Raw genomic sequence first — 72,089 nt, 5'->3', positions numbered from 1 at the left:
AGCTTGGAAACTTGGAAGAACTGCTTGTAACTCTAGTGTGTACCATGTACAATTGTTTCATGCACAGTTGTACCATGTACAATGTATTACCATACATTCCTTGTCTTTTGTGATTATATGTATGACCAGGCTGGACGTAGTGTGGTCTGATGAGTTTAGAGAGGAACCAGCCTATGACTAGGAGGGAACACACATCCATGGAAGAATAGGCAACTGATTTGGGGGATCTGGGGAATTTAGCAGTGGCAGTTCTAAAGGAGGTCAACAATCATCCAGACAGGTCTGTGAAGCCTGCAAGCATTGTTCAGTAACATGTTGAAATTTTTTAGAATGTGAAGTCTAAGAGAACAAACTTCATTCAGACTTTATTTTTTGAAAGGTGGAAACCCTGAGACTGCTTGGAAATGAAACTGTTTATCTCTATAGTCAGAAGGCTACTGAAATTTGGGCACAAATTCTTTATATGCAATATTCTAAATTTAGTACTACTCTTAAGAGCAATGTGGGAATACTTATAAGTTTACAGTCTTTGATAGAAATAGGCTACAATGAGAACTATTTACTTAAATGGGAGACTAAAGAAATTAGAGTATTCTATCAGTGCATCTTTAATCTCTACCCTTGAGTCTATTTCTTAAACAATTATATCCCACCTGAAATGCTAATAGGCTCAATTTGCAGCCCTCTTGATTAAGCCAAGCTATAACTCAGTAAGGCACATGGATTGAATTCTTTTACACCATTTGAGCTGAATGGCTTCAATTGGTCTCCTAGAGACCTATCAGCTGAATGAAGGGCCTGAGAGTGTTTGCCAGGGGACAACAGAGCCTAAAGTTTAAATGTGAATTTCTGCATCAGATGTACATAAAATCCTAAAGAATTGGAATAATTTTGCTTTTAGATATTTGAGAATTTTGATTCGATTGTCTTCATTTGGTATATGATTTGTGATTAAATTCTCTGCAGAAAAATATTGCTTATTTTTTTTAAAAAATCTATGTTAGCATTCAACTGGAATACTCAATTAAGGAGGAAAAGAATAAATAATAGTTACCTCAGGTATAGATTTTCAACCAAGATGATGAATCACAGCTTTAAAGATTGTAAAGCTAATTTTCACTTGGTGATTAAGCACTTATATTCAGACAGCTGTATCATGTCAATGACTCTCCTGAAATAGGAATATCCTCCTTATCTTGATAAAACAGGATACATTTATAATGTCTGTAAATATGTCTTTTAAAGGATATATGAAAGTAATAAGGAATATTACCATTTTTATTAGATTGCAAAGGTGCAAAATTATTTTATTTGATACATGTGATAGTTTTCCTTGCTGCGAACACAAAAATGTTTTAAAAGATAAGTCAAAACAGTCACTATTTAAACTTTATGTTTAAGTAATCTGTATTTAGATTACCTTTGAATTTCAAGTATAAAGATTTTTTAAAGGAGAGATGTCATAAATTACGCAGTGCAAATTTTGTGTACATATAGCAACATTACTCCAATCTTGTCAGCAAGCCTGAGATTATCTTTCATAAAAGAGAAGAATTTAGTTGTATGTATATATCACATACACTGAAGAACTGTACAAAAAAGATCTTCATGACCCAGATAATCATGATGCTGTGATCACTCACCTAGAGTCAGATATCCTGGAATGTGAAGTCAAGTGGGCCTTAAAAAGTATCACTACGAACAAAGCTAGTGGAGGTGATGGAATTTCAGCTGAGCTATTTCCAACCCTAAAAGATGATGCTGTGAAAGTGTTAACACTCAATATGCCAGCAAATTTGGAAAACTCAGCAGTGGCCACAGGACTGGAAAAGGTCAGTTTTCATTCCAATCCTGAAGAAAGGCAATGTCAAAGAATGCTCAAACTACCGTACAATTGCACTCATCTCACACTCTAGCAAAGTAATGCTCAAAATTCTCCAAGCCAGGCTTTAGCAATACATGAACCGTGAACTTCCAGATGTTCAAACTGGTATCAGAAAAGGCAGAGGAACCAAAGATCAAATTGTCAACATCTGCTGGATCATGGAAAAAACAAGAGAGTTCCAGAAAAACATCTATTTCTGCTTTATTGACTATGCCACAGCCTTTGACTGTGTAGATAACAATAAACTGTGGAATATTCTGAAAGAGATGGGAATAAGAGACCCCCAGATCTGCTTCTTGAGAATACTGTATGCACGTCAGGAAGCAACAGTTAGAACTGGACATGGAACAAGAGACTGGTTCCAAAAAGGAAAAGGAGTATGTCAAGGCTGTATATTGTCACCCTGCTGCAGAGTACATCATGAGAAATGCTGGGCTGGAAGAAACACAAGCTGGAATCAAGATTGCTGGGAGATATATCAGTAACCTCAGATATGCAGATGACACTACCCTTAGGGAAGAAAGTGATGAAGAAAGTGAAAGAGGAGAGTGAAAAATTTGGCTTAAAGCTCAACATTCAGAAAACTAAGATCATGGCATCTGGTCCCATCAATTCATGGCCAATAGATGGGGAAACAGTGTCAGACTTTATCCTGGGGGGCTCCAAAATCACTGCAGATGGTGACGGCAGCCATGAAATTAAAAGTTGCTTACTCCTTGGAAGGAAAGTTATGACCAACCTAGATAGCATATTAAAAAGCAGAGACGTTACTTTATCAACAAAGATCTGTCTAGTCAAGGCTATGGTTTTTCCAGTAACCATGTATAGATATGAGAGTTGGACTATAAAGAAAGCTGAGCACTGAAGAATTGATGCTTTTGAACTGTGGTGTTGGAGAAAACTCTTGAGAGTCCCTTGGACTGCAAGGAGATGCAACCAGTCCATCCTAAAGGAGATCAGTCCTGGGTGTTCATTGGAAGGACTGATGTTGAAGTTGAGACTCCAACACTTTGGCCACCTGATGTGAAGAGCTGACTCATTTGAAAAGACCCTGATGCTGGGAAAGATTGAGGGCAGAAGGAGAAGGGGACAACAGAGGATGATTGGATGGCATCACCAACTCGATGGACATGAGTTTGGGTGAACTCTGGGATTTGGGTGATGGAGAGGGAAGCCTGGTGTGCTGCAGTTCATGGGGTCACAGAGAGTTGGACACAACTGAGTGCCTGGACTGAACTGATATATCACAACTCTTTTGAAATATGTAAAAGACTCTGAAGTGAAGTGAAAGTCACTCAGTTGTTTCTGACTCTTTGCGACCCCATGGACGGTACAGTCCATGGAATTCTCCAGGCCTGTATACTGGAGTGTGTAGCCGTCCCTTCTCCAGGGGATCTTCCCAACTCAGGGATCGAATGAAGGTCTCCTGCATTACAGGCAAATTCTTTACTGTCTGAACAGTCATTTCAATTAAAGGAGAAAAAAGAGACAAGCAAGCTTAGAAGGGGAAAAAGACCTTCAATATACCCATGTATTCTAAGTTAGGCTATCTGATTCTGTAGAAAAACAATTAAAAAAAGAAACCAGCCTAGGAGTAGTAAAGCTTCCTGAGCCTATAGTAGAGATTGTTGTGTGACCTAGAAACGCCACATGCCATATCAGGAAACAGAGGATGTTGTAGCTGTTAGCTGCTGCAGCCACCCCCAGCGGTGAGCCCTGAGGGAACTCAGGATGAAAATGGAATGCCTGCCGTCAATCATCAGACAATGCAGCCACCAACCAACAGGGCACCCTGAGGAAATGCTGGATGAGAAAACACAGGACACTGGCCCCAGACAGCTTCCCAGATAGCTGCGGTGCCCATCAAAGGAATGATTTCAGGGAGCCCTCTCCTTGTGGCTTCCCATACATAGAAAAGCACTACAGTCCTTAGCTTGACATATCTGGTGTTTTTGAAGTAATAAGTAATCTTTTGATGTCCTGTCCATGCAGTCTTCGTTGCAAAAACCCCTATATAACCTGGCTTCCTCCCTTATGTCTTCACAGCAGTTTCTCAGAGTTATCAGAGACGCTGAGTCCCAGGCTTAAGATCTCAGTTTTGTCCACCAAATAAAGCATAACTCTCAAAATTTCGGTTGTGCTTTTTCTTTTTTTCTTCAGTTGAGAGTTGTTGAGTGAAAAAGGTATTGCTGGAATAGTTGCAGGAGGGCCTGACACAAAGAGAAGGCTCTGGTTGTAATATGCCCTATGGCTTGCTAAAAAAGAAGGAATCACACTGGCATAAATGCACAAAGGACGAGAGATAAAGCACCTGGACAACAGTCTGTCACGTGAACTATCAATTATTAGTCAGCCTGGTTCAAAAGACCATGCATGGCCTCCCCTGAAATTACTACTCTAACCTTGGTGGTTTCTTCATTAGATTTCTTATGGCCACCTCTACATGGTGTTAAACCAGGGGTGAATAATGGTTGCCTCGTAGCATCGTAAAACAGAACCCTTTGCTAACAGTCTCTCTAACTCCAGAGTGAGAACACTGATTAGCAGTGGAGCATTTCTTTGAGGGAGCTGGACTGGCAAACAATTTCTCTTCCATTATCCCAGGTGACTGGAAGATGTAAAAAGGCAATGTAATTTTCCGAGTGATTTTGTTATTTAAAACACATGTGAAACTTCATGTGGCCTTAAGGTTTATGGAAATTTAAATACTCTTCTGGGAAGCAAACACAGATCATCTTTAAAAAGAAATCCAGATTTATTTTGACCTTTTCTAAAAGCTAATTTCCGAAAGCAATATTTTTGGAATGGCAAAGAAAATAATGATATACACTTGAGTCTTAGTTTTTACTTCTGTTCAGCTCTAATAGTTATCCACTGCTGTGTACAAAGTTACCCCCAAAACTTGTAGATTTCAAATAATAAATTCTTATCATCTCATATTTTTTTTGCATGTTAGTTGGGAATCTAGGTACAGCTTAGCTGGTTGCCTCTGGCTCAAGGTCTCTCATGTAATTTCCATCAACCTGTTGGGCAAGACTTCAGGTAACTGACTTCTGGCTATTCTGAGACAGAAATAATAGTCTTCCAAACCTGTGCATGTGGTTCAGGGAAGGCCTCAGCTTCTTATCACATAGGCATCTCCATGGGTTCTCTGAGTGACCTCACAGTGTGGAGGCTGGTGATGAGAGGGAGTGTGTGTGTGTCTTTGCGCCAGAAAGCCTCATGATAGAAGCCAAGTCTCTTTGGAACCTAATTACAGAAGAGGTATCCCATCATTTGTGCAGCATTTTCCTTGTTAGTAATCAATTAGGCCAGTCCACTCTGTTGACAAAATACTGTTGCCTGCCATTTCAATAAACAAAGAATGTTACCTGCCATGCCAGCACACCATGAATGTTGCCCGCCATCAAGCCATTAGCCACTGCAGCCACTCCTGACTGTCAGTACCCTGTAGGGAATTCAGCATGGAGGGGAAAAAAAAACAGGATGCTGTTCCTGGGTAGTTAAGATTTATATCAAAGGATTAATTTCAGTGAGCCCAGACTCTTGCTTCTTCCCATGCATAGAAAATCACTAAAATCATTAACTTGAAAAGTCAGGAGAAGGTTTCCCAACACACATACATTGTATACACACATTGTATACACATACAATGTATAGAGTGAAGGAGATAAATTGAAGGAGGGAAAAAACACAGGAACTAACATTAGATGGGAAAGTAGGAGCTAGCATTGTAGCTTAGGTCTTGTTCTAAGAACAGAAAGAAATCACTAAATGGTTTTCAGGAAGGAATGCACTATACACTATTCTGACTTATATTTCAAAGAAATAACTTTGGTTTCTCAAGAAATGATAGATTTTTAGAGGGACTAAGAATGAAGATGGAGAGATTATTTAAAAGGTTTTGCAGTAGTCTGTTGAAAAGATGATTTTGCTTGGAATGAGGTGGAAAGTGAAGAGTGGCAGGCAGTAAAGATAAGAAGGTAAGAATAAAATTAAGATGCATCTTGTACCTACGACCAGTAGGATCTGATAATAGAATAGATGTGGGTAATGAAAGAGAGGAATCAAAAGATATTTTTTTTAGACACAAGTTGGATAAATGAACCACAGCTCCCCACTCTGTCTTTCCAATTCAGTTTCATTATGCTCATTAATAAAATAAATAATTCAAACTACTATTGAATGTAATGTATAATAAATTATAAAGCGTATTTGCATTGCCTCTTGCTTTTTAGCAACAGCTCTATAAAATAGACTTTATTATCCTTATTTTACAGATAAGAAGAAGAGCCTCGGAGAAGCTCAGAGTGCCCATAAGCACACAATTAATAAGTTGCTTATCATGACTTCAACCAGGTTTACTGCCCCTGAATACTACAAGTGTTTCACTAATGACACTGCCTCACAGGTCAAGCTTAACAATGCTGGATTTAGAAACATAAGAGGCAGTAAAAACTGTACAAAACTCTACATGGTTCCGTTCCGTCGCTCAGTCGTGTCCGACTCTTTGCGACCCCGTGGACTGTAGCCTACCAGGCTTCTCCGTCCATGGGATTCTCCAGGCAAGAATACTGGAGTGGGTTACCATTTCCTTCTCCAGGGGATCTTCCCGACCCAGGGATAGAACCCAGGTCTCCCGCATTGGAGGCAGACGCTTTAACCTCTGAGCCACCAGGGAAGCCCCTACATGGTTAGCACTTAATAAATAATAACCTAGTCATGATTGTTTTCCTGTCTTTATAAAATAGTTTAGATTCCTATTTAAAAATAGAAATCATATGTCTCCCAAGTAATGTCATTACCTATATTTTCCTAAGTAGAGGCAAATTTGGCATACTACTAGGAAAAAATATTCAGGCACCATTTGCTTTAAGCAAGTTGTATATTTAAACTTACATGTAAAGAATGACTCAAAATATGAATTTAAATGTGTATACTTGCTCTATGTTGGGGCTTATTTATAAAGTCTATCATAAAATTACGGGGCCTCATGTAGAAGGGACCTTAAGTCACACTTCATATTAAAACATGTTGAGATTACATGAACGTGCGTGCATGCTAAGTCACTTCAGTTGTGTTCAACTCTGTGAGTCCACGGACTGGAGCTCACCAGGCTGCTATGTCCATGGAATTCTCCAGGGAGGAATACCGGAGTGGGTTGCCATGTCTTCCTCCATAGAATCTTCCTGGCCCAGGGATCAAACTTGAATCTCCTGTGGCTCTTGCATTCCAGGAGGATTCTTTACTGCTGAGCCACCGGGGAAGCCCAGTTACATGGACAAGTGTTTAGTATCTGATAAAGAAATGACACAAGAATTCAAGAAGAATATGACCAAGAGCAAAAGATGGAGAGACACACGAGTCCCTTTGTCTTGTTAACACTCAGTGATGCCACATTAAAAAGTTTTATAGGTTTTGGTTTATTATTAAAGTTCTCAACTGGTGATGAAAGAATAATAGAATTAGCATCATTTAATTTCAGAGATCTCAGAATTTATATCTAGAGCCGCCAAGTGGTTTAAGCTTGGCTTTCCATATGCTGCGTTCTATTTCATTTTGTTGAGGGCTTTAAGTAAAAACCCTTCATGAGATGTTTTTTCAGTATTTAGCTGTAATTCATATGCACACCTACCAACTTTGTCAGTTTTAAAGAAAGACCTGAAATGAATGGAGTGGTGAAAAGCAATTTTGTGCCATTTTTGAGGCAAGATATAAAATCCCCTTTATTAAAAATAGACAAAGAAGAGATAAAAGATATAGCAAGCTACAAACTTGGTCAATATCATGTCAGAAAGTTGCACAGCAGAATAGTGTTTTTCTTTAACAACTTTATGTTTATTGAAAAATGTGCTCCTATTTTTAAAAAATAGTAATCTGCAAATTGGTTAGTGAATCAGGGCATTACATTTGTAGTCAAACATTACCTCACCTACCTAACTGGACCACTGTATGGTGCACAAACGTCTCAATGTCCGCACTATATTATGTAAATATATGACACATTTACAAATTTATATATTATACAAATATATTTATATATTTACATATATTATGTAAATTGATATATGGTCCCCTTAGTACTCGAATTCTCGTGGACAAGATGTTAACCATTATTTCAAATGACTCACTACATATCATCTTGATAGAAAATTTATGTCTACTTTTCTCATTCTGAAAAATTGAGTCTCTGGTAGTTTTAATATTTAAATATAGTTTTATACTGCTTTGCATAAATTAGTTTTAAGGTAAATTTTGTAAGGCCACAATGAATAAGTAATGTAGGCCCTCTGTGCTTAAATAAATATCTGTGTTTGGAGATTTCCTGCTTTTTATGTACAGTGTCTGTACTGTGCTTAATTACTCAGTCGTGTCCGACTCTTTGCGACCCTATGGACTGTAGCCCACCAGGCTCCTCTGTCCATGGGGATTCTCCAGGCAAAAATACTGGAGTGGGTTGTCATGCCCTCCTCCAGGGGATCTTCCAACCCAGGGATTCAAACCCAGGTCTACCACATTGCAGACAGATTCTTTTTTTAACATCTGAGCCACCAGGGAAGCCCAAAAATACTGGATGGGGTAGCCTATCCCTTCTCCAGGGGATCTTCCTGGCCAAGGAATCAAACCAGGGTCTCCTTCATTGCAGGTGGATTCTTTACCAGCTGAGCTACCTGGGAAGCCCACATATACCTATATATACTGATTTTTATTTCCTTGGTAAGAGCTGGACTCTTGCAAGAGCTGAGTGCAGGACAAAAGGTTGTCTCATTTTTTCCCCTATTGTTAACCAAGCTAAAATTTTCATATTCCCATAAACTGTGAATCAAAAGCCAAAACAAGGTTTCCCATCAAAACCCAGTGTGTTTTTATACATGGCTGCCAGATACCTGTCAAATCTATGACTTCCTAAACCACTCTCCCTGCTTCACTGTCATTTATAAGGAAAAATGAGTATATGTGGTGCTTCCTTGAATATATCTGAAACTACAGTGTTGCTTGAGGGAGAGAATTTTTTAATATGTTGACATTTCTATCTGTTTTTGCCATTTTATATTTGTAACTTGTCACCTCTTATTTTTATTGTCTCACTAATCTTTCCCCTTAGCAAATTCTTCATTTTTTATTAGAAATATCCAACTTTTTTTAGAGAAGTACTTTTCATGTCCCTGTGGAACTAAATCGGCTTCAGTTGTCCTTTTAGCAAATTAGCTCTCTGGGGATGAATTGGAGGCCTTATAAGTGATTCTTAATGTAAAGACAGTGCTTTAAAGAAATCTCTTGAAGACATCTTATTTGGAAACAATCATGTTTAAACATCCATAGTTTGTGGAAGTATATCCAGCCATTTTATTTTGGTGCACATAAAAACTGGACTTTTATTTCTCTGTTGCCAATCTGTTCTTTTACAATATTCCAAAACAAATCCTTATAAAATAATGTGCAGCTCTTCTTCTATGCTCCTGAACATTTGAAAATAGTTGTGGTTTCTTCTGGAATAAGAAAGGCACTGACTTTTATTAGTAGTGCCTAGATCATACCATATAATGTTTTGTTGACATTTTAAGTATCTTAATATTGTGAAGGAAGTCCTTCCAATGTTTGGATAACCTGTCTTCCTTATAATCATGTCTTTGTAAGCTTTCGTAGTAAATTCACTTTTAGATTCCTATCAGGAAATGCTTTAACTCCCATAAACTCTTTCTAGAAAATCTTTTGTGCAAACATGTATAGCAAACACATATCTTGGATGGTGATAGTGAGTTTTATACTGAATTCCATTAAATAGTTAATCAATCATCTTTTTCTTTAATGTAACCATTCTAGTATGTTCCATATGCTACAAGGATGAGAGTGTGCCTGATGCTCTTTGGCTCCAAAACTCTTTTTGGACACAAAGTAAAAAGACCTGGGATGGTACTTTCTATGGATTAAACATCTCTTAGACAACTTTTCCTGGTTCTGTCACTGCTTAATATTCTCAACCTCACTGTCATGTAAATGAGAGTCCCCCTTCATCTAGAGAATAAATAATACTACAGCTCAGGTGCTGCAGACAATCTGCAACCTGTGTTTAAAGGTTTTAATCCTGAATTACTTTTGTTTCTCATCTTAAGTTTTCTCATAGATCACACAGAGTTGGCAAATAAATAATTTTATAAGTGAATAAATGTACCACTTCAAGAGTGAATAAATAAAACTTGTACTTCTTCAAGTCAGGTAACATCACTCCAGAAAAATGAGTCTACCTGATTGTTTTTAAAAACCTCATTTTTCCATCTCTGTCTCTCTGATCTTACCTTCTGCCCCAACTCCAGACTCCATCTCCACATGTTAAAATGCTACTTATTCTCCAGTCACATTTCAGATCCCACCTCATCAAGAGCCTTTCCTCATCCATTTTATCAAAAGCAGTCTCCCCATTTTCTGAATTCTGTAGAATCCAGTTTCTCTCCTAAGAGGTAATATTATGCTTATTTATAGCAAAGCTAGCTCATAATTATTGTTTATTAGTTTCCACACATGGTGCTTTGTTCATTTTTTTTTATCTCCAGTAACCTTTAAAAATTACTGTAAAAACAAGGATCTAAAGATAAAGACACTGAGACACAGAGCACTTGTATATAATAGAATTTGGGTTCTAAGCAAGGTAGGGAGCCTGATCCCAGAGCCTGTGCTATCAACATTATGCTGAATGCTTAAGAGTAAGCGTAAAGTGGCATGATCACTTCTAACTATGAAATAATTCCTCCATATTTATTTAATGTTTAAGAAGTCTTTTTAAATAATTTTGAACTACACGTATGGCTTGAATTTGAATGACTTATGTGCGCCTCACGTTATGACCATCAATAGCTATTTGAAAACAAATCACTATCGCTTGATTTTCCCAGCATTGATCATGTTCTCCAAACCTAAAATATATCTAATTATATGATGCCATTAGACTAATTTTGCTTCCTGTTTCTGAAAAATTATAATTTTCTTCATGACTTTTAATCTTTCTGACATGCAGAAATCTTCTATCTGCAACTAAATTTAGATAAGTACATTCACAAGAGGCTAATTTATGGAATGAATTAATTATAAACAAGTTGAAATGATGACAAATAATAAATCTAATTATATTACAACAGTATCCTAAAAGATTATATTGCACATTTGAACATTTTATCTTACTATTTATTCTCAAAAGTCATTTCAAGAAGTTAATACATATATGTAGACAAACACATAAATGGGTTTCATGCACTGGCAGAATTTATTTTTGTTTATTATTATTTAGTTTATATCCACAACTCACGTTTCAATCATAGCATTTCCCAAACTTTATTATTCTATTTTATTTTCATGCGTGTCTATCTCCAGACTGTAGATTTCTTAAGGAAAAAGGAAATATCTTTTAAATCTAGACCAGCTACCATTTTATGTCTAGATATATTGACGTAGGATGCAGTTTTCTGATTACCTAATCTAAAGAAAAACTTCTCCCCTATAGTAATTTTTACCCACATTTCCATGCTATATTTTCTGAGTAGCTTAAGAGTACCCTTTTCACGTGTTTATCTCCGGGAATTTCATGTCTCTGATATCTTCTGCTCACTCATCTGTTTTTCAAGGAGAGCAGAGAAGTTCCTTGTTTACCACTGAATTTCCTAGATAAGGAAGCATAACTGGCCTTCAGTAGGTATTCAATAAATACTTATTTAATAAACAACTACTAGTACTCTCGCCTAGAAAATCTCATGTACAGAGTAGCCTGGTGGGCCACAGTCCATGGGGTGGCTACTAGTCGGACACGACTGAGCAACTTCACTTTCACTTTTCACTTTCACACATTGGAGAAGGAAATGGCAACCCGCTCCAGTGTTCTTGCCTGGAGAATCCCAGGGATGGTGGAGCTTGGTGGGCTGCCGTCTATGGGGTCGCACAGAGTCAGACACGACTGAAGTGACTTAGCAGTAGCAGTAGCAAGTCCTCAGTAAACTTGGGAATTACTTTTATTATTATGGAATTAACTAGTAATAATTATAAAACTATAGCCTGGTTTTAGTCAAAAAGTCTTGTTCAATTCTTGCTAACCCATGTACAGTAGCCTGCCAGGCTCCTCTGTGTATGGGATTCCCCAGGCAAGAAGACTGGAGTGGGTTGCCATTTCCTTCTCCAGGGTATCTTCCTGACCCAGGAACCGAACCTGGGTATCCTGCATTGCAGGCAGATTCTTTTACCGACTGAGCTAGGAGGGAAGCCCAAAACTATAAGCCAAAATCTATAGCACTTGGTTATAATATGAGTACATTAAAAATCACATTCTTTAGGATAAAAAAATTTCTGATCTACATCAGATACTTCATTTAGAAACAAACATTTAGAAAATTTCTCAAAAATACTTGTTGAAAGTTGAATTGGATACATAAGTAAAATCTGATTGACTTTCAAATTTACTAATGTGATCGCTCCGGGGGCGGTGCTGGTGATTTAATAGCTCAGTTGTGTCCGACTCTTTGAGACCCCATGCAACCTGTCAGTCTCCTCTGGGATTTCCTCTCCATGGGATATTTTAGGCAGGAATACTGGAGTGGGTTGCCATGCCTTCCTTTATAGGATCTTTCCAAACCCAGGGAGCACACCCACATCTCCTGCTTGGCAGGTAGATTTTTTACCACAGAGCCACCTGTGAAGCCCTGCAGTTAATTTATGTTCTCATAAATTAGAATTAGATTAGAATATTTTCTGAACACAAATAATTTGGTGTTTTATTTCAATTCTCTTCTATTAAATGCTGTGGTTATTATATATCTTGTCTCCTCATTTGAATGACATCTTTTGTAATAGTGGAGTTTTTATTTTGGGGGTTTGTTTGTTTTCTTCTTTAAATTTTGGATCACAGACCACTTTGAGAATCTGATGACAAGGATGACATTTCTCTTCAGAAAAATAAAGATGTAATGCTATGCAGATGATTTTATATATAATTATAGGTAGTCTCTGAGGTAAGACATGGCTAGCCTTACCCAGTTTATTTGTGTGATTCTGATAAAGAAGCAAGAAATGAAGCAGATATGCTCTTATAACATAGCAAGTAGTAGTTACTATTGTATTGGGTTGGCCAAAAATTTTGTTTGTTTTTCGATACTGTCTTACAACCTGAATGAATATTTTGGCCAACCCAATAATAAGATATACTCTAGAATACCAGTTATGAACCAGGAAAAAAGACAATAATCCCAAGTGTCTGGGCTTCTTTTATCAGGTTGACTCCTCACTCTCCACTGAGACTGTCAAGACCTCCAAACTTGAGGTGTGCTATGGTAAGGAACAGGGAAAGGGTAGGAAGGTACTCGATAGGCTTGGTCATGCGTACAGAGTATACATACTGCCTCTTCCCTGGTTGAGCAGTACAACTAAGTAGAAGGAACTTCAGCTGGATCCAAGGATTCCTTAGTTAGTCCTAAGCCTGGATCAACACTTTGAGCCTGGACTATATCATTTGGCATATTGCTAAGGATTTGTCATGATGGTGTGATTTCACATGAGCTTGAGTGGAGATGGTGATTAAGAGTGGAAGCTTCTGGTACTGAAATTGCCTGTAAGAATTCTTAACATCTGATGGCCTGTGAGTGTTTAAGAATTGAAAATGTTTTTTCACCATTGAGGATAATGTACAGCCATTATGGAGAACAGTGTGGAGATTCCTTAAAAAAACAGGAAATAGAACTGCCATATGATCCAGCAATCGCACTCCTGGGCATACACACCGAGGAAACCAGAATTGAAAGACACATGTACTCCAATGTTCATCGCAGCACTATTTATAATAGCCAGGACATGGAAGCAACCTAGATGTCCATCTGCAGACAAATGGATAAGAATGCTTTGGTACATATACACAATGGAGTATTAGTCAGCCATCAAAAAGAATGCATTTGATTCAGTTCTAATGAGGTGGATGAAACTGGAGCCTATTATACAGAGTGAAGTAAGCCAGAAAGGAAAACATCAATACAGTATACCAACGCATATATATGGAATTTAGAAAGATGCTAATGATAACCCTGTATACGAGACAGCAAAAGAGACACAGATGTATAGAACAGTCTTTGGGACTCTGTGGGAGAGGGTGAGGGTGGGACAATTTTGGAGAATGGCAGTGAAACATGTATGTTGTCATATGTGAAACGAATCACCAGTTCAGGGTCGATGCATGTTACAGGATGCTCAGGACTGGTGTGCAGGGATGACCCAGAGGGAGGATAAAGGGAGGATGGAGGTGAGAGGGGGGTTCAGGTGGGGGAACTCATGTACACCCGGGGCGGATTCATGTCAATGTATGACAAAACCAACCAATATAATATTGTAAAATAATTAGCCTCCAATAAAAATAAAAAAATAATTGAAAATGGTAGTTTGAACTGTGGCTCAGATTTTGGCACTGGCTACCTCCTCCTTTTCTATTCTGAGTGCTGAATGATTCTTTATTAAAGCCACAAGGATAGATGGGGAATAGGTTTCCAAAGGTAAAATATATGTCCGAAGTTAATGAGATTTTGGTTAAAAGGGATTGTTAGGAATACTCCTGATAATTCTTTTATGTCATCCCCAGCCTTCCATAGATTCTGCTTGCAGAATACAGACTCTTCTTGCATTATAACTACTAGTAAGAAATGCTGACTACATAGAAGAAAGTTCTAGGAGAGTGGAAGATATATGGGAAAACAGTATTCTAGCCTAGTAAGGAGTCTCTTCACTCATGTCTGACTCTTCGCCACCCTATGGACTGTAGCCCTCCTCTGTCCATGGGCTTATCCAGGCAAGAACACCATAGTGAATTGCCGTGCCCTCCTCCATGGGATGTTCCCCACCCAGGGATTGTACCCACATCTCTTATGTCTCTTGCATTGGCAGATGGATTCTTTAACACCAGCACCCCTGAATCCATGCTCCTATTGCTATTGATTAAGAAACCCATTTCATCACCATTGATGTTAAGACCACGCCTTTAAGACTAGAGCTTCACCTCTTTACTTTTAGACAGAGGAGATAATTGAGTGTTTGATGAACTTTTAAAGGAACAATTACGCAAAGATTTTCTTTCTTTTTTTTTTTTAGTTAGAAACTTTATCTCAGTTAACAGCTGACAAAAACCAACATGGGAGAGGATCCAAACTTCACTGGGACTTAGTGGGGGCCACTATAATGACTGGAAAGGGCATTAAAAATTTTTTGGATATCATTATTTTAACTGCCCCTAATTCTAGTTGTTTTGTTACAGTCTTTGCTACTATGGACTCCGTGAGACTGTACCTTGCTGCCCTATCTAAGGGAAGGGTAGATTCAAGAGAAATGGCAACAGTCTGATTAACCTCAAAGTCCCCTTTTCTCTAAGATAACTCATGCACAGCTCTTGTTTTCTGTGTTTAGTAAGTAAAGCATAGTACAAGGGAAGGATGTGGATGAATTAAACTAACCAGAGAAAGCAAAGGTATAAGTAGGGAAGGTACTTTCTACATGTTGTGGTAGCTCAGTTGGCCATTCTCCCCAGTTCCTGAATAAAAGTGAAAGCTGTGGCACCCCAGACTGCTCTTTGTGGTATTGATCTGAGACGCTGCTGAGTTCCATAAAGATGAGCAGAAGTGATTGCAAAGATCAAGGGGGAAATGAATGACAGAGAGAGTTAGGACATCAGTTACATTCTTGGTCAAACTTATTACAAGATATGTTATCAAAACCCATAGGCTATCACTCATATGGTGACATATCATCAGCACACAGTATTAGGGCTCTACTGATCACACTGACTCTGAGCCTGGTTTTCATCACCATCCTGAGGTGAATGGCAGTCTTTAAACGCACTCATGGAATTGGCCCCCAACAAGTCAATATTGACAGCAAACACCTAAGAAATTGCCTGGAAAGTTTACACCAAACAATCACAACTACATTAATTGAAGACTGTGAGGTGAACTTATTCATTTGCCCTTTATTAGTCAAAATTATGTTCAGTGGTATGTAACAGAAACATCCAAATCACTGGTGAATCACCCGGAAATTAAATAAGATAAAGGTTTGTTTCTTTCATATAAAATCCATAGTTTGTGTATGTGAGTATGTGTGTATTGTCCTTGAATGGCATGCCTATGTGTGTGTTAAGTTGTTTCAGTCATGCCCAACTCTTTGTGACACTATGGACTGAAGCCTTCCAGGCTCCTCTGACCATGGAATTTTCCAGGCAAGAATCCTGGAGTGGGTTGGCATATCCTCCACCAAGGGATCTTCCTGACCCAGGAATCAAACCCGGGTCTCCTGCATTGCAGGTGGATTCTTTACTTGGCCACTGTTGAGTTTTCCAAATTTGCTGACATAATGAGTGCAGCACTTTAACAGTATCATCTTTTAGGATTTTAAATAGCTCAGCTGGAACTCAATTACCTCCATTAGCTCTGTTTATAGTAATGCTTCCTAAGAATGGTCATCTGAATCAAATTCTCCCATTCCTGTCCATTTTAGCTCACTGATTCCTAAGAGGTTGATGTTCACTTTTGCCATCTCTTGCTTGACCATGTCCAATTACCTTGATTCATGGCTCAGCTGGTAAAGAATCCGCCTGCAATGTGGGAGACCTGGGTTCGATCCTGGGTTGGGAAGATCCCCCAGAGAAGGGAAAGGCTACCCACTCCAGTATTCTGGCCTGGAGAATTCCATGGACTGTATAGTCCATGGGGTCACAAAGAGTCGGACAAGACTGAGCGACATTCACTTTCATGAACCTAACATTCCAGGTTCCTATGAAATACTGTTGTTTATAGCATTGGACTTTGCTTTCACCGCCAGACACATTCACAAGCGTCATTTCTTCTTTGGCCCAGCCGCTTCATTCTTTCTGGAGCTATTAGTAATTATCCTCAGCTCTCTCCCAGTAACATATTGGACACCTTTTGACCCAGGGGGCTCATCTTCTGGTATCATATACTTTGTCTTTTTATATTATACATGGGCTTTTTCAGGCAATAATACTGGCATGGGTTGCCATTTCCTTCTCTAGTGAGTCATGTTTTGTCAGAATTCCTCACTATGACCTGTCCATCTTGGGCGGCCCTGCAGGGCATGGCTTATAGCTTCACTGAGTTACACAAGCCCCTTCACCAAGATAAGACTGTGATCCATGAAGCAGGGAGCCATTTTCCACCTTTGAAAATTTATTTGTCAATATTTACATTTTAAGATTATTCATTAAACCTGTAAGAAAACTCATTAGCAGTTCTAATTTTGCCAACTTTAAAATCTAAATCTAAATTTAAAGTTTCTTCTATATCATTTCTTCATTCTGGACATTCATTAAAAAAATGATATCTTAAAAATACTGCTTTGTTTATAGCTATAATTATATTATATTAACTACATATAAGTATATCATAATTCTTATTTTGTGTTTCGGTATAGCCGATTAACAATGTTGTGATATTTTCAGGTGAACAATGAAGGGACTCAGGGGTATATATACAAGTAACCATTCTTAACTAGCTCCTAATTAAGACTGTTGTCCATTCTCTATTTTTTCTTTCCTCTTGTTTTTAATGAGATAACACTTTATTCACTATACTTGCTGCTTGATGTCTTCTTTTTTCTATCAGCTCAAGATTCATAAGGCTATTTTCTTCTTCAGCAAGTAGATTTGGCAGCCTACTCCAGTATTCTTGACTGAAAAATCCCATGACGGAGGAGCCTGGTAGGCCACAGTGCATGGGGTCGCAGAGAGTCAGACACAAACTGTGACCAGCAAGCACGCACAGCTATTGAAATGAAAGCTGCTAATATTGCCATGTTTTAGAAAATATGTCCTATATCCTGGCATTTCAAAATAGCATCAGTTGGCTCTGTCTTCAAAGGGATGTAGTGTGACTGTTAAAGTTCAAGTAAATAAGCTAAGGCAAGGTCAAAGTTACTTTTTGTAAAAACTGCATAAGCCTTATTAAGTTTATTTTAGGCTAGCATGAAGAAAGGCATTATATGGGTCAGACAGATTATAGCTTTGCCTGCTAGGCATCTAAAGATAATTTACATAAAATTTACATTAATATTTATTATTTCTGTAGTTTGGTAGGCCAGTCTTTCATTTTTATACAACAATCTCTTAACACCTTGTATTTGCATATCTTATAAAAATGTTTTAAAATGTTTTCACATTTATTAATTCATAGCCACATGGTGAGCATGGCAATTATGCTCTGTTTTTATGGATCACAAATTTGAGGTTCAAAGAAGGTTAGTTTGTGATAGAGATAAGCCTGACTTGATGAATTAAAATCTCTTTATAAAATACCTCTATTTTTGTATACAAAAAAATGCTCACATGTTGAATACATATGGTCATTTATCATGATTAGGAAACAAAGTATATTTATGAATCATGGGTCCAACCAATATACAAAGAAAAGTTAGCCTTCCTGAAACAGGAAACACTGAATTTCAAGTTTCCAAGTTAACTACAGAAATAGAGTCACAGATGTAGAAACGAGTCTTATGATTACCAGGGAGGGAAGGAGGAGGGCATGGATAAATTGGGCGATTGGAATTGTCTTATACACTATATTATATATTATACGTAAAATAGATAACTAATAAAGACTTACCATATAGCACAGAGAATATTTCCTAGTACTCTGTAATCACCTATATCGGAAATGAATCTAAAAGGGAGTAGATATAAGTATATATATGACTAATTCATAACCAACAGAAGTAGAAGATATTAAGAAGAGGTGGTAAGAATACACAGAAGAACTGTGCAGAAAAGATCTTCATGATCCAGATAATCATGATGGTGTGATCACTCACCTAGTCAGACATCCTGGAATGTGAAGTCAAGTGGGCCTTAGGAAGCATCACTACGAACAAAGCTAGTGGAGGAGATGGAATTCCAGTTGAGCTATTTCAAATCCTAAAAGATGATGCTGTGGAAGTGCTGCACTCAATATGCCAGCAAATTTGGAAAACTCAGCAGTGGCCACAGGACTGGAAAAGGTCAATTTTCATTCCAATCCTGAAGAAAGGCAATGCCAAAGAATGCTCAAACTACCGCACAATTGCACTCATCTCACACGCTAGTAAAGTAATGCCTAAAATTCTCCAAGCCAGGCTTCAGCAACATGTGAACCTTGAAATTCCAGATGTTCAAGCTGGTTTTAGAAAAGACAGAGGAACCAGAGATCAAATTGCCAACATCCACTGGATCATCAAAAAGGCAAGAGAGTTCCAGAAAAACATCTATTTCTGCTTTATTGACTATGCCAAAGCCTTTGACTGTGTGGATCACAATAAACTGTGGAACATTCTGAAAGAGATGGGAATACCAGACCACCTGACCTGCCTCTTGAGAAACCTGTATACAGGTCAGGAAGCAACAGTTAGAACAGAACATGGAACAGACTGGTTCCAAATAGGAAAAGTTGTACGTCAAGGCTGTATATTGTCACCCTGCTTATTTAACTTATATGCAGAGTATATCATGAGACACACTGGGCTGGAGGAAGCACAAGCTGGAATCAAGATTGCCAGGAGAAATATAAATAACCTCAGATATGCAGATGACACCACCCTTATGGCAGAAAGTGAAGAGGAACTAAAGAGCCTCTTGATGAAAGCAAAAGAAGAGAGTGAAAAAGTTGGCTTAAAGCTCAACTTTCAGAAAATTAAGATCATGGCATCCGGTCCCATCACTTCATGGGAAATAGATGGGGTAACAATCAAAAAAGTGAGAGACTTTATTTTGGGGGGCTCCAAAATCACTGCAGATGGTGACTGCATCCATGAAATTAAAAGACACTTACTCCTTGGAAGGAAAGTTATGACCAACCTAAATAGCATATTGGAGAAGGAAATGGCAACCCATTCCAGAATTCTTGCCTGCAGAATCCCATGGACAGAGGAGCCTGGCGGGCTACAGTCCACGGGGTCACAAAGAGTCAGACATGACTGAGAGACTTCACTTTAAATAACATATTAAAAAGCAGAGACATTACTTTGCCAACAAAGGTCCATCTAATGAAGGCTATGGTTTTTCCAGTGGTCATGTATGGATATGAGAGTTGGACTGTGAAGAAAGCTGATTGCCGAAGAACTGAGGCTTTTGAGTTGTGGTGTTGGAGGAGACTCTTGAGAGTCCCTTGGACTGCAAGGAGATCCAACCAGTCCATTCTAAAGGAGATCAATCCTGGGTGTTCATTGGAAGGACTGATGCTAAAGCTGAAACTCCAATACTTTGGCCACCTCATGCAAAGAGTTGACTCATTGGAAAAGACCCTGATGCTGGGAAGGATTGAGGCAGGAGGAGAAGGGGACGACTGAGAATGAGATGGCTGGATGGCATTACTGACTCGATACACATGAGTTTGAGTGAATTCCGGGAGTTGGTGATGGACAGGGAGGCCTGGCGTGCTGTGATTCGTGGGGTTGCAAAGAGTCAGACACGACTGAGTAACTGAACTGAACTGAATGACTAATTCACTTTTCTGTACTGTAGAAACTAAGTCAACATTTTATTGTTTCTATTTTTTATTTTATAACTTGAATTTCATTTGTTTTGTATTGGATTATAGTTCCTTTACAATGTTGTATTAGTTTCTGCTGTACAGCAAAGCGAATCACCTATTCATATACATATATCCCCTCCTTTTTTGAATTTCCATCCTGTTTAGGTCAGCACAGAGCACTAGCCGAGGTCCCTGAGCCATACAGTTGGTTCTCATTAATTATCTGTTTTCTACAGAGTACATATGTACGTCAATCCCAACCTCCATCCTGGTGCCCCTTCTGTCCTTGGTGTCCATAAGTTTATGCTCTACTTCTATGTCTATAGTTCTGCTTTGCAAATAAGTTCATCTATACCATTTTTCTAGATTCCACATATGAACACAGCATTTTAAAACAATTGTACTTCCCTGGTGGCTCAGAGGTTAAAGTGTCTGCCTCCAATGCGGGAGACCCAGGTTCAATCCCTGGGTGGGGAAGATCCCCAGGAGAAGAAAATGATAACCCACTCCAGTATTCTTGCCTGGAAAATCCCATGGACGGAGAAGCCTGGTAGGCTACAGTCCACGGGGTCGCAAAGAGTCAGACGCGACTGAGCGACTTCACTTTTTAATTTTTTTAATTTTTAAAAATAAATTGCTCCAATTTTTAAAGTAGCAAAACTAATATGTTGTATTTTAGCCATGAGTAATACAAGGATATTTGACTTACAGACAGTTCAAGTTCAAATGCTTATTCCTTCTCAGTTTTTATTACCCTTAGTGAGCATCTCCCTCCATTCTAACATCATTTCTCTTCCAAGTACTACCATTGATTGTAAGAATGAAGGAATAAAGGTAAAGACTGTCACAAAGAAAAGTTATCATGACAATCATAGAGATGAATGTTTAAATTTTTAAATGCAAACAGGGGCTTATTTTGAGTAGTTAAGCTACAAGTTTCTTTATCCTTTGACTGTACTCTGCTCTACATTTAAATTTCATAGGTGTACATGGGAACAAGCGCCTCTATATATATTAGGAGAATAAGGTCAATTAAACAATTAAGAATCTCTGAGCAGTGTAGGACCTTGATACTGCTTTCAGTAATGCTAACTATTCTAGCTCAGTCGGAATATCAATCAGCCATCGTAAATAAGTCAACTCTGTTTCATTTTCTCTTAGCATTTTAGTCTTTATAATCATTGTTTGTTCCTACTAAGCCAATAACCAAAAATAATTCAGCTACTTGGTTTTGAATAACTCAAAGATGTGTCAACTAATTAGGCTATTTGAAAATACAATTGTAATTAAAACGATGAGTACTGAGAGGGTAATGTCTCAGTATTTATGGCTTTTAGAACACCTGTAAAATCTGTGGCACAATTGAACTCAGCATAATAAAAATGTTAGAATTTATAAAATGTCATCAAATGCTTGTGGCCCACTTCTATAAAAGCATGAATAATTCACAATACTATATATGGAATTAGATTTTGCTGCCCTGATTCCATTTAAATAAGTGTGTTTATAAGTCACCAGTTTCATTTTCCCCTACTTATACGTGGTGACCTTTCACTTACGAGCTGGAAAGCAATCAACTCTGGGCACAGAATAAGATCAAGAAAAATAAATTTAAATATTTATAGTAAACATTTATGATGGCATGTGCATTGATGATTCTGAACACATTTTTGTTTAGAGAATAAAATATGCATAAAATCCATTCACCCCACAAATATTTACTGAGAAGTTTCCAAGTGCCTACCCAAGCATGTTGCATGGTTCCAATGAAAATTAGACAATAAAACATGTGGACAAAGCATGGAAAATAAAATAACATCCAATATACTTTATCTTATTAGATTTTTTAAAAGATGCATTAATTCAGAGAATGAAAAATGCCAATATGTAAGTGATTCTTTCAAATTTCTACCTATTATTTTTTATATTTCACAGTTATCAGCAGATATTCATTAGAATGAATTGATGGGATGTATACTTAAAAATGGGGTAATCATGAAAACAACATTAAAAGCCAGTAGGAAATAGCTTACTGCTGACTGTGTCTTATGTGTTATGTGTCTCATACTTTTTTATTTCCTTTAAAATCCATCTCAAAACCCTGTGTCAATTCCCTTTATATTCCAGTTTATTCTGGGGCTCATATCATGAGCACAAAACACAGTGATATTCAACTTTATTTGTACATCTGTCACAGAACCCATTTCACTATGGCTTGTGTTTTTACATGATTGTTTTCTGCCCTCATGACAATTTCAGGTTATGCCTTTATTCCACTGGTTCCTACAGTATTTGTGCAATATTTGTACATGATGGATGTCCTAGAAATCATTGGGAAGTGAACCCATCTCATCACTCCTTTGTACAGAAGCCTGGGATGACTCTACATTGCCAACCACATTTGACTTATCAAAACAAAGAAAGCCCTTAACACCCTGGCCCCAGACAGCTTTTCAAACTTCACAGTCACTCCACTTCACACTTTCTAAAATCCATTGACAGTGAACAACTCAATTGTCTTGAACTTTCTCACTTTGCTTTGCTCAAGCTGTTCTAATCTGTCATAAATGTCTCTTTTCCTATTCCTTTGGCTGGCTGACTCCATCCATACTTCAATTCCCAACTCAGTTGTCATCTCTTTTTCTATAACATGTCCCAAACATTTCTTTCTCTACTTCCTTACATATAACTTTATATCTATCTCTATTTTATAAGATCAGATGGATTTAGAATTATATCTGATTTACTATGAGCACCATATGTGCAGAAAGAGTCCACTTTTCTCATCTAAAGTGGGTTTTTTTTTTATTGAAAAAGACTTATGGCCTAAAGTACAAATAACTTAACATTTACATGTCTTGTTCAGTCAGACAGAGCGAACAGCATAAGTCTCAGGTTCAAATGGTTATGTAGATCTCCTCTCCTTTTCTCACTAACTGTGACTTGCATATGTTACATAATACTTGAGAGGTAGTTGTTCAGCCGCTCACTCGTGTCTTACTCTTTCTGCCCCCACAAACTGCAGCATGCCAGGCTTCCCTGTCCTTCATTATCTTCCAGAGTGTGCTCAAACTCATGTCCCTTGAGTCAGTGATGTCATCCAACCGTCTCATCCTCTGTTGCCCTCTTCTCCTCCTGCCTTCAATCTTTTCCAATATCAGGGTCTTTTCAAAAGAGTCCTTTCTTTGCATCAGGTGGCCAAAGTATTAGAGATTCAGTTTCAGCATCAGTCCGTCCAGTGAATATTCAAGGTTGATTTCCTTTAGGACTTACTGGTTTGATCTCCTTGCAGTCCAAGGGACTCTCAACAGTCTTCTCCAGCACCAGTTTCCTCCTTTGTAAATCATATCTGTACCATAGGGTTATAGAAAAATTGTAAACCCTAAATACATACAATTTTTATTTGCCAATCATATTTCAGTACCTTGGAAAAAAACTGAAGTCCCAACTTCAGTATTGACAGCAAGTAAACAGGTGTACAACAAATTTTCGATCCTATTACACCAAAAGTAATGTCTTTAGAGCCTTTACAGATTTAATTTCTCCTTTTCAGTGTATAAATATATATTAGGCCAATTTTGAAGTCAGACTACCTGGAATAGAACATAATTCTGCTCCTGAATCTTTGTGCAATTTATTTAACCTCTCTGTGCTTTAAATTGTTTATAGGATTGCTGTCAGCATCAAGGAAACTAAACTATATAAAGCACTTTGAACAGTCTCTGATATACAGTAAATTTGAGATGTGTATTAGCTATTATTTTATCCTTATTTGCTTTAAAATAGGAGCATCTTATTGACAACAATCTGTTAACACTGTTGATGTGCAATCTTATAGAAGAATAACAGAATGAAAATTTTTAAAGGGGGAAGATTTCTAAAACTAGGAAGACTCCTGAGATTCAATGCTACCAGGATACAGTAAGCGTAACCTTTCATCTGCTTTATTTTTTTTCAGTCAGTTTTATATCTTGCTCTTATTTTTGGCTATTGTGGATATATTTTTGTCCAGTGTCATAGAATATATCATAGGCAGCCATACTTAACTGCACCAGAGAAATAAAAATTAAGTTTTTGTCCTCTCGGTGTCCATGTCTGTTAGGGAAATTAAATAGTGTTGTTTAGGCTTCAGAGACAAAGCAGAGCAGGCCTCTGACCTTACTTCTAACCTGCCTGGACACTGCCCTGACTGTAAGTGACTACCTGCTGTGAGTGCAAGCCTAGTGGCACCATAACTTTCTAGAACAAAGAACAACCTGGAATGAAGAGAATAACATCAACTTCAGGAAAAAGGTGCTGAAAGCCTGTTTGTTCTCACCCCTGTTCATGCAGGGTGCATAATTTCTCCAAGCAGAGACAACATGATCATTGCTGAACTGATTTTGGCTTACAATTCAAATACAATGATTTCTGAGAGGATGTGGTGATGGAGGGGAGGGCATAATCAACAACAGTGATTGTGTTAAGGCAGGGCAACAAAATACTTAGGAAAACCCATCTAAGACTTTAGAATTTGGTCACTTGTCAATTATGTTTGCTTCATTCTGGTGAAATGTATGTATCATTTCAAGTAGGTATTGCCATACTGTTTCAACATTTCTAATAAATTTGATCACAATCGCATTTTCACCCTGTAGATGAAAATTCCCATGAATAATATTCCCCCAAATTGGAGAACACTGAATCTAAAGAACATCCCAGCTAGAGTTAAAATATGCCACATGATGATATCTTATATCAATATAAAGGAACTAATCCCAAGAGAAATGTTTTAACATCACAATGGGCTTTTTTTTTAAATAATAGTGGATAATGTGCCATTACACTTCTTAAGACAGATAGTCAGTAAATGTTTGATTATAAGGGGGAATTTATTTAGTTTGGCTGTCAATATAGACAAATCAATTAAAAGATAGAATCTGATAACAGTATAGATGGAGGTACATCTGTGGAAATTCTGCTACATCTCAACTACTGTGGAAAGTAATTTATTCTGCTGGAAACATATCACAGTAAACCAAAGGAAGTCTGATGTAACCTAGGTTGCAATTCCCTGTGAACATTTATTTGCTATAGTAATTATCTCTGAATAGGAAAATAACAATAAAAATCCCCATGTTCTTATCAAGGATTCATGTTGACAGCTCTCCCAGTGGGAATGGTCATAGTGGCATTAAAATTAAAGCTGATACTATGGACAGTGTAGTTATGCTTTATTTTAGAAAACATTGGAGTCAAGAGACTGCAAGAAAGAATTATCCTAATTCTATCAGCCTGTTGCCAGGAATCTAATAACAAGGAACCAGTATAGAAGCCAAAGATTGTTGGTGGTTGACTAGTGGTTTTGGCTGCTGATTCTGGGCAGTTACAGCCATCTGTTCCCCAAAATTGCTTTTTAGAAAGATATATAAAACAATTAGCAAGTTGGAATTCTATAGACTAAGCCAAAAAAATACAATTCAGTTGAATTGGTGCAAAATGAAGTTCATTTTAGATAAAAGAGGGAATAGAACAAATGGAATTTGTCAGAAGCTGTTGTAGGTCAAAACAAACAACAGTGATTCAGTGGTGGAAAATTTTGAAAGAGATGGGCGATGTTCTTTGACAAGAAAAACTATGTGGGTGGTGAAAAGATTCTGATACTAACAAATAAAACAGGACAGGACGATAAAAGGGACAAGGTTTAAATATGCAAACAAGGTAGTTTCTGTAGTATTCATAGTGTATTCCTCAGAACACATTACAATAAAACATCTTTATAAATAGGTTCAGTAATGTCACTCATGAGTCATGCTTCACACTAAATAGGGAAACAGAAGCATTGAAAACAAGCTACTAAAACTCAGCCAATTTGCAAGCAAAGTATGATGATTAATCCAATGTAAGTCTGTGGGACAGAGTGTACAAGGAGGCTGATAGTAATTGTATGTCATACACCACTTGGGATAATGAACTGCAAGCTGAATGCTCAAGAAAAGCCTTGTGGATATAATAATAAACATCTTGTGTGAGTGTGTGCTTAGTTGCTCAGTTGTGTCTGACTCTTTGTGATTCCATGGACAATAGCCTGCCAGGTTCCTCTGTTCATAGAATTTTCCAGATAAGAATACTGGGGAAGGTTGCCATTTCCTACTTCAGGGGATCTTCCAGGCCCAGGGATCAAACCCGTATCTCTTATATCTCCTACGTTACCAGGTGGATTCTTTACCACTTTGCCACCTGGGAAGCCTAATCAGCATCTTAAAATAATGTAAAAGAGAAAAAGAGAGCACAAAGAAAATAGACATCCAACAGATGCACAGATAATACACAAGATATTGTGTATTAGGCAAAGGATCACAAGGCAAAGAGCCAATGGACAGTAAATTCAAATATACCAAGAATCTGTCTTTGCACCTATACAATGTGGAATGGATAGTTGGTTTACCAGGTTTCTCAGTCATTTTAATATCTATAAAAATGGTATCACTGTAGCTCTTTTTGAAATCAACTAGTAAATTACGTTTAGAGGAATTCTTGCTATGAAATATCTATTTTCTTAAAAAACAAAAGCAAACAAACAAAAAAAGCAAAAAGCAAAAGGAACAAGCCCAAATGAAGCACACAGACCCTTTTCTCTAATGCTCCCAGAGAAGAGGATCTGGTTTGGCCCTACATTTCAATAAAGTGTAGATGTACAGAAATAGATTTCTTGTTATTTGTCTATATGCTGTGTGTGCTCTGTCATGTGAGACTCTTTGAGATCCCATGGACAGTAGGCTGCCACGTTCCTCTGTCCACAGGATTTCCTATGCAAGAACACTGGAGTGGGTTGCCGTTCCCTTCACCAGGGGATCTTCCTAACCTAGGGACTGAACCCATGTCTCTTGTGTCTCCTGTATTGGAAAGCAGGTTCTTTACCTTTAGCACCATCTGAGAAGCCTTTATATCAGACACAGTTGAAATACTTTTTTACTAATTGTACCATCGTATTCTCTAATGCAGAGGCACCAGAGATCAAATTGCCAACATCCGCTGGATCATGGAGAAAGTAAGAGAGTTCCAGAAAAACATCTATTTCTGCTTCATTGACTATGCCAAAGCCTTTGACTGTGTCGATCACAATAAACTGTGGAACATTCTGAAAGAGATGGGAATACCAGACCACCTGACCTGCCTCTTGAGAAACCTGTATGCAGGTCAGGAAACAACAGTCAGAACTGGACATGGAACAACAGACTGGTTCCAAATAGGAAAAGGAGTACGTCAAGGCTGTATATTGTCACCTTGCTTATTTAACTTATATGCAGAGTACATCATGAGGAACGCTGGGCTGGAAGAAGCACAAGCTGGAATCAAGGTTGCTGGGAGAAATATCAATAACCTCAGATATGCAGATGACACTACCCTTATGCAAAAAATGAAGAGGAACTAAAAAGCCTCTTGATGAAAGTGAAAGAGGAGAGTGAAAATGTTGGCTTGAAGCTCAACATTCAGAAAACAAAGATCATGGCATCTGGTCCCATCACTTCATGGGAAATAGATGGAAAAACAGTGGAAACAGTGTCAGACTTTATTTTTTTGGGCTCCAAAATCACTGCAGATGCTGATGGCAGCCATGAAATTAAAAGACGCTTACTCCTTGGAAGGAAAGTTATGACCAATCTTGATAGTATATTAAAAAGCAGAGATATTACTTTGCCAACCAAGGTCCGTCTAGTCAAGGCTATGGTTTTTCCTGTGGTCATGTATGGATGTGAGAGTTGGACTGTGAAGAAAGCTGATCACCGAAGAATTGATGTTTTTGAACTGTGGTGTTGGAGAAGACTCTTGAGAGTCCCTTGTACTGCAAGGAGATTCGACCAGTCCATTCTAAAGGATATCAATCCTGGGTGTTCATTGGAAGGACTGATGCTAAAGCTGAAACTGCAATACTTTGGCCACCTCATGCGATGAATTGACTCACTGGAAAATACTCTGATGCTGGGAAAGGTTGGGGGCGAGAGGAGAAGGGGACGACAGAGAATGAGATGGCTGGATGGCATCACCGACTCTGTGGACATGAGTTTGAGTGAACTCCGGGAGTTGGTGATGGACAGGGAGGCCTGGTGTGCTGTGATTCATGGGGTCGCAAAGAGTCGGACACGACTGAGCGACTGAACTGAACTGAACTGATTCTCTAATGTTCTGCTCAGGAAAGTCTCAAGCTACAAACAAATAGCTCTTTCCTTTCTTCCTTCCTCCCCTTCTTTCTTTCTTCCTCCCCTTCTTTCTTTGTTCCTTCCTTCCTTTCTGCTTTTTTACTGAACATTAAAGAAACTAAGATCATGGCATCCAGTCCCATCACTTCATGGCTAATAGATGAGGAAATATTGGAAAGAGTGACAGATTTCATTTTCTTGGGCTCCAAAATCACTGCAGATAGTGACTACAGCCATGAAGTTAAATGATGCCTGCTCCTTGGAAGGAAAACTATGACCAATCTAGACAATGTATTAAAAAGCAGAGACATTACTTTCCTAACAAAGGTCCATATAGTCAAAGCTATGGTTTTTCCAGTAGTCATGTATGGATGTGAGAGTTTGACCATAAAGAAAGCTGAGCGCCAAAAAACTGATGCTTAACTGTGGTGCTGGAAAAGACTCTTGAGAGTCCCTTGGACAGCTAGGAGATCAAACCAGTCAATCCTAAAGGAAATCAACCCTGAATATTCATTGGAAGGACTGATACTGAAGCTGAAGCTACAATACTCTGGCCACCTGATGTGAAGAACTGACTCATTGGAAAAGACCCTGATGCTGGGAAAGACTGAGAACAGGGGAAGGGGCAACCGAGGATGAAATGGTGGGATGGCATCACTGACGCAATGGACATGAGTTTAAGCAAGCTCTGGGAGATAATGAAGGACAGGGAAGCCTGCTCTGCTGCAGTTCACAGGGTCTCAAAGAATAGGACACAACTTAAGGACTGAACAACAAAAGTAACTGTTTTTGTTGACAGCAACTAGTGAATTCAATTAGCCAAATGAACTCTTGCCTTTTAAAAGTCTGTATCAAGCATCTGAAAGCTCTTCAAGATAGCAGCTTTAATAAACATCTGCTAATTCTACATCTAGGCAACTATTGACCACATTTTAAAAAGAATAAGCTAAACTGAAAAAAATGGCTAGTGTAAATCAAATTATAACTTCATTTAAGAAATTGCATATAAATCCTAAACAAGTTATCAGTGTGTCAAGATAAAATCTTTTGGATAGAATATCATAATGATGACTCCAAATGTTTATATTGCAGGTTTCTGTCACTTAGGATCAAATTGATTCATTAGAATGATTAATCCTTAAAGTTCAAGCAACCACCTTGGTTCTGGTAAAAGTCACACTTTTAGAAGCTGAACCAAATTAGATAATGAATAAGTCGTTTTCACTAAAATGCTTTTGATACTTCTCTGAACATAAATCTGTTTCTAAATTAAGATGGAGAGAAAATAAAACAAATTGTTACAGAATAAATTCAACATTAAATAGATTAAGATAATATTTAATAAGAACCTGGAATTTTCTTGTCAGTTTCATATTTGCATTGAAGATATCTTTGTATGATTTCTTTTTTTCCTTATTCCTATTAATCTGGTTTTCACATTTTGGCCTGAGAAAATTGTGTTAGTTTTACAAAGCAAGATTTATTTCCTCAGTTGGGAGCTGACTACCCATGAAAAAGATTTAAGATATACTTAAAATTCCATGTTTGGTGACTTAAATATATTACAAAGAATCTTTGCTTTATTCTAAATGTGGGAGGGATTGGGGGCAGGAGGAGAAGGGGATGACAGAGAATGAGATGGCTGGATGGCATCACCGCCTCGATGGACATGAGTTTGAGTGAACTCTGGGAGTTGGTGATGGACGGGGAGGGCTGGCGTGCTGCGATTCATGGGGTCGCAAAGAGTCGGACATGACTGAGCAATTGAACTGAACTGAGATGAGTATAAAATTTAGTCATTTTGTCTGCTGTGAAACCAAAATAGTGCTACTAAGCAGAAAGAGCTAAATTATTATGCTTTCAGTCCCTTACTTTTGTACTGTGAGAAACTGTTAATTATTATTTGATAATTATTTTATTCTATAAAATAATATTCTTTTCTTAGCAAAACTTTTTCAATATTCCTAGTTTATGTCCTCATTATGATTATTAGGGATGATACTACCAGTTATATAAAAATAAAAGAAATAAAAATTGGATTTTTTGAGTTATTATTTAGAAAGATTTTGGCCTTAACAAACATCAGAGTTAAAAAAAAGCTTGAGTATAAAATTATACTTGAGCAAATGAATCATTTCACCATCTCTAGTTTTGGAACCCCCAAAGTAGTCTATTTTTCACCATTTTCAGAGCTGCCAACCTAGACTAAGCCCCCCCACTTTGGAACATTTGCTGTTCAGTCACTAAGTCATGTCTGACTCTTTGCAACCCCATGAACAGCAGCATGCCAGTTTTCCCTGTCCTTCATTATCTCCCAGAATTTGCTCAAACTCATGTCAGTTGAGTTAGTGATGGCATGCAACCATCTGATCCTCTGTTGCCCCTTTCCCTTCTTTCCCTCAATTTTTTGCAGCATCAGGGTCTTTTCCAAAAAGTCGGCTCTTCGCAACAGGTGACCAAAGTATTGGAGTTTCAGCTTCAGCATCAGTCTTTCCAACGAATATTCAGGACTGATTTCCTTTAGGATGGATTGATTGGATCTCCTTGCAGTCCAAGGGACTCTTAAGAGTCTTCTCCAACACCACAGTTCAAAAGCATCAATTCTTTGGCACTCAGCTTTCTTTATAGTCCAACTCTCACATCCATACATGACTTCTGGAAAAACCATAGCTTTGACTATACTTTTAGAAAAATTGTTCCCATAGCATTTAGTATAAAAATCATAATTATTCATCATGTTTTATAAGAGTCCTACATATTTTGGCCTCTGTCTCCCTCTGATCTCATTTCCTAACACTACTATATTTTAAGTACACACGCCTTCTTCCTGTTCATGAGGCAGCATACATCTTCCATTCCAGAATCTTTATACCATCTTTTCTCTCTTCTTGCAATGTTCTTCACCTATAATATCCCCCAACCTCTTTTCATCTGTTAAATGTCAGTTCCAAAATCATCTTCTCAGAGGGGTTTTGCCAGTGCCTCTCACCTAATGTTGCCAGTTGTCAAATCCGTCTCTATCACTTAAATCTTTGTAATTTTTTAAAATAGCTTTTGACAGTTTCTAAAATTTTACTGGGGTTTCCTTGGTGGCTCAGACAGTGAGGAATCTGTCTGCAATGTGGGAGGCCTGGGTTCGATCCCTGGGTCAGGGAGATCACCTGGAAAAAGGAAGGGCTCACCACTCCAGTATTCTTGCCTGGAGAATTCCATGGACAGAGGAGCCTGGTGTGCTATTTGTTAATTTCATTATTTGTTGATTACCTGAACCCCCAGTTCCAGATGAGGAGGCATTTTGTCTGTCCTGTTCGCTGTTGTATCCCTTGTTGCCATATGGTGTCTGACACATAGCAAATACTCAGTAAATATTGGTTGAATTAATGAATCATTTAGCATAGCAAATCAAAGTGGAATTCATAGTGAGGTTTAGGAGACACTGTACACATGTTTATATAAATTTTTAAAAAGCACATAGAGAACAGTTTTTAAAAAGTAGAATGAGGTTTTCAGGTGCAAGGTTGGAGCCTCTCAGCATCTCATGAAAATGCATAAAGATAATAATGAAAATGTCAACATGTTGGTAGACAATGCATCACGGGTTGTTTGCATTTTTGTACTTGTTGTGGCAAGTACACTTGTTGTGTTTTTTGTTTTTTGTTTCCTGGATGATCTTTTGAAGTCTTTTTCTATAGGAATAGCCTTGAAGATAAACTACTACTCTTTGGAACAAAGGGCAGATTTGTTTTCTACCAAGAATAATAAAAATATTATCTCCCAGCAAGTCTGGATTTTGAAGAATCCATTGATCTCCAAATCTATCCTGGATTATTGCTGAGGAGGTCAAAGCTCAAAACAGGTTCCTCTCTTTCTGATATTCACCCAGTAACATCACTTTTTAGGAGACTGCAATTTGATTTTAAAAATCCAACAAAGGATTCTCATGAGAGCTAAATATATCAATGTTATAAAACTTTGAGAATAATAACTAAAGCATTACTAAATTAATTTTTTAATTGCTTTTAATTTCTTTAATGGTAAATTTAAAGAAAACACAAAATTATTTTTTAAAGAAATGCTACATTTGAATAGAGAATAGAAATTCTGCAATTACTAGGTTTCTGGAGATATTTGAAATCTCCCTGTATTCACTCAACAAACACTGCATGCTTAATCTCAGTCGTGTCCAACTCTTTGTGACCCCATGGACTGTAGCCCACCAGGTTCCTCTGTCCATGGGACTTTCCAGGCAAGAATACTGTAGTGGGTTGCCATTCCCTTCTCCAGGGGATCTTCCCAACCCAGGGATCGAAACCAAGTCTCCTGCGATGCAGGCAGATTCTTTACTGGTTGAGCCACCAGGGAAGCCCCTAGATGTCTACAAAACATGGGTTTTATGCCACACCATGCTTTTGTTCTGTGTAGAAATATGAAGATAGCCGAATCCTGAAACTGATCTGCCTTTCATACAACAAATAGTTATTGAACAACCACTCTCTGCCAGGCACCATTCTAGGTATTGGTCCTTCTGGGGTGTGCAAAGCCAACAGACACAAATGTCTGCCCTCCAGCAGCTCAAATTCTAGTGAAGTGATTGGATAGAGGGTGGAGGAGGGAGAATAGGGGTCCCTGATATTAAACAAATAGGTGAAAAGCTAACCGATTATGAGAAGCTGATATGTGACAGGAAACTCTGGGAAGCTATGAGCAATGTTATATTGACTGGTCAGAGAAGCATCACTGAGGTTCACCAACTGATTAAAGGAACAGACTTTGAAAGGAGCTTGTGCACTACATTGGCCGAGGTGCAGGATGACATATCAGTTCTCTTGGATTGCTTTGCCAAGGCTGCCATTATTCAGTATCTCAGACTCCCTGATTTGAACAGTAGAATTATTTTCCTCACCAGTTTTGGAGGCTAGAAGATCAAGATCAGGAGTTAGCAGATTAGCTTCTTCCAAGGCCTCTCTCCTTGTCTTTAGATGCCCGCTTTCTTGCTATGTCCTCGCATGGCCTTCCCTCTGGCTCACACAGCCCTGATGTCTGTGTGTGTGTCCTTATTTCCCCTTCTTAGAAGGACGTCAGTAAGACTGGTTGAGGGCCCACCTTAAAGGCCTCATTTTAACTTTAAAAGCCCTATTTCCTAATATAGTCACATTCTGCAGTGCTGGGGGTTAATACTCTAATTTATGAATTTGAGGAGACACAATTCAGCCCATAACTTTTTCCTTAGAGTTGAAGAGAGACATCTGGGGATTAAAATCATGGTTTCATCTCCTTGCAACACCATTCTCTGAACCATGGTGAGTTATGACACATCATGTAGCTGCTGCTGCTAAGTCACTTCAGTCGTGTCCGACTCTGTGTGACCCCATAGACGGAAGCCCACCAGGCTCCCCCGTCCCTGGGATTCTCCAGGCAAGAACACTGGAGTGGGTTGCCATTTCCTTCTCCATTTCCTATACTTAATTCATTCATAGCACCTGGTTTTCACAATTACGTATTTGAACCCTTGAAGTTGCAGCTGTTCTAGGAGGGGTATGGTTTGGCACACATGCCCGATGAGGCTCCCTGGTAAGCATAAAGTAAGCCTTGGTGAAGGTAAAGCTGAGAAGCTTCCCTTCCAGTCCCTGCACACTTCAGTTGCGACTCTTGCAGCCGTCACACCCCTTGCATGGAGTGGCCTAAGAGCTGGCCTGAGAAATCGCCAGACCTCTGGGATCAGCTGCTGTTTGGTTGTATGTGCTAATGCTGCCTGCTTTGAGTCCTTCAACCCCAAGTGAAATCACTGATGGGGAACACAGTAAGCCTTTCGGGGTCATTTATTCAATTCTGATCACAAAACCAATCAATAAGTTAAACTCATGGTGCTGGAGAATGCTCCTTTGCTTCTACAGAAAAGTAGATTGAAGACAGCATTTCATGAAAATTAGAAGAATTTACAGGTGTCAGGTGTAGCCATTGAATGTAATAATTCACAAAGTGTTAGTGAAATAACAATTTTGGGGCAGCCAAAATAAAAATCACCGACCACAGGCCTTATTTTCTGCAAAAATCTCCTGGTCAATAATGAGTTCAATTAAAGGCCAGGTTGGCGCTTCCCTGGTAGTTCAGGTGGTAAAGTGTCTGCCTGCAATGCAGGAGACCTGGGTTCTATCCCTGGGTTGGGAAGATTCCCTAGAGAAGGAAATGGCAGCCCACTCCAGTACTCTTGCCTGGAAAATTCCATGGATGGAGGAGCCTGGTAGGCTACAGTCCATGGGATCCCAAACAATTGGACAAGACTGAGCAACTTCACTAGAATGCACAAAGGGAAAAAAAATGGTCACAAAGAGTTTCAACAAACAGGTATTGAGTTTGTGCACCAAACACAAAAAGTCTGTCTTCTCAAGGATGACCAAGGAAACAGTATTAACAAAGCATGAAGGCATTCAACTACATCAACCATATGGTACAAGTGGGGACCCAGGACAAGGGATTCAGTACAGATAAAGCAAAGGTGAAGGGCACAGATCAAGAGATGAGAGAGAAAAACGGGGGCTGAGATCACTAAGGGTTCTTAAAAGCAGGCTAAGAATTCCATTCATATTTGGTAGTCACAGCATGTCAATTTAATTGAAAGACTTTAAGCTGAAGAATTTGATAATCAAATTTGCATTTTTGGAAATGAATTCCAATGGCCAGATGACAGACTATTTTAAGTGCTTTCTTCTTTAATACTCAGAGAAGATCTTTCAAAATACCATTAAACTAAGGTACTATAATCCAAGACATTTGTTTCATTGTGCCCTTTAGAAATGTGATGCTGGCAAATGAATCAGTACAGGGAACAAGAATAAACATGAAATGTTTTTTAAATGAGGTGTGCTTATCACATTAGGGCATTGTGTCTTGAATCTTGGCATGCCTCTGATCTAGGATACACGCAGAGAGGAGTTTTTCCATGGGCAAATCAGGAGATGTGTGCAAAGATGTTTATTAAACTAAAGCAAAGCCAAATTCGGACTCAAAGCATCTATCGGTAGGAGAATCGGTAAATATGTGTGAGATGTTCATATACTGAAATCAGACATTTATAAATGTATAGGAAAGAGCTCAGAAACATAACTGTACTAAAAATTGATGTTGCTTCATAAGAATTGACAGCATTTATATAAACTGTGAAAACATAAAGCAACGAAACAATGGACATGAAGATTTTCAGTAAAGTATACTAACAAGGTCTCATACGCTACCAACCAAGTTCATCACGATGGCTGCCTCTGAGAGGGAAAGAGGGAAGTGAACTTTAAGAGATGAAGAAAAAGAAGAGACTACTGTTTTTCCTTCTCTACTCTTTAAAAAAATAGCAAAATATAAGCATTGTTAGTTATTGGCAATGAGTACACATTTTTTTTTCTCTGTGCTTTCCTCTGAGTATTTAAATTTTTCAGAATTATTTTTTAAGAGGATATTTTTTTTTCCTTATGTAATCCTTATATTATTCTTTCTGAAGTGAAGGGAAGTGAAGTCACTCAGTCATGTCCAACTCTTTGCAACTCCATGGACTATAGCCCACCAGGCTCCTCTGTCCATGGAATTTTCCAGGCAAGAGTCCTGGAATGGGTTGCCATTATCCTTTATACTTTGCCTGTATTCCCAGATTTACTGTCTCATAACCTCCCTTATGCTGTAGATGGGTTAAAGTGAGTAACTTTATTCTTATTTCATCAACCAAGGCTCAAAGAGGTGAAGTGCCTCACTCCCACCTTTCCTTATAATTATTCAGAGGTGAGGTGGTTCAATCCCAGCTTTTCTGACACCAAAGCATGTCCCCTCACCCTCCACTGCAGTCCCTCTGTCAGCATTACGAGAATATCCGCTGAACTTCTCAGCATCAAAAGACATTTTAAGAAATGTCAGTGTTTCCCTTCCGTTCTCCCTGTTTCATCTTATTAAGAAACTTGAGAGGTTGGTACTCATGAGTTTAGGTGATGGCGGAGTAGATGGAGACCCTGTCTGTATTTGAAAAACTTCAGCTCTGTCATATGCTAGCTTTGTGGGCTTTGTGAAGCTACTTAATTATTCTCTGCCTCAATTTCCTTGTCAGTATCATGGGGAAAGAGCTTCCCAGGTGACATTACTAATAAAGAACCTGCCTGCCAATGCAGGAGACATAAGAGATGTGAGTTCAATCCTTGGGTCAGGAAGATCACCTGGAGGAGGAAATGGCAACCCACTCCAGTACTCTTGCCTGGAGAATCCCACGGACAGAGGAGCCTGGCAGGCTACAGTCCATAGGGTCTCAAAGAGGCAGACATTACTGAAGTGACTTAGCGTGCATGCATGCACATGGGGAAAACCAGAGTATCCAGGCGTGAGGTTGTTGACAATTAAATGGATACAGATGTACCTTTAGAGATACTGTGGATTCAGTTCTCAATCTCTGCAATAAAGTGAATATCGCAGTAAGATTAAGTTACATGAATCCTCTGGTTTCCCAGTGCATATAAAAGTTATGTTTACTCTAAACTGTACACTATTAAGTGTGCAATAACATTAAAAATGTTTTCTTGATAAGAAATGCTAACCATCGGGTGAGCAAGTCATAAGAATAACATCGAAAATATTGATCAGAGGTCACCATAACCAATGTGACAGTGAAAAAAGTTTTATGTATGTGTGAGAATGACCAAAATGTTACACGGAGACAGGCATCTACCAAATGCTGTTGGAAAAATTGTGCTGATAGATTTCCTGGAGGCAGGGTTGCCACAAACCTTCAATTTGTGAGAAATGCAACATCGGGGAAGCACCATGAAATGAGCTGTGACTGTAACTCATAACAGTATTAGGATAGGTCCAATTAGAACTGCTATCACACAGAGTAACAATGAGAGTTCCATTGTGTAAAACCTCCAGGCTGGTAAGGAGAAAGTCCTAGGATTAATCTCTGAATAAGTTAGTTTATGTCCAGTGTTAAATAGCCATCCAAGTAAAGAGTCTCAGAAAGTAGATACAAGTGAGACACACTAAACATAGATAGATTAGCATAAACCCATTGCACTGCAAAAAAAAATAAAAGTGAATAGGAACTTCATTTTATATTTGATTTAAAAATGAAACTATGGAAAGAGAGAAGAAGGGGGATAGAGGCAGTCAGTCCCCCCCAAAAGAGAAAAAATGAAGTCTCATTAAATGTATTGGCCAGCTGAGTTTTAAAAACATTCCAAGTCTATCCTGTGGTATACATCATAGAATACATCCTAAGGACACAAGCAGACATAAAGATGCCTATTCACCTCTGTGCATCAATGTGGTGACTGAGAAAGTTAAATGTAGTCATTGAAAGCAGACCAAGCCTTGAAACCTTTCTTAATGCTTTAATGCTTTAGAAAATATTCTGTAAAAGGAAATAAGCAATGAATAGCTGGTAGCAGAGCTTGTCCAAAATTCCTTCAATAGATTTTGTATTAGAAATCCAAATTTCCAAGACAAAACAGAAAAAAAATCAATAATACATTTTCAAAGATGAAATCAAGTTAAAAAAAAAAAAAAAGAGGCTGCATACATTGTTTTTACTGCATTGTAGAAATAGTGTCACTTTTATCTCACTCTGATCTTCAAACTCAAGTGACCTTGTTTGGGTTTCAATAGAAAAATCTCTCATGAATTTACATGGCCATGTTAGCTGTATAGTGTTGATTGCAAAGATATAAAACCAAATAATGCCATAAAACAGCTCTTCAGGCACATTGCCTTTTTAAACTATTTGCATAAAGATGGACTGTGCATTGCTATGTGCATGTAGTTAAACTCTTAAATTCAAAGGAAAGGATAAAGTCCTATTTGGATTTCCCAGGGCTCAGAAAGCATAACCTATGCAATAACCCCACAAAACAACTTTAACAGAGGAAGGAAAAAGAAAGTAGGAAAAACTTGCTGAATATTAGCATGTAGCTGGTTTGTGGTATATTGCATTCAACACTAAAACAAACACTTGGCACCTAAAATATCTTTTTGATGCAAGAAATGTGGAAATGTTATGGACACACTGGGTTTGGTATGAAAAGAATAAGTAAAAGTATTGTAATTTATAAACTAATTTTTCAAATTGGCAATGAAAATAAAAGATGAAGTTAAGCAATAAAATAATAAGGTATAAAATATGCATGTATGTTTAAGTTGCTTCAGTCATGCATGACTCTTTGCGACTCTATGAACTATAGCCCACCAGGCTTCTCTGTCTGTGGAATTCTCCAGGCAAGAATACGGGAGTGGGCTACCAGGCCTTCCTCTAAGGGATCTTCCCAACCCAAGGATCGAACCGCAGTCTCTGACATCCCCTGCATTGGCAGCCCCCAGTTCTTTACCACCAGCGCCATCCTGGAAGCCCAGGTATAAAATACATGTTCATTAGTCCCTTAGGAAAAAAAACTCTTCTCATCCATGTGAACTTTTGAGATTTCTTCTATCTAACTCTCTTGTTTGTACGCATGATAGGTAAATTCTTAGAATATTTGCTTCTTTGAAAATATGTCTGGAGGTTTATTTTTTTATTTTATTTTATTTTTTTAGTAAGAAGTTTTAGTTTATTTGTTTAGAGTGTAAGTAGTTCTTTAAAGGCAAGACTTTCCTTAAAAGCAGTTAGTAGTAAGATCATGGCTGTCAAACTAATGTCTTTCACAGAAAGTGGCTTTTCCTTTAAGTGTTTCTAAAAATATCTTAAGACAATCTTATCATTTTAAAGAGTCTGTAATTATATACATATTATTTGTTGTCAATTTAAAATCTTGAGCAGAAAAAAAAAAAAGCATCAAAAAACAAAGGGAAGATGAGAGTTTAAAAACAAACAAACAAAACCCAGCCTTGATCAGTCTAATAAATACAGTATTCAGAATGAGTACTCAGCAACAAAGTCCTCTCAATGAGAGTGTACATTCACAGTACTGAACAAAAAAATATATTTTTTGTCTGGAGGTTTAAATGTTAATTGTAGTTCAAATAATATTTTAATTATATTTATGCAGTTAGAGTTCAATGTGTAATTATAGTGAAAATTTTCTGTGTTTGTGTGTACTTATTTGCTCAGCTGTGTCCGACTCTTTGCGATCCCATGGACTGTAGCCCACGAGGCCTCTCTGTCCATGGGGATTCTCCAGGCAAGAATACTGGAGTGAGTTCTCATGCCCTCCTCCAGGGGATCTTCCCAGCCCAGGGATCCATCCCAGGTCTCCTGCATTGCACCCAGATTCTTTACCATCTGAGCTACCAGGGAAGCCCAGTGAAAATTTTAGAGTAGCTTAAATAAAGATGCCTCCAGATAATTCGCATGTGTTTCATCACTGGTTCTACAAAACAATGACCATGCAAATCATTCCAGTTTTCTTTCCTCCAGAGTGTTTTGAAATAAGGACTGTTTTCCTTCATAACCCTAGAGAATATACTAGATTGATTTTCTTTTACTCTGTATCAGTTGGGAAGCAAAGACATAAGAGATGTCTTTTCCTTTAACTTGTTGTATCATCAAGGACTGATAATTTGCCTCTTGGATATGGTGGAGTCTTCTTTTGTAAAGAAGAAATTGGTCTTTGATAATGAGGCTTATCTTTAATGTTCTGTGGCACTGAAAGTTCCTCAGAGGTGGCTTGAAGATGAGGCAGTCTGGAAACAAAGGAAAAGTTGAGTTGGGGGCAACTCAGGTCCCCTGCATGTTTGTGTCAGAGTTATTATACTTAATTTTTAGAATGTATATTTTATAATTAGAATAAGTGATCTGCTAGTAAAAAATATCTGTTATCAATTTTTCCATAGTTGCTGAGATCTCTTTAGCTCTAAAAATTTGTAAGTTATTTTCTATTTGATGAATTCACAAGTGAAGGACTAATAGTAATAAAAAGCTAATATATATAGCACTTTCTAAACAAAAGGAACTCTTCTGAGGGCTGTAAAGGTCAATCACTTAGATATAATAGGAAACATTTTAAAAACCATTATATTAATAAATTCCAGGTAATAGATCTGAAACTTTATTAAGTCTATTAACTCTATTAATCCTTAATACTCATTAATGAAAATGTTAGTCACTCAGGCATGTCACGACCCCATGGACTGTAGACTGCCAGGTTCCTCTGTCCATGGAATTCTTCAGGCAAGAATACTGGCGAGGTTGCCATTCCCTTCTTCAGGGGATCTTCCTGACCCTCATTAATACTTTATACAAAACTATGCAAGCCTGTTAGAAAGACACAAGATCCCTCTAAAAAATGAACAAACTCATACTGTTTCTAATATTCAGATTTAAATTTTGAAATCACTTTCAGCTACCAAATTAGCAAATAGCAGAATTTGATAGCGCTCCATTCCAATGAGGGATAATGAAAAGGAGATTTTCCAATTTCTGGAGAGATTAGAGAGTGGTAAATTTCTGAAGAGCAATTTGTCTGTAAGTATTAGCAGCTTTAAAAATATTACATATTGCTATACTTCCAGGAATTTCTGTGATGGAGATAATCATATTTAAAACTATTTAAGTGTATTGTTGTTTATGACAGTGTCAAATATAACTACAAATCAATCTGAAAAAATTCAAACATAGAAACTGAAAAGTAAAATGTGGCCTATTCATTATATGAAATATTATAAATTAAAATTGCATTTACTTACAAATCTTTATGGTTTTTTGGAACAAATTATAGCCTCATAAAAATGAGGAAACATATTATCCATAGTAAGATCTCAACTGTCTGTGTATATCCACATACATATATGGACCCAAAAAAAAAGACTCTAAATATACTTTAAACCACCTGTCAGCTGAGAGATCTCTGAGATAAATTAAATGTGAATTTAACTCACAATGTCATGTCATACACTAGGTCCAAATTACCCCTCCAAATAACTTCTGGAAATTTTTCAAATTCTGTACAATTTCTTCTCTTGCACTATGTTTCTGTGGACTCCTCTTCCAAATTTGACAGCTTCTGCTACATTGAGTTAAATTTGAAGCTCAACTCATTCATGGCCCCCTCCTCCAACAGAATTACTTGCCTGTAACATTTGTGAGTATTAATTTTACTAAAATTTTGAAGGAACTGAGGGTAGGGTCATCTCATACTTTGCAAGAATTTTTTTTTTTACATTTTCTCTACCTACATCTCTACCTTTTCCCTAGCCTCCTTTCTGAAATAACTAGTAAAAACTTCCCCTTCTTATACTTGGCGGTTCTACTGCTTTGAGACACCCAGAGGGTTCAGCTTCAGTTCAGTTCAGTCACTCAGTCTTGTCCGACTCTTTGTGACCCCATGGACTGCAGCATGCCTGGCTTCCCTGTCCATCACCAACTCCTAGAGCTTGCTCAAACTCATGTCCATCAAGTCAATGGTGCCATCCAACCATCTCGTCCTCTGTCCATCCCCTTCTCCTCCTGCCTTCAATCTTTCCCAGCATCAGGGTCTTTTCCAATGAGTTCTTCGCATCAGGTGACCAAAGTACTGGAGTTTCAGCTTCAGCATCAGTCCTTCCAATGAATATTCAGAACTGATTTCCTTTAGGATTGGCTGGTTTGATCTCCTTGCAGTCTAAGGGACTCTCAAGAGCCTTCTCCCATACCAAACTTCAAAAGCATCAATTCTTCAGCGTTCAGCCTTCTTCACGGTCCAAATTTCACATCCATACATGACTACTGGAAAAACCATAGCTTTGACTAGACAGATCCTTGTCAGTAAAGTAATGTCTCTGCTTTTCAATATGCTGTCTAGGTTGGTCATAACTTTTCTTGCAAGGAGCAAGCATCTTTTAATTTCATGGCTGCAGTCACCATCTGCCGTGATTTTGGAACTCAAGAAAATAAAGTTTCAGAGGTTTCAGCTTACCTTATGTGAATTTGCTAAGAAATTTCTTCTGAACAAGTGTAATAGTGTCCTTGACAGGATTCCTGAAGAATACTAATTTCTTCACTTCAATTTGTTATTATTAAAAATAATGATTTTTCTTTAAGTAATACAGTTTACATGCAAAATTGAGGAAAAATAAGATTGTTCACCCTTAGATCATGCGTGTTAAGTTGCTCCAGTTGTGTCCAACTCTTTGCAACCCAATGGACTGTAGCCATCCAGGCTCCGCTGTCCATGGGATTCTACAGGCAAGAATACTGGAGTGGGTTGCCATGCCCTCCTCCAGGGGATTTTCCTGATCCGGGAATCAAACCCAAGTCTCTTGTATTGCCTGCATTGGCAGGTGGGTTGTTTACCATTAGTGCCTATTGAAAACTATTTCTGGTTTAGATAATACAAATTGTCTCCCCCATTCTTCTCTGTATATGTTACCTAAGAATGACATCTCCTACCTGGGAGCTTCACGGCCCATTCTTGCTTTCTGGATTCAAAACAGAATTATATCTAACCCGCTGTCTACCAACCCTGCAGTTCAAATCACTAGCTATCATTGCTACACACTAGGCCCCATCTCTCCTGTTTTTTTTCTTTTTTTCCGATAACCAAGCTCCAGTATTGAACGATAGCATTCATGTAGCTAGAAGGATAAATTTAAACTGGCAGAGGAAAAAAGACAGAAAAGCACTCTTCACACTCCTATCATTTGTCTCCTCAGCAATATTTGGATCTGTTTATCACCTGGCTATGATCCTTGCGTTGGTCTCTCTCAACTGTTTCTCTCTCTTCCTATAATAGCACAAAGTCTCCTTAAAATGTTATCATGTGTTTGCTCCTGTGTGCACATTCAACCCTACATACAAAAAATGGCACATGCATTTTAAATGCTTGGAATGACCTAGCCACACAAGTCTTTATCTTGGTGCCTTGAGAAAGTGAAACTATTAGTCCCATAGTCATGTCTGACTCTTTGTGTCTCCATGGGCTATAGCCAGCCAGGTTCCTCTGTCTATGGAATTCTCCAGGCAAGAATACTGTAGTGGGTTACCATTCCATTCTCTAGGGAAACTTCCTGACCCAGGGATTGAACAAAGGTCTCCCACATTGCAGGCAGATTCTTTACTGAGCCATCAGAAAAGCCCATCTTGATGCCTTAGTCTGTGTAAACAGGGAAAAGATGGATGGTCTTGCACCAAGATATAAATATAGCACAGTAGAAATGGAGTTTTTTAATTGTCACATTTTTATTAGATTAATCCTTTACTGTTCATGTCTCACCATCTGTGTTCATTTCCGATGCCAAGGCTTGAGACCATGAAAGTAGTCCATCTAGGAGCCTCCCTCCTTGTTTTTCTGGACTTAATACCTCACCTCATCACCATCTCCTTTATTGCACAATTCAGGAAGCATTTTTAAAACATATGTGGACCAAACGAACTATGTATAGTAGTTACTTTGAATTAGACACTCCTAGTCTTACCTAAAGAGAAGGCAATGGCACCCCACTCCAGTACTCTTGCCTGCAAAATCCCATCGATGGAGGAGCCTGGTAGGCTTCAGTCCATGGGGTCACGAAGAGTCGGACATGACTGAGCGACTTCACTTTCCCTTTTCCCTTTCATGCACTGGAGAAGGAAATGGTGACCCACTCCAGTGTTCTTGCCTGGAGAATCCCAGGGACGGGGAGCCTGGTGTGCTGCCATCTATGGGGTCGCACAGAGTCGGACATGACTGACGCAATTTAGCAGCAGCAGCAATCCTACCTAATGGGGCTTCCCAGGTGAGGCTAGTGGTAAAGAATCTGTCTGCCAATGCAGTAAACGCAAGAGATTCAGGTTCAATCCCTGGGTCAGGAAGATCCTCTGGAGTAGGAAATGGTAACCCACTCTAATATTCTTGCCTGGAAAACTCCATGGAAAGAGGAGCCTGGCGGGCTATAGTCCATTGGGTTGCAAAGAATCAGACATGATTGAGTTCCTGAACACACAGAGTCCTACCTCAACTATAAAAGATTAAATAATAAGAGAGGAAAAGAGATATTCTGGGGCAGGGACTCCAGCCGCCTACCTCTTTGCCATTAGAGCTTCTGCTTCCTCACTTCCTCTTCAGACTGAAATAAGAGGACACTATGGCCAGAAGGAGGGGTTTCAGTCTCTTATTTAAGCAGAGAGGAGATTGAAATGTCCCTTCATTTTCAGAAAATCCACAATGAAAAAGTAAGCTCTAAGGGGCATGTTGAGGATTAAAGGGGCCAGATAAGAAGACCTGGTACTCGTTTCCCTAGTCACACTCAATCAGATCAGCCTCACCTGGGATACACTTGAAAAGGAGGGGATTGGGTCATCTGCAGAGCCATGGATGGACCTAGAGACTGTCAAACAGAGTGAAGTAAGTCAGAAAGAGATAAACAAACATGTATTAACGAATATATGTGGAGTCTTAAAAAAATGGTATAAACTATTGTATTTATTAATGCAAAGCAGAAATAGAGACACAGATGTAAAAAAATGTATGGTCACCAAGAGAGACAGCAGGGTTGGGATGAATTGGGAGATTGGGGTTGAAATAGATTTGCTTCCCTGGTGACTCAGTGGAAAAGAATTCACCTGCCAATGCAGGAGATGCCAGTTCAATCCCCAGGTTAGGAAGAGCCCCTGGAGAAAGAAATGGCAACTCACTCCAGTATCCCTGCCTGGGAAATCCCATGGACAGAGGAGCATGGTGGGCTATAGTTCATGGGGTTGCACAAGATTCAGACACGACTTAGCAACTAAACAACAAAAACAACAACAAATGAAATAGATAAGTAATGAAAACCTACTTGATAGTGCAGGGAACTCTGCTCAGTGCTCTGTGGTAACCTAGATGGAAGGAAATCCAAAAAAGAGATGATATATGTATACGTATAGCTGATTCACTTTGTTATGCAGTAGAAACTAACACAGCATTGTAAAACAGCTATGCTCCAAATAAAAAAGAAAGAAAGAAAAGGAGGGAAAGAGCCCCACTCATGCTTCCTTTCCTGTCATTCGGTTCTCAGTTAAGAGTGGAGAAACCTAAGGAAAAAGGAAGCAGCGGTATCCGCGCGGTGTTGTACGACATCAGTTCTCAGGTACAGCTTTTCACTTTTTCCTCCGTTAGCCAGAGTCTGTCTCAGAATACCCATTCCAAGCTCCTTTGAAAAGTTTATCTCTAGCAAAGTCCCCCGCCCCATCCCTGGTTTCTCCCTCAAAATCACTGATGCCTCAGGATGGTCCCTGTCCCACTCTGTCTAACAGGTTGGAGGCGCCACGTGCAGCACAGCAGGTGAGAGAGACCTGAAAGGGGAGCTCTTAATGAAAAGACAGACACACATAATTTGGCAAGCGGGGAGTCAGGGGGCTCTCCTGCTGTCCATGGCAGGAAGACGAAATGGCTCCATTCAGCCTGCACCTTAACTGGCAGAATCATTAGGAAATAGCTCTACTGGAGAGTTTGATCAGCACACCATAAAGAGGGAGTAAAGTCAAGGCTCTACTGTTGATCAGGAACATCTTGTTTTGTTTCCATGGAGAGGGTCGCAGGAGCAGGCAGTGAAACGAGCAGAGAGCACGTCCTGCTCCAAGAATGTCCATTGAGCATGGCTTACTAGGACAATCACTAGGGCGCCGTTTGCTGCACCCTCGAGTCATGGGGCAGGTTCCGTCTCTACTCGGCCTGGCTGCAAACTGGAGGGAAGAAAACGCCCAGTTCCACGTGGAATCTGCATATTGTGTATGTAAAGTGAAAGTTATAATATCATCCTACACATGGAACTAGGGCTTTAAGTGCTTTTAATATAATATATTCCCCAAGAATCGCTTGTGTTTGAAATAGGCCTGTCGAAGATAGAAAGGAAATATAACCATTATGAGAGATGTCTATTTTTCAGAGTTTGAAATTGGAGATTTACAAATAAACACAGGCACTAGGAGACTGGATTATCTGCACTGTCAAGGGGATTAGTATGAACTAAATGCTTCACAGTGCAGATTATCTGGTAAATTTTATCACAAGGGTAGTGTTTATACTGAGAATCTCTGTTTAGAGTAATTCTATCCTACAAATCAGAATACCTCTAATGGTTTTTCTCTCTCCAACTGCAAATAACCTTTTCTTGTTTGACTTTGCAAATGTGTATGATATCAATTGCTGCTGTCCCTGAGGATTTATTTATACAGAAGGGAAACCCTTTGATTCATAAAAACCTATTTATATTTTAATTACTGACTTGGCAGGACACTTGGTCAAATTGCCAGCACCGTAGCAAATAAGATCAATAACTTAAACTTTGGAGAAATGTGAAGTTAGGAATTTCTCAACTCACCAATTATTTACTGGTTGTTGATTTCAATTTTATTAAAATCATTAATAAAAAGTTTAATGGGCATCAGAATGGGCAAAAAGTTATTTTCTTGAATATTCTGGCATCCATCAGTGCCAACAGTATAGATAGAATTCATGAATTCAAACTAAAAAATTAAAGCAACTCCTGATCATTTACACTTGCTCTAAACTGAGGAATAAGCAAGTGGAGTTTAGGATTTTAAAGAGCCACGACCTCTGGTCACATGTTGCTTGTTCTTTCACTGAAGCACTATCTGATTTAAAGAGAGCACACACATGTCTAAGACATGATCATTTCTTTTAAGAAGTATAACCTCTTACACTGTTGGTGGGCATGCAAACTAGTGCAGCCACTATGGAGAACAGTGTGGAGATTCCTCAAAAAACTGGAAATAGAACTGCCATATGATCCAGCAATCGCACTCCTGGGCATACACACCGAGGAAACCAGAATTGAAAGAGACACATGTACTCCACTGTTCATTGCAGCACTGTTTATAATAGCCAGGACATGGAAGCACCCTAGATGTCCATCTGCAGACGAATGGATAAGAAAGCTTGTTACATATACACTGCTGCTGCTGCTGCTGAGTCATTTCAGTCGTGTCCGACTCTGTGCGACCCCATAGACGGAAGCCCACCAGGCTCCCCCGTCCCTGGGATTCTCCAGGCAAGAACACTGGAGTGGGTTGCCATTTCCTTCTCCAATGTGTGAAAGTGAAAAGTGAAAGTGAAGTCGCTCAGTCGTGTCCGACCCTTAGCAATCCCATGGACTGCAGCCTACCAGGCTCCTCCATCCATGGGATTTTCTAGGCAAGAGTACTGGAGTGGCTTGCCATTGCCTTCTCCGTACATATACACAATGGAGTATTATTGAGCCATTAAAAAGAATGCATTTGAATCAATTCTAATGAGGTGGATGAAACTGGAGCCTATTATACAGAGTGAAGTAAGCCAGAAAGAAAAACACCAATACAGTATACTAACGCATATATGTGGAATTTAGAAAGATGCAAATGATAACCCTGTATACGAGACAGCAAAAGAGACACAGATGTATAGAACAGTCTTTGGGACTCTGTGGGAGAGGTTGAGGGTGGGATGATTTGGGAGAATGGCATTGAAATATGTATGTTGTCGTATGTGAAACAAATCACCAGTTCAGGGTCAATGCATGTTACAGGATGCTCGGGGCTGGCGTGCGGGGATGACCCAAGGGGAGGATAAAGGGAGGAGGGAGGTAGGAGGGGGTTCAGGAGGGGGAACTCATGTACACCTGGGGCGAATTCATGTCAGTGTATGGCAAAACCAACCAATATAATATTGTAAAATAATTTGCCTCCAATAAAAAATAAATAAATTTAAAAAAAATGTATAAGTGCAATTTGGAGAGAAAAATTCCATATAAAGTTAAAACACTATGATAAATTCAGTAAGAAAAATGTGATTATTGTGAGATTGTGAGAGCATATAGAATCCTGGAATGAACAGAAATGGAGATAATTAATCCTGAAAGATTGTCAGGAATAAGAAAGTGAGGAAGGGGCACATTTCATAAAGAAAGGAAGCCATAATAATAAGATAAACCATATTATCAAATGTTACTTAAAAACCATTGCAAAATGAACATTTGTCAACATAAAGATTTAGAAAAATGCCCAAAGTTCTCTGTGACCCAGTATTCATCACCAACTTTCTATGTTGACTCTGTGTGAATAACTGTTGGTCGATACCTATTGTATGCTGTGGAAAAGAGAATTAGACTGAGGACAAAGAAACTTGAACTGTGGTTCGGTTTTGATAACCCTGGGCATGTATGTGTATGCACTATGATATAATAATGTAGCAGCTAAATATATGGCATAGAATTCATGGATATCTATCTGTTTCAACTAATGGTGAATTGTGGGCCTATGTGTTCTCCTAATCTTATAAATTTAATCTATTAAATGGAGAATTTAATTATTAATATTAAAGAAAACATTGACAATGTGTGTGACAATATTGAAAATTTGAACACAAAAATGTTTGACCCTCTTGGAAAAAAATCCATTACATAAGTATATTCTTTCTGAGAATAATATTGCCAAGTTAGTATGTTAGAGATAATTCAGGTATCCCTCTAGTGTCTTTAATCTGCTTCATATAGTAAATCTCTCAGTCACCTTTCAGATTTCTGGAGAGAATATCTTGAGCTGGATGAAGGTCATAGCTATGAATTTGATTATCTTTTAAAATTTTGTCTCACTTATGAAAAGTGAGTTTCTCATGAAAGTCAATCTCCATGTACCAGTACAATACACCCTCATCGTATTATCAAAGAGACACTTCTTTATCCTTGTTCAAGGAAATTAGGGTTTGCACATTAATAAAATTATTTGATTGGAACCAATTTAAATATCAGTGTAAACAGAGAAAGGTGAAGGGATCCAAGACAACAGTGGAAATTAAAAAGTTTTCAAATTTAGCAAAATCTGAATAAAGAAGTTGTCTTTCTTTCATTCTTTCAAATCATTGGATTAGAATCACTAAAAATCTTACTTTATAGTCCAATCATACTTGCTGCCCCAGGCTGCACAAAGGAAAATTCTTTCAACATCATGATGAAAGATGTTGGCCATACCATTTGTGAAAATTTTCTAAATACCTTTCAGTGAGATATCCAACAATGTCAGAACAGAGGAAATAAGCATATGCTATGTGACCAGGAATAATTCTATGTCTTATTATAATATGCAAAGGACACATTAGTTCAGTTCATTAGTATTCCCCAAATCTAGCTCCAAATGGGATGTCCAGGTTTCACTTTAAAATCTGGTGATAGAACCTGATTTAGCAAGGCTAAATGCTAGTGAGTCTGAGAGGAGGAATATAGGATCCATCCACGCCTTTCTCTGCTTTTATGTGTGATTACTTGCTAAACCAGAGATTTACTGTTTCTACTGGTAGCACAGAACTGAAAGAGTTGCAGTGAGGAATTCATACCTTCATGATGCCAGATTCTGTTTCAAGCAGCAAATCACTGGGATTTTTAGTAGATCCATAAAAAGAAAGGAAAAAAAGTGAGGAAGGAATCCTTCACTAAACATGGGAAAGGGAATATAACACAAAGAGAAGCTTTCATTACAAATAAAGACATAAGTCAAGTTCAAGATTGAAAAGAAATTTGCTTCATTGTATATAAAATCTGTGGGTCCATAACTCTTCATCCTGACCTGTTGATTTAATATTCAGTATATTGGATCACAGTAATTGTTTATTCTTTCCTCGTTGCAACCATTCAATATTTTCTAGTGTTTTCTTACTCTAAAAATAAGATGACTTTGTCTAGCAACTATAAATGTCAGGGTAGATTTCCCTCAGTTTTAAGTAGAGACACTGTGTTCTTTTTCTGTTTGTTTCAGCACTTTGAAGGGAAATTTAACGGTGTTAAAAATAAGAAAATGTACCATATTTTCAACAATAAAAGAGGGGTTAGAGGTACTTAAAAAATAGAAGCACTTTCAAAATTATCAAAGTTCCAGAATTATATTTGCTGTGCACAACAAGCTTGAATGGCTCTTCTTCCAAATATCTGGCCACCTCATGGCCTGGTCAAGTCGATACATAAAATAATCATCACTATAGACCAAACATTGATAAATCAGGAAATAGAGGAGCTAGGTGTTAGAAAACCCAGTTAGACAACAGGGATATCTCTTCCAGGATATCTCTCTTCTTCAGGGTTGCTGTGATTCTATCTTTGCTGCATGGACACTTTGCACAGTAAAGACCCAATGGAAGGGATGCAGGAATCAGAGAGTAGAGAATGAAACTAACAGTATTTGCACAGTTCTGATGACTAAACCTTAGTTCTTCAAGAACTGTGTATACTTGGGCTAATACTATTTCTTGCTAAGCTATATAAATTAATAAGAGTTTGAAGCAGATTTTTTTGTTGTCTTATTTTTAAATGGTTCTGGTAATGAAAGTATTCTAGGACAAGCAAATATTTAAACTGAAACCTCTGCTTTAATCTTTTCTACATGAGAGGTAACTACCACTCCTTTCGAGATCTATTATCAGCTAGGAGTGTGAGACTGGAGAAACTCTTCCCATACAGTGAGTGGTGCTCATAAAAGAACCATTGCCTTCAAAAGAAGAAACTGAAGCCCTGATAATGAGCTCATCCCCTTTGTCAATATCTTCTATAAGCAAAAAAGATCCTAATGTAAATATTAAGACCTGATTCTATACTCACAGAGTATCTGGTTTGTTATGAACCACAAAGTGTCACTTCCTAAATACTGGAATAGGTAAGAAACAAGAAAGAAGACACGTAACAGAGGTCAAAGAACCTACACTAAGAGCTGACAAACGACAGCCCACGGAATGACCAACTGTTTTTCAGATACATTTTTAGTGGACTCAGACAGTTAAGAACCCATTTGCATCGCCAGAAACCCAGGTTCAGTCCGTGGGTCAGGAAGATCTCCTGGAGAAGGGAATGGCTACCCACTCCAGTATTCTTGCCTGGGAAATCCCACGGACAGAGGAGCCCGGCAGGCTACAGTCCATGGGGTCACAAGAGTCGGATACAACTGAGTGACTAAACAACAGAAAAGCAGGGAATGGAACACAGCAGTGACTTTTGATTCATAACCAAAAAGAGACTTGATCACCACCTAGCGGCCAAACTGGGCACCACAGGGTCATTCAGTGCCCCATTGAAGCCTAAAATGTAGGCTAATGACCATATCCACCACGTGGTTTAGTGTGACAATTATTTGAGAGGATGAGCAAGATATTCATCATTGTGAATGGCATAAGGCAAGTAAGCAACAAATATTTGATTAAGAAATATCAAATTATGTGATATTATATATATTTAAACCTAACAAAAACTGAGCGACTTCACTTTCACTTTTCACTTTCATGCATTGGAGAAGGAGGTGGCAACCCACTCCAGTGTTCTTGCTTGGAGAATCCCAGGGACGGGGGAGCCTAGTGGGCTGCCGTCTGTGGGCTCACACAGAGTCGGACATGACTGAGGCTAGTTAGCAGCAAACCTAACAAATGCATGCTCTTTGTTGCTACCTTATCAAGATGCAGACCTCCTTGTATTATTCAGCACCTCCATCATTTTGCCATACAATAGTTCTATTTCACTCTTTACTAGGAAACTCTAAGCTGCCTGGGGATATAATTTCTTCTCCATCTATACAACCCATTTGACTTTTAAAACAGTATTTTTGATGAAGCCAGCACTCAAGAAATCTCTTTTGAATTAAATTGAATTAACAGTGGGATTTGTGAGAAAGAACCTAACAAATGCAGGTGAGTACATATTTTCAAAGATCCTAAAGTCCTATTTTATGGAAGAAACAAAGAGGGATACTTTTTTACAGACTCATGTTACAAAAACGATACATCTACAGTACCTACCTGCCCATTTGAAACAGCAGTCTGACATAGGGAAACCATGAAAGTCTCATAGAATTTAAGCATTGAAATTATGTTATTTGCCTCATAGTGTTTATGTAATCATTGATACAGTTGGCTCTGCACAACTTCGAGAGGCACAGTTTTGTCATCGTTGACTAACAAGATGACATTTGGTAAAGAAAGTTTTTACTAAGGAAAATGAGATGCCCCAGAGAGTGTGGAGGCTGCGCTTCTTTCTTTCAGGTTAATGTGACCCATTAATACATTTCAGAGTTTCTGGTGCATTCAAAATTGGTTGATTAAATTCCTCTGCAAAGATTAAAAAAAAAAAAAAACTTCAAAAGTATCATAATCCATTTTAAAGGAAATTCTGAAAATTAAAGCAAGGGAGCCCCCTTGTGGACTGATTCTAATGCCATGTTATAGGTTAAATCAGTGATTTCACCAGTATTTATGAGATAAATTCAGTAGATTGAATAGAAACAATTTATGTTCCGGTGGATCCTATCAAAAATGGATTACAAACTATTTTATCATATATTTTGATAGGTACCTATTCAAAAATGCATAGCAATTCCTAAAACCAGTACTGTTTGAAAGAATCCAGAATTTGCCCCCAAACAAACTGCTCTATTCCTAAATGGTTTCTCCAACAAAGCCACCCAAAAGATTTATTCCAGAATGAACGGCTCATTCAAGTCCTCAAAAGCATATATGGTGCTGGACAACAAATGTTTCTCCAGAAGACAGTGAATTTAAACAAAGGTAAATGAATTTGTTGGTGAATCCAGTTTGTTTAACAAACTTATTTAAAAATATACTTGTTAGTATCTCTACCTAGAAAGCTGCTTTAAAGGTACATAAAATATACCCTGTTATCCTAGTGAAACTTTTCTAGTCTTGAAAGTTCAGAATGAAGTAAAAGAAAAGTGTAACTAGATTTATGAGCAGTGACAGAAACAAATGCACTTCCTTTAGGGTAAGCTCCTCCATCTCTCATCTCAGCAGCAGATCTTAAAGCAAACTTTTTTTTAAGTCTAGTTTTATTTTTTCCCATCTATCCTTATTTCTCCCATGGCACTATATTTTGACCAAAGAGTAAAAATAAGTCGAAGTAAGTAATTATGAAAAATAGAAATCACAGTTATTCTTTTGTCACATGTTTAATAAAAAAATTTCATGCACACTTTAAAAAAGAAGGCTGCATGTTCTGGTAATAGTTTATAAATTTATTGAATTTTTTGGCATTGGGAAATTGCCCAGACATTACCATGTAGGGATAAACTCGATTTGATTTATACCACTTGAATACAACTCCTGATCTCTATTGGAAAACTTCTCTGATGTTTTTTTTGTCGAGTTGATAAGCTATGTCTGATTCCTTGCAACCCCATGGAGTGCTGCACACTAGGCTTCCCTGTCCTTCGCCATCTCCTGGAGTTCGCTCAAACTCGTCTACTGAGTCGGTGATGCCATCCAACAATCTCATCTACTCTCGTCCCCTTCTCATCCCACCTTCAGTCTTTCCTAGTGTCAGGGTCTTTTCAAATGATCCAGCCCTTTGCATCAGGTAGCCAAAGTATTGGGGCTTCAGTTTCAGGATCAGTCCTTCCAATGAGTATTCAGGGTTGATTTCCTTTAGGATAGACTGGTTGGATCTCCTGATGTCCAAGGGGCTCTCAAGAGTCTTCTCTAGCACCACAGTTCAAAAACATCAATTCTTCAGCACTCAGCCTTCTTTATGGTCCAACTCTCACATCTGTACGTGACTACTAGAAAAACCATAGCTTTGACTATATGGACCTTTATTGGCAAAGCATTGTCTCTGGTTTTTAATACACGTGTAGGTTTGTCAGAGCTTTTCTTCCAAGGAGCAAGCATCTTTTAATTTCATGGCGCTGGTGATATTAGTTGTCTGTGGTTTTTGTTGTTGTTGTATTTACCACTTTTTTTTTCTTTTTCTTATTGAAGGATAATTGCTTTACAGAATTTTGTTGTTTCTTGTCAAACCTCAACATAAATCAGCCATCAGTTCAGTTCAGTTCAGTTCAGTCGCTCAGTCGCATCCGACTCTTTGCGACCCCATGAATCACAGCACACCAGGCCTCCCTGTCCATCACCAACTCCCAGAGTTCACTCAAATTCATGTCCATCGAGTCGGAGATGCCATCCAGCCATCTCATTCTCTGTCGTCCCCTTCTCCTCCTGCCCCCAGTCCTTCCCAGCATCAGACTCTTGAACCTCCCTCCCACCTCCCACCCTATCCCACCCCTCCAGATTGATACAGAGCCCCTGTTTGAGTTTCCTGAGCCATACGGCAAAATTCCCATTGGCTATCTATTTTACATATGGTAATGTAAACTTCTATGTTATTCTTTCTATACATCTCACCCTCTTCTCTCCTCTTCCCATGTCCGGAAGTCTATTCTTTATGTCTGTTTCTCCATTGCTCCCCTGTAAATAAAATTCTTCAGTAGCGTTTTTCTAGATTCCATGTATATGTGTTAGAATATGATATTCATCTTTGTCTTTCTGACTCACTTCACTCTGTATAATAGATTTTAGGTTCATCCACCTCATCAGAAGTGACTCAGATGTTTTTTTATGACTGAGTAATATTCCATTGTGTTTATGTACCACAACTTCTTTATCCATTCATCTGTCAATAGACATCTAGGTTGTTTCCATGTTCTAGCTATTGTAAATAGTGCTGCAATGAACAATGAGATACATGTGTCTTTTTCAATTTTGGTTTCCTCAGGGTATATGCCTAGGAATGGGATTGCTGGGTCATATGGTGATTTTATTCCTAGTTTTTTAAGGAATCTCCATGCTGACTCGATGGACATGAGTTTGAGTGAACTCTGGGAGTTGGTGATGGACAGGGAGGCCTGGCGTGATGTTGTTCATGGGGTCGCTAAGAGTCGGACATGACTGAGTGACTGAACTGAACTGAACTGAATGCTGTCTTCCATAGTGGTTGCATCAATTTACATTCCCACCAACAGTGCAAGAGCATTCCCTTTTCTCCACACCCTCTCCAACATTTTTTGTTTGTAGACTTTTGATGATGACCATTCTGACTGGTGTAGTTTTGATTTGCATTTCTCTAATAATGCGCAATGTTGAGCATCTTTTCATGTATTTATTAGCCATCTGTATGTCTTCTTTGGAGAAATATCTGTTTAGGTCTTTCCCCCACTTTTTTTTGTTTGTTTGTTTCTCTGGTATTGAGTTGAATAAACTGTTTGTATATCTTGGAAATTAATCCTTTGTCAGTTGTTTGATTTACTATTATTTTCTCCCATTCCGAGGGTTGTCTTTTCACATTGCCTATAGTTTCCTTTGCTGTGCAAAAGCTTTTAAGTTTAATCAGGTCCCATTTGTTTACTTTTGTTTTTATTTCCATTACTCCAGAAGTTGGGTCATGGAGGATCTTGCTTTGATTTACATCATCGAATTTTCTGCCTATATTTTCCTCTGTTTTATATTTTCTGGTCTTACATTTATATCTTTAACCCATTTTGAGTTTAACTTTGCATATGGTGTTAGAACCTGTTCTAATTTCATTCTTTTACATGTAGTTGTCCAGTTTTCCCAGCACCATTTATTGAAGAGGCTGCCTTTGCCCCATTGTATATTCTTGCCTCTTCTGTCAAAAATAAGGTACCCCATAGGTGCATGGATTTATTTCTGGGTTTTCTATGTTGTTCCACTGGTATATATTTCTGTTTTTGTGCCAGTACCATGCTGTCTTGATGACTGTAGCTTTGTAGTATAATCTGAAGTCAGGAATGTTGATTCCTCCAGCTCCATTCTTCTTTCTCAAGACTGCTTTGGCTCTTTGGGGTCTTTTGTGTTTCCATATGAATTGTGAAATTTTTTGTTCTAGTTCTGTGAAAAATGACACTGGTAATTTGATAGGTATCACATTGAATCTGTAGATTGCATTTGATAATATAGTCATTTTCACAATATTGATTCTTCCTACCCAGGAACATGGAATATCTCTCTATATGTTTATGTCATCTTTGATTTCTTTCATTAGTATCTTATAACTTTCTGTGTACAGTTTTTTTTTTTTTTTTGTCTCCTTAGGTAAGTTTGTTCCTAGATATTTAGTTTTTTTGTTGCAATGGTGAATAGGATTGCTTCCTTAACTTCTCTTTCTGATTTTTCATTGTTAGTACATAGAAATGCAAATGATTTCTGTGTATTGACTTTGTATCCTGCAACTTACTAAATTAACTGGTTAGCTCTAGTAATTTTCTGATACTATCTTTAGGATTTTCTGTGTACAGTATCATATCATCTGCAAGCAGTGAGAGCTTTACTTCTTCTTTTCCAATCTGGATTCCTTTTATTTCTTTTTCTTCTCTGCTTGCTGTAGTTGGGACTTCCAGTACTATGTTGAATATTAGTGGTAAAAGTAGACACCCTTGTCTTGTTCCTGATCTTAGGGGGAATGTTTTCAGTCTTTTACCATTGAGAATAATGTTTGCTATAGGCTTATCATATATGGCCTTTACTATGTTGAGGCAGGTTCCTTCTACGCCCGTATTTAGAAGAGTTTTAATCACAGATGGGTCTGAATTTTGTCAAAGGCTTTTTCTGTATCTGTTGAGATGATCATATGGTTTTTACCTTTCAATTTGTTAATATGGTGTATCACGTTGATTGATTTGCATATATTGAAGAATCCTCGCATCCCTGGAATAAACCCAGCTTCATGGTGTATGAGCTTTTTGATGTGTTGCTGAATTCTGTTTGCTAAAATTTTGTTGAGGATTTTTGCATCTATGTTCATCAGTGATGTTGGCCTGTAGTTTTCCTTTTGTGTGTTGTCTTTGGTTTTGGTGTCAGGGTGATGGTGGCCTCACAGAAGGAGTTTGGAAGTGTTCCTTCCTCTGAAATTTTTTGAAAGAGTTTTATAAGGATAGGCATTAGCTCTTCTCTAAGTGTTTGATAGAATTCTGTGAAGCCATCTGGTCCTGGGTTTTTCATTTTGGGGAGATTTTTGATCACAGCTTCAGCTTTGATTACAGTAATTGGGTTTTTCATAATATCTATTTCTTCCTGCTTCCATCATGGAAGATTGAACTTTTCTAAGACTCTGTCCACTTCTTCCAGGTTAGCCATTTTATTTCCATACAGTTGTTCATAATAGTCTCTTATAATCCTTTGTATTTCTGCATTGTCTGTTGTAACCTCTCCTTTTTCATTTCGAATTTTGTTGGTTTGATTCTTCCATCTTTTTTTCTTGATGAATCTGGCTGAAGACTTGTCAATTTTATCTTCTCAAAGCACCAGCTTTTAGTTTTATTAATCTTTACTATTGTTTCTTTCATTTCTTTTTCAATTATTTCTGCTTGTATCTTTATGATTTCTTTCCTTCTACTGCCTTTGGGGGTTTTTTGTTCTTCTTTTTCCAGTTGTTTTAGGTGTAAAGTTGTCTATTCAAAGTTTTCCTTGTTTCTTGGGGTAGGATTGTATTTCTATAAACTTCCCTCTTAGAACTGCTTTTGCTTCATCCCATAGGGTTTGAGTTGTTGTGTTTTCATTGTCATTTGTCTCTAGAATGTTTTTGATTTCCTTTCTGATTTCTTCAGAAACTTGGTTATTTAGAAATGTGTTGTTTACTCTCCATGTGTTTGTATTTCTTATATGTTTTTTTTTTCCTTGTAATTGATATCTAGTCTCATAGCATTGTGGTCAGAGAAGATGCTTGATATGATTTCAATTTTCTGAAATTTACTGAGGTTTGATTTTTGACCCAACATGTGGTCCATCCTGGAGAATGTTCCATGTGCACTTGAGAAAAAGGTGTATTCTTCTGCATTTTGATGGAATGTCCAGATGATATCAATGCGATCCATTATCATTTAAGACTTGTGTTTCCCTATGAATTCTCTGCTTTGATTACATGCCCATTGGTGTGAGTGGGGTGTTAAAGTCTCCTCCTCTTATTGTGTCACTGTCAATTTCTCCTTTTATGTCTGTTAGCATTTGTTTTATTTATTGAACTGCTCCTATGTTGGGTGCAAAGATATTGATAATTGTTATGTCTTCCTCTTGGATTGCTCCCTTGATCGTTATGTAGTGTCCTTCCTTATCTCTTGTAATTTTCTTTATTTTAAGGTCTATTTTGTCTGATATAAGGATTGATGCTCCAGCTTTCTTTTGCTTCCCATTTGTATGGAATATATTTTTTTTCATACTCTCACTTTCAGTCTATATGTGTCTTTAAGTCTGAAGTGGGTTTCTTGTAGACAGCATATCTATGGGTCTTGTTTTTGTTTCTATTGAGCCAGTCTGTGTCATTTGGTTGGAGCATTTAATCCATTTACATTTAAAGTAATTATTGATATATATGTTCCTGTTGCCATTTTCTTAATGGCTTTGGGTTGATTTTGTAGGTCTTTTATCTTCTCTTTTACTATTGACTATATAAGTCTTTTTAACATTTGTTGTAAAGCTGGTTTGGTGGTAATGAATTCTCTTCAGTTCAGTTCAGTTCAGTTCAGTCGCTCAGTCGTGTCCGACTCTCCACAACCCCATGAATCACAGCACGCCAAGCCTCCCTGTCCATCACCAACTCCCGGAGTTCACTCAAACTCATGTCCAGAGTCGGTGATGCCATCCAGCCATCTCATTCTCAGTCGTCCCCTTCTCCTCCCACCCCCAACCCTTCCCAGCATCAGAGTCTTTTCCAGTGAGTCAACTCGTCGCATGAGGTGGCCAAAGTATTGGAGTTTCAGCTTTAGCATCAGTCCTTCCAATGAATACCCAGGATCGCTCTCCCTTAGAATGGACTGGTTGGATCTCCTTGCGGTACAAGAGACTCTCAAGAGTCTTCTCCAACACCACAGTTCAAAAGCATCAATTCTTCGGCGATCAGCTTTCTTCACAGTTCAGCTCTCACATCCATACACGACCACGGGAAAAACCATAGCCTTGACTAGACGGACATTTATTGGCAAAGTAATGTCTCTGCTTTTTAGTATATTATCAAGGTTGGTCATAACTTTCCTTCCAAGGAGTAAGCGTCTTTTAATTTCATGGCTGCCATCAGCATCTGCAGTGATTTTGGAGCCCAAAAAAATAAAGTCTGACACTGTTTCCACTGTTTTTCCATCTATTTCCCATGAAGTGATGGGACCAGATGCCATGATCTTTGTTTTCTGAATGTTGAGCTTCAAGCCAACCTTTTCACTCTCCTCTTTCACTTTCATCAAGAGGCTTTTGAATTCCTCTTCACTTTCTGCCCTCAAATTAAAAAAAAAAAAAAAAAAAAATGAATTCTCTTAGCTTTTGCTTTTTGAAAAGCTTATTATTTCTCCATCAATTTTGAATGAGATCCTTGATGGGTGCAATAATCTTGGTTGTAGATTTTTGCCTTTCAGTACTTTAAATATATCTAGCAATTCCCTTCTGCCCTGCAGAGTTTTTGCTGAAAGATCAGCTGTTAAGCATATAGGGCTTTCCTTGTACGTTACTTGTTGCTTCTCCCTTGCTGCTTTTAATATTCTTTCTTTGTGTTTAGTCTTTGTTAGTTTGATTAGTATGTGTCTTGACATGTTTCTCCTTGGTTTATCCTATATTGGACTCCTTGTGCCTTTTGGACTTGATCAACTGCTTCTTTTTCCATGTTGGGGAAATTTTCAACTATAATCTCTTCAAAAGCTTTCTCATACCTTTTCTTTTTCTCTTCTTCTTCTGGGACCCCTATAATTCAGATATTGGTGCATTTGATATTGTCCCAGAGGTCACTGAGACTATCCTCATTTCTTTTCATTCTTTTTACTTTATTCTGCTCTTCAGAAGTTATTTCCACTATTTTATCTTCCAGCTCACTGATTCATTCTTCTGCTTCAGATATTCTACTATTGGTTCCTTCTAGAGTATTTTTAATTTCAGTAGTTGTGTTGTCTCTGTATTCTTATTCCTTAATTCTTCTAAGTCTTTGTTAATTGATTTTTGCATTTTCTCCATTTTGTTGTCAAGGTTTTTGATCATCTTTACTATCATTATTCTGAATTCTTTTTCAGGGAGTTTGCCTATTTCCTCTTCATTTATTTGGACTTCTGTGTTTCTAGTTTGTTCCTCCCATTGTGTAGTATTTCTCTGCCTTCATTATTATTATTTTTTTTTTTTTTTTACTTATTGTGTTTAAAGTCTCCTTCTCCCAGGCTTCAAGATTGAATTCTTTCTTCCTTTCGGTTTCTTCCCTCTTAAGGTTGGTCCAGTGCTTTGTGTAAGCTTCATATAGGGTGAGATTTGTGTTGAGCTTTTGTTTGTTTGTTTGTTTTCCCTCTGATGGGCAATGCTGAGTGAGGTTGTAATCTTGTCTGTTACTGGTGGCTGGATGATTCTGGGTCTTGTATTCAAGTGGTTTCCTTTGTGTGAGTTTTCACTATTTGATACTCCCTAGGATAAGTTCTCTGGTCTAGGGTCTTGGAGTCAGTGCTCTCACTCCAAAGGCTCAGTGCTTGATCTCTGGTCAGGAATGAAGATTCCACAAGTGGTTTGTTATAGCATTAAGTGAACAAATATCCAAAAGCAAGAAATCAAAGATGAACCCCAGACAAATAACAAAATCAGGCAAATAATAATTAAATTAATGGAATATGCACATATACATATATACCCATGAGCAAAGTCAAAACAGTCCAATGATAATAAAGTACAGTAGGTTGACCCGGCAAACAAAGGAAATCTAAAATTATATTTACCAGTTAAGAACAAAACTAACTAAAGCACAAACTGGAAAAGAAAACTAAAGCAAGGTGCCAATAGGGGAATAAAACAAGGAAAGCAAAAGTAACAGATATGTTGAGAGGAAAGGAAAGAAGGAAAAGAAAGAATAGATATGCAAATTTAAATAGAGGTAGATGAAGAAGATTTCTATACAATAAAGATTAACTGCAAGAGGAAAAGAATAGTAGGAAACGCAAATAAAGGAATAAATGTAGAAAAATATAATAGGTTTTGAAAAGTAAAAATTAAAATAATAAAAAAGAGAAAAGAAGAAAAAAAAAAAACAGAAGAATGAAAAAAAGGGGAAAAAAGGAAAACTCCATAGAACTGCAAAAGCCCAACACAGAGGCAGAGGTTTATAGCAACAATAAAAAGTGTGCCTTAATATACACATATACATATACACCCATAGGCAAAGTCAAACAGTGCAACAAAAATAAAGTACAATAGATTGGCCTGGGGAACAAAGGAAACCAAAAATTTTATCTACCAGAACAGAACTAACTAAAGCACAAACTGGAAAACAAAACTAAAGCAAGGTGCCATTTGGGGTATAAATCAATGAAAATGAAACTAGCAAAAATGTTGAGAGGAAAGGAAAGAAAGAATAGACATACACTTAAATAGAGGTAGATAAAGAAGATTTATATACATTAAAAATTAACTGCAAGGGGAAAAGAACAGTAGGAAAAGCAAACAAAGGAATAAATGTAGAAAAAATAATAATAGGTTTAGAAACTTAAAAATTAAAATTAAATAAAGAGAAAAGTTAAAAAGAAAGAACACTCCACAGAACTGCAAAAGCACAACTTAGAGGCAGAGGTTTATAACAACAATAAAAAAATGTGACTGAGGAAAAAAGAAAAAGCTCAAAACTTAATTAGATTTCACAGTGCCAACAAAATCAACAACTACAAGGTGGGGGGGAGGAAAAATAAAGGGAAAAAATCCAAAAGAATCTACAGAACAGGTAAAAATGTAAGAATAATAAATGTTTCTCTTGAGTCACTGCTGTCAGAGTCTTTTCTGTCACTGGGAGTCACAGTCCACCTCACCTCCCTAGGATGGTTTCCAAGACTGTGCTGATCTCTGGACCTGCTGTGGGGGTCAGCTCAGATTCTAATCTGGTCCTGCTCCTGTGTATTGTTGCCTCTAATGTCAACAGCTATCAGAACTAATGCATTTTCTTTCGTAGGAGCTCTAAATGACCTTTTATGCATTTCCTAGACACGGAATCTGCCTAATTGATCATGTGGATTTAATCTGCAGCTTGTATAGCTAGTGGGAAGGTTTTGGGTCTTCTTTAGTCACATTGCCCCTGGGTTTCAATTGTGGTTTTATTTCCACCTCTACGTATGGGTTGTCCAATAAGGCTGCCCTGGAGAACTTGGGTTTGATCCTGTGAGGGCCAGGTGAGGAATTGGTGCAGTTTTTTTGGGTCTCAGAGGTTCTGGCAGAACCAGGTACTCAGGGGAGTTGGAAGCTAGGGCAGCCGGAAATTTAGGGCTCTAGAAGGGTATGGCAACCAGTATTGGCCAATACACTCCAGTATTCTTGCCTGGAGAAACCCCCTCCCTAACAGAGAAGCCTGGCAGGCCACAGTCTGCAGGGTCGCAAAGAGTTGGACATTATTGAGGCGACCCTGCACGCATAGAAGGAAGACTTTTTTTTTTTTGCCTGTGGCAACTCTGCCCCAGTGAGAGTTGAGCATGAAGGGGATGCAGCTGCTTGGCTTGCGGGGACCTGGCACCGCTAAGTGTGCAGGGACACTGACTGCCTCTGCTGTGGGAGTTATGGCTCTATCAGTCTTTTCTCAAGACTCTTGTAGCTGGTGATTGATCAGAAGGCCTCTTTGGCCAGTCTTTCTCAGTAACTCCGCCAGTTCAGGCACTTATAGGGCTCCCTTGGCTGGGGTCCTTCTCTGTTGTTCTGGGCATCAGGTACATAGAGGGGCTCTCCCTGACGGGAGTCCTACCCTATAGATTGGTGCATCAGGCACTTAAAGGGGCACCCTGGATGGGGTCCTACTCCGTAGTTTAGCATGTCAGGCATTTGATGGGCCAGTCTCTGAATTGTTCGGCTTCCTGAAGCTGGTATGTGGAGAGAAAGAGGCTATGGTGATGGCTTCACTCCCTCAGCATGACTCAGCAGTATTGCCTTGCTTCCATGGCTGCCCAGCTTTCCTCCACAGGCATTTCCCATCACAATCTCCTCCCTCACATCCCCTCAATCTGTCTCTCCATAGTCAACAGCAGCCCTCACACTAGGATTGTTCCACAATCCCTAAACTCCAACTCCCAGCCTCTATGTCTTTCAGGGGACCTGTGTCCCTCTCCAGAGTATGTATGACTGCGGCAAAGACTGTCTGCTTCTTATTCCACTTAGGCTGCCACAGATCTGCTGTTTCACTCTCAGCCTTAAATGTTTCCCCCCTGACTCAGACAATTACCCCAATGCAGGGATCAGACTCCCACGTCAGTTCCCCCACCCACTGGGGGCAGGTCCAGTCCTAGTAACATTTATGTTTTCTCCCCTCGTTTCTTCACCCTACTGAGTTTTGCATAGTTGCATATATTCTTTTCCTCCGGTAAGGTACTCCTGTCTGCTCTCAGCTGGTGTTCTGCATGCACTTCTGCCTCTGAAGGTATATTCCTGATGTATCCATGGAGAGAGACGTACTCCACATCCACCTACTCCTCTGCCATCTTGTTCTACTCTGTGTTTTTTTTTTAAGGTATCAAAAGCATGCTGTTTAAAACCACACAAATGAGCACAATTCCCTCTGCACAAAATGTTTTCATAATTTTTTATCTGGTGTAGATTGCTTTGTTAAGTTAAATATATCTATGAAGGGAAAAGATAATAAAATAGTGACCAAGGGACAACTAAAATGTTCTGCATACGAAATTCATCCAATTCAGGGGTTTGGAAGCAATCTAAAGGGCTGGGAGATGCAAGAGATACTGAGGGGCTGAGGCTAGGTATAATCTGAAACTAACAGGGAAATGCCACTCAGTATACAATTTCTAGCTATTGGGCTGAGTGGTCAACTGCTTTCAGGCACAGTGATGCCTAATTCTAAGTTTTTTACTATATGGTGAACCGCTCTTTGCATTACCAAAAAGCCTCTGCAGAGATTGCCAACTGAAAAATGCCTTGTGTACCTGTTGTATTGAAGAAAGCATAGAAAATGAGCTGTACCACATGGCGATGGAACCTTGGAGGAGAGGTGGGGTCAGTGGTATGCAGTGTAACAACTTAAACATCCCACAGCAGTAGTGCGTGTGTGCTAAGTCACTTATCGTGTCCAACTGTATGCAACCCAATCGACTTTAGCCCATGAGGCTCCTCTGCCCATGGGATTCTCTGAGCAAGAATACAGGAGTGGGTTGCCATGCCCTCCTCCAGGGGATTTTCCTGACCAAGGGATCAAACCTGAGTCTCTTACGTCTCCTGCATTGTCAGGCAAGCTCTTTATAACAAGTGCCACCTGGGAAGCTCCTACAGCATCAGGGCCCAAGTCCAAAAATGACCATCATAATCTAAGTCTTCAAGAACTTAAATTATGAGGACTATATAGACATCCTACAGGACATGGGCCATTGGGCAGGGTCATCAGCAGGGTCATCACAGGTGACAACTTCATTCCACAGTTATTGCAAGCTCCTCTAATCTAGACTATTGTCACAGCCCTATAATTGTTCTACCTAAACCTCTGATCCCGTATAAAATAAACATTATTTTAACCCAGTGTTGAAGATGCTTTCATGACTTAAAAACTCTCTTGAGACAAAGCCTCTGCCTATCACCTCTAACTCTTTCACATTTATCTTCACAACTTTGCCTTTGAACTCCAACCACTTTGACCGCTCAACTTCCTTAACATGTGAGCTCCATTTCAGACCCATGCCATGCTATTCCTAGAGTATTAGCACCCTTTGTTACTTGACTTATAGAAGCCTTTTCATGATATTCTTGCTTTCTTTCCAGCTGACAGCAAACTTACTAAAATCAAGGCATCTGCTCCATCATTGGGCAACTTTTCAGTAACATATCCATTTATGCCATATCCTCTAATCCATCACTGGAAAAATCCACTTCACTTACACCTCTCATTTTAACAACATGAACAGAAGAGAAAAACAGCTTTCTGGAGGATTATCACTTAGCACCTTTCTCATCTTTTTGCCGAGCTATCTATGGCTGCCTGTGAAACAGTATCAGAGGTCTTTATCTTACCACACGTTCCGTTAGACTGTCCTCCCTTGTCCAAAACCAATCCAGGTCCTTGGAGGGAGTAGTTCTTTAGAAGCCCCATTTCAAGAAGCTAAGTAATCACTCATCTAGCTTGAATTGATATACTACCTTTCTTGAGTTTTCAAGACCAATCTCATTATGACTTATGGCCATTCATATCCAATTTCCAGAAGGTCCAAGCCCCCAGAGCACCCAGATTTTAGTTTTCTGTGTATATCCTCTACTCAGAGCTCTGAAAAACCTTGCCACTGAACTCTCTGAAATTCCTATGAAATTACCCAAAGACCTCTATTTTCAAATTTGTTTCGCTTTTATATACCTCCTTGCATCAAGTAAAACCTAGCTTTCTTGAGAATGCTGTTTCCCTGAAAGCCTCTGAGGTGGAGATTTGTTTTAACTCCATACTTAAGATGGAGTTATAGAATTCCCTTTATTGCAAGACCTTAAGGATCCATTTGAAAATCATTACAGTGAAATGGAAGATACTGAGCAGTGACCACCTCTAAGTATCTGAGATATTTCCAACATCTTTGATTTTTTTCCCCAAACACCAATTAAAATTCACGTGAACCCATTTGTTTTCACCCTCAACTTACTTTTATATGAAGGGAAAAAATTATATATTTGTTGACTGCCAACCAATCAATAATAAAATATTTTAGTTCCTCTTCTTCTCCAAGATGATTTCCAAATTAAGTGGTATGATTGATAATGTCAGGCTTTCTAGATGATGATGCATTTTCATAGTAATGCCTTTCTTCTCCAGTGGGTGAAACTCAGCAGCTAATGTCAATAATTCCCTTGCTAGTATTCCAGTGTAGGCTGTGGAAGGGATTGTTTCTTCCACATTGACAGTGACTGTATAAAATAAGCTGTGGTTTCCACTTCATGTATAGAAAGTAAAGTATACAGAGCCTCTATTCAAAAAACTAAGATCATGGCATCTGGTCCCATCACTTCATGGCAAATAGATGGGGAAAAATAGAAACAGTGACAGACTTTATTTTCTAGGGCTCCAAAGTCACTACAGACTGTGACTGCAGCCATGAAACTAAAAGATGCTTGCTCCTTGAAGAAAAGCTATGACAAACTTAGAGAGCTTACTAAAAGGCAGAGACATTACTTTGCCATCAAAGGTACATCTAGTCAAAGCTATGGTTTTTCCAGTAATCATGTATGGATGATACATGAGAGTTGGACCATAAAGAAAGCTGAGCACCAAAGAATTGACACCTTTGAATTGTGATGATGTGGAAGACTCTTGAGAGTCCTTTGGACGGCAAGGAGATCAAAACAGTCAATCAACACTGAATATTCATTGGAAGGACTGATACTGAAACTGAAGTTCCAATAGTTTGACCACCTGATGTGAAGAGCTGACTTATTGGAAATACTGAGGGCAGGAGAAGAGGACAACAGAAGATGAGATGGTTGGATGGCATCACCAATTCATTGGACATAAATTTGAGCAAACTCCAGTAGATGGTGAAGAACAGGGAAGCTTGGTGTGCTGCAGTTAATGGGGTTGCAAAGAGTTGGAGCAACTGAACCACAACAACAACACAACGGTAACAACAGGGCATAAGATTTAAGCACCTGGAGAATTTGAGGATCTAGCCATTGTTCAGAAGAGGCTTGAAATCTTGTGAAAATGGAGAAGACAGTATTTGGGAAGAACTGAAATAATTAAGAAACATCTATACAAACTCTTAGCACAGAGAATGGAGGGACTACAAGAAAGTTGGAAACTATAACTTTTGGTTGATAGTTAGGCAACAGCAAATACCAGTAACCCTCAAATTTACTTAACTGTTTTCATTATATTCTTCCCTTAATGAAAAACTGGACTCTGAAAGAATACTGCCCTCTGAGGTAGAATCTTGACTTTCATCACATCTATGTAGAGCAGAATGTGGAGGTGGGAGTATTGTCGTGCTTGGTCCCATTGCAACTTTCAATCTGTTGTGTTTGTTTTTTTTTTCCTGTGTCTTTCAAGGCACATGTTGTCCTTTTATTTTTTTTTTAAGAGTTTTGCTTTTTGATGTGGACCATTTTTAAAGTCATTATGAATTTGCTACAATATTGTTTCTGTTTTATGTTTTGATTTCTTGGCTGCAAAACACATGGGATCTCACCTCCCCAGTCAGGGGTCGAACCCTCACCCTATGCATTGGAAGGCAAAGCCTTAACCATTGGACCTTCAAGGAAGTCCCTAGGCACACCATTGTCTTAAAGGACTTTCCTTGGTTACTTCTCCCTGGGTGATCATAAACTTCAGTTCAGTTCAGTCACTCAGTCGTGTCCAACTCTTTGTGACCCCATGAATTGCAGCACGCCAGGCCTCCCTGTCCATCACCAACTTCCGGAGTTCACCCAAACCCATGTCCATTGAGTCGGTGATGCCATCCAGCCATCTCATCCTCTGTCATCCCCTTCTCCTCCTGCCCTCAATGTTTCTCAGCATCAGGGTCTTTTCAAATGAGTCAACTCTTTGCATGAGGTGGCCAAAGTATTGGAATTTCAGCTTCAACATCAGTCCCTCCAATGAACACCCAGGACTGATATCCTTTAGGATGGACTGGTTGGCTATCCTTGCAGTCCAAGGGACTCTCAAGATTCTTCTCCAACACCACAGTTCAAAAGCATCAATTCTTCAATGCTCAGCTTTCTTTATAGTCCAACTCTTATATCCATACATGACAACTGGAAAAACTATAGCCTTGACTAGACAGACCTTTGTTGGCAAACTAATGTCTCTGCTTTTTAATATGCTGTCTAGGTTGGTCATAACTTTCCTTCCAAGGAGTAAGCATCTTTTAATTCAATGGCTGCAGTCACCATCTGCGGTGATTTTGGAGCCCAGAAAAATAATCATAAACTTATTTCCCAGTAATTCCTCTTCATTTGCTGAAGACTTTAGCATTTGTTCTTTTTGCTCTCTATCCCTACTCTTAACATCATTCTTGGTAATATCAATAAATATGGTAAATCCACTAAACAGTTACATCTAACACTTTAATAATGCTTACAATATGATGGGCACATTTAATAAAGTCATTTAATCATTGCAGCAATTTATATAGTAGAAACTATAATTATCTCCATTGATAACTCCAATGATACCTATCATTATCTCCACAGATGTGGAAATTGAAACACAAGATGTCAAGTTACTCACTTGGATCCTTTAATAAGAAGGAGAGACAGGGTGTGAATCCATAAGTTCTGTCACCAGAGTCTGTGAACTTAACAACTAACATCGAGGTAAGGATCACAGTTTTTGCTATTTAAATAGAGTTGTTTTGTCTTTTCACACATAGTCCCTCTAAGCAGAAGGGCATTTCCTTTTCCTATATTCTGCCAATTCAAGAACCTTCACATTTTGGTTATTTCTATTTTAGGCCCTCTGTGCTCTCAGTCACCAAAAATAGTTACCAAACCAGGGCAAACAAGAGTGGGGCAAATTTCTCTGCTGATATGGACAATAATCATTATATTAACACAGTCTTAGCTTGTAAAAGTAGCTTAGCATTCATAAAGAAATAAATGTAGGAATGCAAAATATAGTTTGTAATGAAGTTAACATACCAATACCAAATGTGCGTTAGGATTTCCTATGTATTTGCTTGATGTTTGCTACAAATTTGTCTTTGTGATTTTTAACAGCCAGTATAAAGGGGTAATCAAAATATGTTACAAGGTTCATAAGATTAAAGCAAGTCATTTTCTCAGGGGAAGCACAACTTTTAAAGAAAATTAGATGAGAGAGAAGTTTCCCCAATGGTTCCAATTAAGAAAGCATTGTGAAATATTATAAACAACCAACTCATCAGCAACCATGCATAAGAAAAGCACCATGATTCATAGAAATAGTTTCTTAAAATATCCCCCAGTATAGGCTGATGGCTTTGAACCAATGTACAAACGAATAACATTCTCCAAAAGACTAATATAATGTAGTGTTTACAAGTGTTTTAATTAATGAAATTTCTTTTTATTTCTCAGGTCATAGTAAAATTCATGTTTAATTGTTTATTTTTTTAATATGTGATATCCTTGATATGCTTCTTTCTCTTCCATTTGATAAATATTTGTTATCAAGACTTTGTATATCACAAGACAAACTACAAATATTGTTTCCAATGTTTATAAAAGGAATAATTTTTGAAGTCATATAATTATTATTTTCATTAAATATTAGCTGATAATAAGAGAGTTAAAGTCTCAGTCCTGCGCTTATATAACAGTGTAGTATTGGGTGGCCAAAACATTAATTCAAGTTTTTCCATAACATCTTACAGAAAACCCAAATGATCTTTTTTGGCCAACCCAATACATCATAAACCCCACTGCTCTGAAGTCAATGGACCTCTGTTAAAATCCAGACCCTGATACTTAGTAGATGAGTGACCTTGGGCAATTTGATGTCTCTCTATTCCAGTTTCGTCATTTGCAAAATTTGGATGATACTAGTACATAACTCATGTGGTAGTAGTAAGAATTAAATGAGTTTGTATATGTAAGACTGACAGAAGGAGAACCAGTAAACATTAGTTACAATGATAATGATGATCTTCATGGTCAAGTTACATAGCTTCCTTACTTTCCAACTTTCTCATCAGTATAATGTAGATAATGCTACTCAATTATGTTTTTTCTAAGAATCAAAATATAAAAGTGGCATATAAAAATGGAGTTCAGTTTCTGGTCCATTGGAAGCACCTGATATATAGTAGCTATTATTATTACAATCATCCATCTTTAAGCAAAGTTTACTGGATACCTATTACTAACAAGGCTTCCCAGATGGTAGAGTGGTAAAGAATCTTCCTGCTAATGCAGGAGATGAGGATTCAATACCTAGGTCAGGAAGATCCCCTGGAGGAGGAAATGACAACCCACTTCATTTAATCTGGGAAATCATCTGGACAGGGGAACCTGGCCAGCTGCTGCCGTCCATGAGGTCTCAAAAAGCAGGACACGACTTAGCAACTGAGCATGTGTTATGAACAAAGCACTTTGCTAATTCAAGATCAGAGTGGGTTGTGAGTCTTAGAGGATTTCATCCCAACTAATCTGTGGAGCACAGCAGACAACCAGGAATAGCAGAATTCTACTGGCATGTTGGATGCCAGAAACTAACGCTAGTCTTTCCTTCCTTTGTGGTTCTCAGATATTTGCAGGCAGAGCAAGGAAACATGATGTGGTCCTTTCCTCGTCCATGGAGGAGTCATTTCCTCCAGGAGTCAGGTGGGCTGTCCTTCTTGAGTGTACATGTGCGTGGTCTGGTTAGCACATACCAGTTCCTGTGAGATCCAGGTGGGACCCTACACAGCAGGAGGAGCAGTAGGTGGGGCACAGCTTTTCTCCCTAAAACTGAGGTAACTGCACAAACCAGAGTCCTTTTGAGGATTCCCTGAATAACCTGATGATCCAGAACTTATGATGACCACATTCACCAGATGTACAAGCTGGTTTTTGAAAAGGCAGAGGAACCAGAGATCAAATTGCCAACATCCTCTGGATCATCAAAAAAGCAAGAGTTCCAAAAAAACATCTATTTCTGCTTTATTGACGATGCCAAAGCCTTTGACTGTGTGGATCACAATAAATGATGGAAAATGCTGAAAGAGATGAGAATACCAGACCACCTGACCTGCCTCTTGAGAAACCTATATGCAGGTCAGGAAGCAACAGTTAGAACTGGACATGGAACAACAGACTGGTTCCAAATAGGAAAAGAAAAAAAAAATATAGGAAAAGGAGTATGTCAAGGCTGTATATTGTCACCCTGCTTATTTAACTTATATGCAGAGCACATCATGAGGAACGTTGGGTTGGGAGAAGCACAAGCTGGAATCAAGATTGCTGGGAGAAATATCAATAATCTCAGATATGCAGATGACACCACCTTTATGGCAGAAAGTGAAGAGGAACTCAAAAGCCTCTTGATGAAAGTGAAAGAGGAGAGTGAAAAGGTTGGCTTGAAGCTCAACATTCAGAAAACGAAGATCATGGCATCTTGTCCCATCACTTCATGGGAAATAGATGGGGAAACAGTGGAAACAGTGTCAGACTTTATTTTTGGGCTCCAAAATCACTGCAAATGCTGATGGCAGCCATGAAATTAAAAGACGCTTACTCTTTGGAAGGAAAGTTATGACTAACCTAGATAGCATATTAAAAAGCAGAAATATTACTTTGCCAACCAAGGTCCGTCTAGTCAAGGCTATGGTTTTTCCCGTGGTCATGTATGGGTGTGAGAGTTGGACTGTGAAGAAAGCTGAGTGCAGAAGAATTGATGCTTTTGAACTGTGGTGTTGGAGAAGACTCTTGAGAGTTCCTTGGACTGCAAGGAGATCCAACCAGTCCATTCTAAAGGAGATCAGTCCTGGGTGTTCATTGGAAGGACTGATGCTAAAGCTGAAACTCCAATACTTTGTCCACCTCATGTGAAGAGTTTACTCAGTGGAAAAGACTCTGATGCTGGGAGGGATTGGGGACAGGAGGAGAAGGGGACGACAGAGGATGAAATGGCTGGATGGCATCACCGACTCAATGGACATAAGTTTGAGTGAACTCCGGGAGTTGGTGATGGACAGGGAGGCCTGGCGTGCTGGGATTCATGGGTTCGCAAAGAGTCGGACACAACTGAGCTATTGAACTGAACTGAAGGGGTTTTAAAGCAGCTTCCTTGGTGGTTCAACAGTAAAGAATCCGCCTACAATGTGGGAGCCGCAGGAAACATGGGTTCAATCCCTGGGGTCCAGGAGGTCCCATGGAGGACAGAAAAGCCTGGCTTGCTATAGTCCATAGAGTTGCCAAG

Source organism: Moschus berezovskii, chromosome 13 (assembly GCF_049115385.1).
Source record: "Moschus berezovskii isolate FMDL1 chromosome 13, NW_MosBer_1.0, whole genome shotgun sequence".
NCBI lineage: Eukaryota > Metazoa > Chordata > Mammalia > Artiodactyla > Moschidae > Moschus > Moschus berezovskii.
This window is presented reverse-complemented; position numbering follows the sequence as displayed.